This window comes from Harmonia axyridis, chromosome 4, assembly GCF_914767665.1.
Source record: "Harmonia axyridis chromosome 4, icHarAxyr1.1, whole genome shotgun sequence".
In the NCBI taxonomy this organism is placed as follows: domain Eukaryota; kingdom Metazoa; phylum Arthropoda; class Insecta; order Coleoptera; family Coccinellidae; genus Harmonia; species Harmonia axyridis.
In genome coordinates this window covers 30497053-30569141 of record NC_059504.1, presented here as the reverse complement: position 1 = coordinate 30569141, position 72089 = coordinate 30497053, and the positions used below count along the sequence as shown (strand labels likewise).

General features: G+C 35.1%; 4 protein-coding genes and 2 long non-coding RNA genes across 9 annotated transcripts; 4 read left to right on the top strand and 2 right to left on the bottom strand.

The window, feature by feature from the left end:
* Nucleotides 1-23093: 23093 nt before the first annotated feature.
* On the top strand, nt 23094-23966 carry LOC123678671. Its single transcript, XM_045615808.1, has one exon. The coding sequence runs from the start codon at nt 23094-23096 to the stop codon at nt 23964-23966; it is 873 nt and encodes a 290-aa protein (XP_045471764.1).
* Nucleotides 23967-23972: 6 nt separating this feature from the next.
* LOC123678670 lies at nt 23973-27567 on the top strand. The gene is made up of 2 exons (XM_045615807.1): nt 23973-25785; nt 27056-27567. The coding sequence occupies exons 1-2, from the start codon at nt 23973-23975 to the stop codon at nt 27565-27567; spliced, it is 2325 nt and encodes a 774-aa protein (XP_045471763.1).
* A 6414-nt stretch (nt 27568-33981) lies between these two features.
* LOC123678398 lies at nt 33982-35343 on the top strand. Its single transcript, XR_006747241.1, has 3 exons — nt 33982-34845; nt 34899-34941; nt 35024-35343. It is a non-coding gene; the product is annotated as an uncharacterized LOC123678398 (long non-coding RNA).
* A 29-nt stretch (nt 35344-35372) lies between these two features.
* LOC123678669 lies at nt 35373-36898 on the bottom strand. The gene is made up of 2 exons (XM_045615806.1): nt 35474-36898; nt 35373-35411 (listed from the first exon to the last, which is right to left on the bottom strand). The coding sequence occupies exons 1-2, from the start codon at nt 36896-36898 to the stop codon at nt 35373-35375; spliced, it is 1464 nt and encodes a 487-aa protein (XP_045471762.1).
* Nucleotides 36899-60696: 23798 nt separating this feature from the next.
* Nucleotides 60697-62555, top strand: LOC123678393. Of its 2 annotated transcripts, none has more exons than XM_045615401.1 (2): nt 60697-62340; nt 62473-62555. In XM_045615401.1, the coding sequence occupies exon 1, from the start codon at nt 60762-60764 to the stop codon at nt 62028-62030; it is 1269 nt and encodes a 422-aa protein (XP_045471357.1). In that variant the 5' UTR covers nt 60697-60761; the 3' UTR covers nt 62031-62340; nt 62473-62555. The 2 variants fall into 2 exon arrangements, with proteins under 2 accessions (XP_045471357.1, XP_045471356.1); XM_045615400.1 differs by having other exon boundaries at nt 60697-62380.
* Nucleotides 62556-68225: 5670 nt separating this feature from the next.
* LOC123678395 lies at nt 68226-70155 on the bottom strand. Of its 3 annotated transcripts, none has more exons than XR_006747237.1 (6): nt 70029-70155; nt 69800-69925; nt 69500-69740; nt 68928-69408; nt 68776-68871; nt 68226-68692 (listed from the first exon to the last, which is right to left on the bottom strand). It is a non-coding gene; the product is annotated as an uncharacterized LOC123678395 (long non-coding RNA). The 3 variants fall into 3 exon arrangements; XR_006747236.1 differs by having other exon boundaries at nt 68776-68863; XR_006747238.1 differs by lacking the exon at nt 68776-68871.
* Between the last annotated feature and the right edge of the window lie 1934 nt (nt 70156-72089).

Genomic DNA, 72089 nt, shown 5'->3' with positions numbered 1-72089 from the left:
TATCTTCTACGGTTTTTTCATTAAGACGTCGATAATCAATGACCATTCTGTATTTCTTTTGTCCAGATGCGTCTTTTTTCTTATCAACAATCCAAACTGGGGCACTGTAGGGTGAAATCGATGGACGTATAATTTTGTCATCTAATAATTTTTGAATTTGTTCCTGAATAATTTTTTTCATGTGATGGGGGTGTCTAAAAGATTTAACATAAACTGGTTCTTCATCTTTTGTTCGAATTTTGTGTTTTACGTTATTGCTGAATGAAAGATCGGAATTTTCATTATAGAAAATATTTTTGAATTTACTACAGAGTTTCAAAATTTCTCGTTTTTCTTCAGAATTCATGTGTGAGGTTCTAATATTTTTAGCAATTCTAAAATTTTGGCTTTCTGATGGAGGTGTAGATATTTCAGTCTCTAAAAGAGATGTCACAGGTATTCTTTCAGAAAAATTTATTTCTATGTTATTTTGATTTGGTTTTGAAGTTGGTATAAAACAAAATCCGTTTTTCGCATGAGCAATGCATTCTGGAGTTGAAAATTCTTGAAAATTTAATTCCGGTAATAAAACATCACCGTTTTCTATAGTGACAGGTACTTTAACAAAATTATTCGCTTCGAATTTTTTCGGTTTTAATTTTGTGGAAGGATATGCAAGGTTGAATGGAATTTTCATGTTATTAATTTCTAAAGTATGTGTTTTATAGTCGATGTTTGCACCTAATTTTTGTAGATCTGATGTACCTAATAAAGCGTCAAATTTCTGATGCCAATCAACTACATGTAGATGGATATTATCGAAGATTCCTAGTTCGTATAAAAGTGGAATGCTCAAATTATTGTCAGCTTTAATAGTATTTCCTAAGCCTGAAACACTGAATTCTTCTTTGTATAAATATTCAAAAAATTTTTCGAAAGCAGGTTTCGAATTAATGACGGAGTTTGTTGCTCCCGAATCAATTAAAATTTTAAGATCAATTTTGGGTAGATAAATATAGGGCAATTTTGACATAATTTTTACACAATTTAAGTCTAAGTTTCTTGGGATTCCGAGGCATTCATCTGAAAATTTTCGTCATCCTCGTAATAATTCTCACAATCAGGTTGTTGTTCAATTTCCGCATTATAATATTCCGTTTCATAACATTCTGGATCATCATTCTCGGTTTGAACATTAAATAATTCTTCCGAATAAAATTTTGGTTCTTGTGATTGATTTGGATTTCTTTGGAATGTTCTGGTTGATATTGACATGGGTGTTTGTTGTGGTTGTTTAGAAGTATTCCTAGTCGAAATTGACATAGGCGTGGGTTTTGGTTGATTTTTGTAAATATTTGAACCGGGTTAGGTTCCAAAAACTTCGCGATTCGTGGGGAATCTTTGATTGTTTGAAATCGGTTTATTTATGGAGTGAGGGAAACCTGGTGGGTTTCTAGAATTGTTATTAAATTGAGAATTTGTTGCTGGATTAGTAAAATTTGGTGGGTTATTAAAATAATTTGGAGTAAAATTATTGTAATGATTTGAACGATTTGGATAATTTGATGGTTGTGGGCGTATGTGAATTGGTTTTTTAGGCGTTTCTTGTGATTTTCGTAGGAATTCACAATATTCCCATTCTTGTTTTCTATTATCAAAAAATTTACATCTATTTATACATTCTTCGATGGTATTTGAATCGAAATTACTTAGATAGGATCGATAAGGTTCTAGAATTCCAATTTGAAATGTTTTGAGGGCTAACTTTTGAATGTCCTGCTTTTTGTACAAGAGATAATTTGGGTCTTGAATATTTAAGGTCAGATGTTGAAGGAGATCATTTAAATTTTTTGATAGCCTACTGTAAAAATCTAAATAATTTTCACTTCTATGTTGTACGCATTGACTTAATGATGAAATTAATAAATCTTCGTTACGTTGGTCTCCGTACCTTTGCAAGAGAACTCTTCTGATTGTAGGCCAATCAGAGGCATTTTGGAAAGCAATGAAATCTCTGGCTTCATTTTTCAATTTTGATCTTATAGAAAAATTAAACGCATAGTTCAAGTCAGGATTTAATCTTCCTTGCACATGTAGTAGTAAATTATCGACTTCATTGATGAATATCGATAGATTTTGACCAGGTGAATATTCTGGTATGGAATTCAATAGTAATTGTAAGTCCTGTCTGGACATTACTTCGGTAGGTATAACGTTAGTTACTTCGGTAGGTATAACGTTAGAAGAAGTTTGGTTATTCATTTCGGAATGTGTTAAAGTTCTTCTACGATAAGGTTGAAATCTATTATTTCTAATCGATTGATTTTGTAAAAAATTTGCTCCTAGCTCTAGAATTTCTGAGTCTTCAGCGATAATTTCTAATTCTTGAGATGAGTTATCTGTCATTTGAAATTAGGACTGATGTGGAAAAAATGAGGGAAAAAGGGGTTGATGGATTTACACCAAGATTTGCATCCTATAGTGGTTGGTCCTTCCTTCTGGATCGAAGTGGTTGGCTTCCTTCTGTGTTGAAGGGGTGGTGCTTCCTTCTGGATCGAAGTGGTTGATGATGGTTCTGGATATCACATCAAGAGTTGAAACTCAACGGGAGCTCCTTGGACACAATCCGTAGCGGACACTTATTTCAGTTTCGAACTAAAACCCCGTTGCGATATCCTGTTCGCAGCGCCAATTATGTTTTCCGTATCTTAAAGTCTGTTTTTAAAAAGGATTTATTCTATTTTGAATTAAGAATTACAACACTTGGATAAATAATTAATAATTCTACAGATTAAGATTTGGGAAAAACGTGAGTTACAAAACGAAGCTTGATGTTCTAAATCTGATTCATAACTAACTAAAGTCTGTCCTGAAATCTACAAAGAAAGCTTTATGAGTTCACAGAGAGAATTTGCACTTCAGCACTATCGCGTACATTTCCAAGAACGGCGTTGGCCGAGCTTCTTCTATTATGTTGACTTGTGCTGTTTCGGTCGATGTGGATCTCATAATAATATAATGAAGGGATTTCTATAATGCTGTTGTATAGACGTTCTTACAACTAATATTATACGACAAATAAATAGTGTAAGTATATAAATTTCATAACAGTTGCATAACGTACTATAAAAAAAATGAAACAGTGTTATACAAATTATAATACGGTTGCATAGCTATTGTATTACTTTTAATAGCGACGTTAAAAGATGGTTGTAAAGGAAGCTGTATAAATTGTTACATAAAGTTGCTTAAGAAAAGTAATAAAATTGTTGCTTTATGCAAAAGTAAAACATTACACAATAATTATAGAATTATTTTATAATCATCTTATAACTACATAAGTATTCTCTCTCATGAAGAGCTTATAGAATAAAAATGTAGTTCTCAGGAATAAATTTATCCCAAGTTCGGCGTTATAAAATCTATTCATTTCATCCATATATTAAAGAACATTATACACATAACAGAATAAAAATTTACACGGGTTTTGTAGCAGGTTTCGTTTACAAAATGAATTCGGTAATATCTGAATGGAAACGAATGAGAAAAAGTGGTCATTTTGAAAGATCAGTAAAAAAGAAATACCATTAAACGTTTCGGATACAATTTTGATCCTTTATCAAATCCTTTAACAAAATCGTTTAATAACTGCAGGGTTCGTCTGGGAGAGCAAGAAACAGGTACCCACCTCGAATTTTCTTCAATCTAACATATAAAATTTTGGAAAATCATTAATTTTAAAAAACTCAATAACATTACAGTGAAAAATTTTTCCTCTTCCTTTCTTTTAGAAATACGTGATATGTTATCGAACAAAAAAGTAAGGTTGGAGTATAGAATAATAATTTGTTACTTATTTCTTTTCTCAAGTTTTGTGATCCGGGTAGGCATCCGAAACCTGCCCGTCCAAGCGCCATCTGCATCAACAAATTAAAACATTGTAACATAGTAACACAGAAGTTGAAACAAGGTTTTTGAAAAACAATCTACAAGTCAGTATTACACACAAAAACAATTAGTGGGGCAAACAATACAAATAAATTAACAATATATAAATCTTTAACTACAACTTTAATAATTACAAAAATAGTTCTTCGAACATTCCAAAAATTTTAAATGAATATATTCACCCCAACTCGCCAACTTATCAACTTCAAAAATATTAGTTCTAAATAATTTTATTTTTGATGAAAAATATAGTCAGAATAATGTCATTACTTTAAGTTCTACCATTATTTTTCATTAAACTATCATAAATTTTGCTAAGGTGTTGAGTATCTTCCCTGAAGTTAACCGTATTATATGTTCTCATATGAATCATTTCACTTATTAACCTTTTGTTGTAATGGTGCTCTACGTCTATTATTGTAACACCGTTAAAGTTGAATTTGTGTCCTTCTGTGTGAGTGTGTGCCGTCAGTGCTGTTTTTTGTGCATTTTCAAATTTCTTAGAGTCATAAGTGTGTTGTCTGATTCGTTTTGAAGAAGTTGTTTCGTTTGACCCATGTAGAATTTTTGGCAATTAGAGCATTCAATCTTATAGACCAGTTCTGATTGTTTCAAAAGAGGTGTTTTGTCCTTTAATTTGGTGTAAAACAATCTTTTATTATCCATTTTGTTATAGAACGCAGCGGTACAATTGTGTTCTCTGAAAATTTTTTAAATTTTATATGACAAAATTGGATAGAATACCAACTTGGAGAATTTTTTCAATGTGGTCTGTGATGATGTTGTTTGTTGGTGTGGCCTGTCTGTATTGTCCTGATTGTTAGCATTTGATGCAGTATTTGATCGTTTTGTTCTACGATAGTTATTGATGCATGTTTTTACATAATGTATTAGATAGTTATTACCTGTCAGTATTTTTGTGACCTTTTGGAGATTTTCAAAATGATATTCTTCATTACACAACCCTACAGCTCTATTTATAATATAATAATAATACCTAGAAAAAATATCAAAAGTTACTGGCAAAGAAAAGAACTGAAAACTATGAAATCAGTATATCCCAATCTGATAATAAAATAATAATAAGCCTTTATATATAATAATAAGCCTCTATTCTCCAACAGGTTTACAACCCAATTACATGAAAAAAAAATTGCAATTACAATAAGAAACACAACAACACATAGTCATACTCAATATGGATATACATAGAAAAAACCAAAAATTACAGAATTAAATCTAGGAATTACCTATCCAATTCTACATGAACTTGGAGTAATTTATACAGAGGGTCAATGTTAACGTTGCATCTATGAGCTATCTTAATATAAGAACTTCACATGTAGTGAATTGGTGACCTCAAACTTGAATTTGTTTTTCTTGCTCTCAAATAAAAAAATAAATTGTTTCTGCTCTCTAAACGTGGAACAAGTATTGGTAAATTCTCCAACAATGCTGGACAGTCTATCCTATTATTTATAAGTTTATAAATGAAACTCAATGCTAGCATACCCCTTCTAGTTTCCAAACTTTTGCCCTCAAATCTATCAAGCAGTAACTTATGATCATATCCAATAGGAGGATATTCAGCATCCTGTTTCCAAACCAAGAACTTTAAAAACTTCCTCTGCACTGCCTCCAAACGATGTATATGGCATTGATAAATAGGTCTCCATATCATACTGGCGTACTCAAGTTTGCTTCTTATGAATGAATTAAATAACGATAGATAAGTATCAACGCATGTAAAGGATTTACCGCTGCGAATTATAAAACCATACAACTTGCACACCGCTGAAACTACATGATCCAAGTGAGGTAAGAATGTGCACTCCTTATCAAATATCACACCCAAGTCTTTGATTTGTGTGAGACGATTCAACAGATTACCTGTTATATTGTAATTATATTTGATTATTGCCTTCCTCCTAGTGTATGATACAATATAACATTTCTTGCCATTCAAAGCCAAATGGTTTCGATGACACCAGGCAGCTATACGTTCTATGGCCCACTGTAGAGTGACGCAATCCAGTTCACTAATGATCTTCAAATACAACTCTAAGTCATCCGCGAACATCAAGATGGGTATCCCGATCTCATCAATGAGGTCATTGAAAAACAGTAGGAACAAAAGGGCCCCCAAATTTGAGCCCTGTGGAACACCAGATGAAGCAACGTATTGGTTAGAACGATAATTTTCAATCTGTACATATTGACGCCTATCATGCAAGTATGAAGTAATGAGCCCAATGAGTCCCTCAGCAAAACCAAACATGCGCTCCGGCTTGACAATGAGCCGCCTATGATCCACACTATCGAAGGTTTTATGGAAATCCATATATACAACATCCAGCTGGCCAAATCCATCCAGAACCTCAACCAATGATTGAGAAAACACAGCCAAATTGCTCAAACATGAACGCCGTGGCAAAAAGCCATGCTGCTGCCCTCTGATCCGACTGCTTATCTTAGGAAAAATGGCATTGAACAATATTATCTCAAAGATTTTGGAGAAGTTTGATAGTATAGAAATAGATCTATAGTTTTGCATATCAGATTTATTACCCTTTTTAAGGACAGGAATTATTTTCGAAAGCTTCCAAATTGAGGGATAAGTTCTTTTTCGAAGAGCTGAATTGTAAATATGCATCAGAGGTAAGGTATGTACGTATGCAGTCCCGGACCAAGAAACTTGGTATCCCATCTGGACCAGCAGTGCTTTTGTCACCCAATTTACGCGCAGCATGTATCAGGCCATCCTCATTCACGCAGTCAACTCGAACAATGTTCGCATCGAATACATCACCGACATCAATAGATTCCCCATCATTAGGAGGCTGATACACGCTACTGAAGTAACCAGCAAATGAATTTACAATATCATTGGGTTCCACACATATACGCTCTTCATGGTCTTTCATTTCACCAGGAATACGAGAATGCCCCATCCGATTACGAACAAATGACCAAAATTGAGCGGGCTCACTGACAATGTTCTGCTCACACAATTGAGCATAGCTTTTATATGCGATAGAGATCTTGGATTTCAATTTTTTTCTCAAAGTCTTATATTCAACAAGATCACAAGTATTTTTATACTTTCTATGCTTTCTAAATATCCGCTCTTTTCTAAATATAAAATCGATGATTTCAGCATCATACCATGGGGGAAAGCGTCTTTTTCTTTTAATTTTATATGGTACAGTTTGCTTGAAAATTTCATTGAGTTTTGAATAGAAAATATCGCAGGCCTCATCCGGATCATCTCCAACAGACAAAACATCGCTCCAGTCAGCATTCAAAATCATATCATAGATTGTCACAAAATAGCCTTTTTTAAAGTTGAATTCTAAAGGGGAATTATTCTTTTTGGAATAGTCGAGATTTACAAGTAGCTAACGGGAATTATTATTACTGAGTCAGAAATTTCGATCACGCCTGATCTCAGTTTTGAAATTGAAATGCACAGGTGGGTGATAAGGATCCACGTTAGTGAGAGAAAAGGTATCATCAGTAACAATACAGTGTACACTAGAGAATACAAGATCTAGTAATCTATCATTACAATTCAAAATGTTGTTTACTTGTTTGACATCTAACATTTGCGAGAACATCTTTAAAGCCCTACTTTTACAATCATCAAGAGAATCTTCCACATATAATGGGGCATTATAATCACCAACAATGAGCAATTGCTTGTCCAATAGAACATTCTGAGAAGACAACATATCAAGAAACATTTCATACTCACTAGCATCAGTATTCGGCGGGATATAAACTACAATTACAAATAAACTAGTTTTCTTCAACTTAACCCTACAACATACAATGTCAATCGAAGGAATAACACCTCGTAGACTAGGAAGATCAACTCGAACTGCACTGAGTGTACTATGAACTGCCAGAAGCACACCTCCGCCCTTAGTAGTGCCAGTTGCCGTCAAATCCCGGTCGCAACGAAATACATCATAGCAATCAGGAAATAACTCCGCATTCAACACACCATCCTGCAGCCATGTTTCACTTATACACAATATGTCGAAATCACTGCTTTCAACCGCATTGAAGAACTCCCGTGTCTAAGAATTAAGACCGCGCACATTTTGATATTAGCAATGATATTCGGACACACTGTAATCGGGATCAACTTGTTTAAAGCATTGACCGTGGGAACGCCCCTTACAAACTTCAGTTCAACGTTCTCCCCATCTGATTTTCGTCTCTCTACTTCTGTTGTGATTTTCTTGAAATAGGCAGATTGTCTCGGCGTTTTATCAGCAGTTATACCTACATGAAAGTATCCCTCAACAGATCTGATCTGTTTGGATTTCTTAAGTACAGAAATGGCGTCCTCCCAACAATTCAAGGTAACCCTCAAAGGCCTTGGTTTATCAGATAATGGATCGAATCTTCCCAAGCGCATAACCTTAGTGCGATCATCCATCAGGGAAACCTCTGGCATCACACCACGAAGTACATCACCCACAGCTCGTTGGTCCTGTTTAATTCTTTCGACCTTGTTTACGTGGGCTTCAGGTTCTCTCAATCCATAAATTATCAAATTTTTCGCACGTCTTCGACGCTCCTCAATCTCCGATATCATCTCCTCAAAGTATACATCACTAAGTTTTTGGGAGGAATGCTCAGATGAAATGAACTGAACAGTTGATTTAAGTCCTTCTATTTAATCTTGTAATGAAACTATTACAGATTTTATAGAATTTATATCATTGCCGATGCTTTCACATCCCTTACAACTCCAGGATTTTGACCCCTTGGAACTGATAACACGCACCTCCGAGCTCGATAATCCAACGCAAGTATTTCCAAACATATTCTTGCACACACAACAGGTGAGAATTAGATGACCATCAAATAATTTATAACAACAATAACAGATCTTCTTATTAGTCATCTTCAGATTGCTTATCAAAATTTCAGAATTATGCTCGTTAGATAAGGGATCGCACACACAGATGTTAACTTTATTCACTGATTTGCTCAGCGAACTAATACGACGATGTATTAATAATTAATGTTAATAAACTCAAAAATATCACCTGAGCAGGTGAACAACCAAACTCCTCCTCGCTACTTCCTCCCAGAACACACAGAAGTAAAAAATAAACAGCTAAAATGCCGGAATTATCCACTCAAAACCGAAGAGCAACAGAAATACGTGTCCACAGCTGTCGTGATTTCTATAAAATGAAAACAATGTGGAATATTTTCAATGAAATTACGGGTAGAGATAAAGTAAATGACACTTTCATTAGTGGAAATCCTGAAAGAGTAGCTAACATGTTTAATGAAAATCTAACAACAAATGTACCGGGTTTTTCACCATAATTTGACCCCCCCTCTAACTCTGTTACTGAAAGAGGTACAAAAAAATGTTTTCTACAAAAGTTTCACGAAATCCACTAATGTTTTTTAAAATGATTTCACAAAATGAAATATATACAGAGTGGGCAACATATTGATTGCAACTTAATTTTTTCAAATGGAACACCCTGTATATTTTTTTATATTTGACAAGCCCTTTTTCCCATGACTTCGAATATATAACATATGTTTAGTCTATCTCTTTTATTCTGATTACCACAGAGTTTCAAATTTTAATAAACCCCTAGCATCCTCAGTAATGCGATAATGCAAAATGCCCTTTTTTGAGTTATCTCGTTGTCAATGATATGACATACGTTTTTCACTATTAATTGGAATTCGATGATTTGGATGCAACTCCATATATTCTCTCCTTGTAGCTTTCTTATTTTTATTGTTCTTCATATAGAGTGAAAATATTTCAATCTTTCCGCTTCTGTGTAGTGCATATTCAATGAATATTTTCATTCAATGACACACGTGTGTCATATCGTTGCCAACGAGATAACTCAAAAAAAGGCATTTTGAGTTATCGCAGCCTACCACTTGAAAACTGATTACTGAGCATGCTAGGTGGTTCTTGAAATTTGAAACTCTGTGGTACTCAGAATAAGAGAGATAGACCAAACATATGTTATATATTCGAAGTCAGGGGAAAAAGGGCTGGTCGAATAAAGAAAAATATACAGGGTGTTCCATTCAAAAAAATGAAGTTGCAATCAATATGTTGCCCACTCTGTATATATTTCATTCTGTGAAATCATTTCAAAACACTAGTCGATTTCGTGAAACTTTTGTAGAAAACATTTTTTCGTACCTCTTTCAGTAACAAAGTTAAAGGGGGGGACAAATTATGGTGAAAAACCCGGTACCTATTTTGCCCGTAAACGTATTATCATGTGATATCCCTAGAGCTTCATGATCGATATTTTTGACACCTGTTACACCAGGTGAAATAGAAGAACTGAATAAACAAATTAAAAACAAACATTCTAGTGGAAATGACGATATTATTAGTTTGATAAAATTTTGTATAAAAAAGTTTGCAGAAGTAATATGCTACATAATTAATAATTCCCTCTTATATGGTATTTTTCCTAGTCAGTTGAAGATATCTGTAATTACACCAATTTATAAAAAAGGTGATCGCGAGTCTTTTGGAAACTACCGACCCATCAGTGTACTACCAAGTTTCTCAAAATTTTTTGAAATGGCAATGTGTAACCGTCTAGTTAACTTTCTATTGGAGAACAATATACTGAATGATAACCAACATGGATATATAAAAGGAAGATCTATAATGACAGCTACTATTCATTTCACTGAAAATATAATAAAATCGTGTAACGTTACAATTGCCCATGAGACTCTAAGGACTAATTTCTAGGGGTGGTTTGGCTTATTTGGCAACAAAACTCCTACCCAGGTTTTTACAAATTTAATAAAATCAAAATATACAATGATCGATCCTTTTCACTCCAAACAAATAATAAAATAGAAACTTAACTTAAAACGATTTTAAATGAGCCAGTCTGCCACTAGGATGGAACCTCTTCTGTATATTATCTTCAGCCTTCAGAACACCAATTTTTATCAGGAAGCTATAGTACTCCAATCCCCATTCAACGAAGTTGATGTGATAATGCCAGGTATTTCGCAGGTATTCTCTCAGATTCAGGAACTAAAGTGGTCTAACATACGTACTATTCCAATTTCTGTATCTCAAGGAAGTAGTTCATAATTGAAAATCCTTCAGAAAATTCTCTCCAGAAACGCGCATCTGCGTTCCGACCGAAAGTACACGATATGAAACGATTAATTGACAAATTACCGCGTCTCCAAAAATTCCAGTAGCGTAACATGGAATGAAGCGTGCAAAATCGTTGCACACACCTCTCACCAGGAAAAAGAAAAAAAAAAAAATTTTTTTTTTTTCTTTATGTATTAATATCTCAAAAACAAAAATACTCGATGGCATCAGATCAAGCACAGCACGTCAAAAGAAAACATACTCCGACTTGTCAACTGGAGCAAATGATAAAAGTTATAATTAGTGTGATATATTACAAGGGAGAATTCCGCAAACGTACCATGTCTTACCCAAAACCTATCGAATGTAACTAATTTGAAATATGAAATGCCAAATATTATGACCAATTGCTGAAGGCAAGTTGAAAAAAAATATATATCGAACAAATAGTCAACCAAATTTAGAAACGACCTGAGCACTAAGGAAAAAGGAAATGAGGGAAAAAGTGAAACAGACTTCAGTTGCCTAAGGCTTCTCTCTAAAAAACGAAAGAGAGATGAGTGTAAAGGAGCTCAATGAGAACTTCTTTACACCCTAAATATTTAAATTACTCAGAGTTGAGTGAAAAGGTGAAACAGAAGTCGGTTGCTGAAAGCCTCTCTCTAAAAAACGAAAGAGGGATGAGGATACTTCACACTGATGTGAAATACCATCATCCTACCGATTCTGGAAAGTCATGCCCAAACGACCTATCGTCAAAAATCTCAATATTAATTTCAGCCACTGCTACTAAAAAGTAAACAGTGCTGCGGTTATAAAAATGAAAACTAAAAAAGAACCGTCTCAACTAAACAAAAGTGAATGAATTTAAAAGGTGCCGTCGCACAACAAGAAAAATCTTCCTGGCACCCGAGACGAAGGTGGACCAGAAAGGGCGGGCATGAAAGATTTTTAGTTTGAGTCCAAAATTTTCAAAAATGACTACATCATTCTATGTTTCTTGCATAGAACGATGTCAAATCCGATAATGAAACTAAATTGAGGTAAATCCAAAATTAGCAAATATAACGTCAAATCCGGTAATGAAACTAAATTGAGGTAAATCCAAAATCAGCAAATATAACGTCAAATCCGATAATGAAAAGGTAAGGTAAAATTGATATTTATCGACCACGAAAAAATGCGATAACATTCGACAAAGTAGGTAAAAGATAATTAACGCCGTCTGTGAAAAATCAGCCATAAATGGCTCAAAATAGTCAAATAATGTGTACAAAGATGTTCTGTACTGACGTGTATATGAATCAACTGAGCTCAAGGATTCACTTCCCTACCTCCCTCTCCATTGAAGTGATATAACTGAAAGTTCACAGCAACGTTAAGTTGGGCGCCAGCAAGTATATAACTTGCAACGATAACGATAAGATAAATGAAAATTGAAGGAAAAATAGGGAAACGGGATATTGCAACAGTACACAGAAAATAAGAAAAAAACTGAATCTGTTCAGACCCAAAATAATAAATTTTTCCAAAGTATACTCTCAGTTACGCCAAAATCAATTTGCTCTGCATATCTAAGAGACACTTTAGTCAGATTAACAACAACTTTAAAGGTAAATATAAGTAGTATCCATACTACAACGATAAGATAAATAGTAGCCACCATAAACTAATAGTAGTGCTACAACGATAAACGATAACAGTAGCCACGCTACAAAGATACGATAATAGTAGCCACGCTACAAAGATACGATAATAGTAGCTATGCTACAAAGATACGATAATAGTAGCCATGCTACAAAGATACGATAATAGTAGCCATGCTACAACGATAAACGATAATAATTTTCAAAAATAAAGAAAAACATATAATCTGTGTATCTGGAGCAAATTTAGGAAGTAAAGGTTAAAGGCAAAAGGGAATTATTCATCATCGTCATGAGTTTTGTCTAAGTCGGTAGAAACATAACTACGGGTCGGATCTAGTTTTATGTATTTGACATGGAAATTTCCAAAGTCAGTCCCGTTCAAGAAATCTGGATTATTCATTTTATCAGACAAAATAAACAAGAAAAACAATTATATATAAATATACAGCTACGAAAAAATATATCACGACACGTGTGGTCAATCTGATACCAACGAAAAATATCAAAGACGAGACAAAAGAAAGAGAAAAAGTTAAACAGAGATAAATTTTCACTTTAGAACTGAAAAGGTCGAAATGATAGGAGTAGTTGCCAAAATTTTCGGGCCTCACGTTGTTGCGCCAAAATGTGTAACGTTACAATTGCCCATGAGACTCTAAGGACTAATTTCTAGGGGTGGTTTGGCTTATTTGGCAACAAAACTCCTACCCAGGTTTTTACAAATTTAATAAAATCAAAATATACAATGATCGATCCTTTTCACTCCAAACAAATAATAAAATAAAAACTTAACTTAAAACGATTTTAAATGAGCCAGTCTGCCACTAGGATGGAACCTCTTCTGTATATTATCTTCAGCCTTCTGAACACCAATTCTTATCAGGAAGCTATAGTACTCCAATCCCCATTCGACGAAGTTGATGTGATAATGCCAGGTATTTCGCAGGTATTCTCTCAGATTCAGGAACTAAAGTGGTCTAACATACGTACTATTCCAATTTCTGTATCTCAAGGAAGTAGTTCTTGATATCTATCAATCCAAAGAAAGGCTTTCTTTGTTCTAATCCCACGGGAGGTTTCTTCGTTCTAATCCCACGGGAGGTTTTCTTCGTTCTAATCCCACGGGAGGTTTCTTCGTTCTAATCCCACGGGAGGTGCGAGAATCCCGACACAATTCTCGCCGATAAATAAGATTCCGAGCCTCAAATTAAATTAATAATGACTGAAATCTAAAGTACTTATTCTTGCTGGAGTCTCAATCATAATTGAAAATCCTTCAGAAAATTCTCTCCAGAAACGCGCATCTGCGTTCCGACCGAAAGTACACGATATGAAACGATTAATTGACAAATTACCGCGTCTTCAAAAATTCCAGTAGCGTAACATGGAATGAAGTGTGCAAAATCGTTGCAATCGTTCGAAAATAATGATGAAGCTTACGGAATAAGGGGAACTGCTTTGAGATGGTTCGAATCATATCTGAATAACAGAAAGCAGAGGGTTTAAGTTATGAAAAACGGAAAAAGTACGAAATCAGACATAAAAATTAATTATATCGGTGTACCTCAAGGAAGCATATTGAGCCCTATTTTGTTAATTTTGTTCACAAATAATATGGAACGAGCATTGATGTCCGATTCAAGTCTTCTCACCAATTATGCAGATGATACAAATTTGTTGGTTGCTGGATCCACCTACCCAAACTTAATAAATGAAGCCAGTACTTCGTATAATAAAATCGAAGACTGGATTGAAAGGAATGGTCTTCTTTTGAGTCAGAAGAAAACTACCACTATTCTCTTTAGAACCAAAAAACAAAGTATCACAACACCATCTCAAATACAATTGTCAAATCTGAGCATGAGACCTGAACATTGCACTAAATTTCTTGCTATGCAAATTGATGAACATCTCAACTGGAACAACCACATTAAGTCCAGGAAAAAAATTTAATTCAGTCAGCTATAGCATAAGAGTCATTAGTAAATATTTAAATGAAAATGGGTCAAAAATTTTTTATTTCACTAATTTTGAGAGTTTGATGAGGTTTGGTTTGATTTTCTATGGATCGGATTCAGAGGTGTTGGAGATTTTCCGTATACAAAAGAAAGTCATAAAAATTATATTTGGACTCAAACACAGAGAATCGTGTAGAGGTATATTCAAGGAAAATCAGATTATGACAGTATTTGCATTGTATATATATGAATGTTTAGTTTATTCAAGAATAGAAATAAGTTTGTATACAGTAGTTACGTCCATGATTATAGTACTAGACATCTAAATATTCTTCATCCTGAACATAGATTGGTCAAATATGAGAAACATATGCCGCAATAAAATTTTTCAATCAATTACCGGATAATATAAAAAGAAGTACAACACTCAATAAGTTTAAGGATGATGTGAGAATTATGCTCATTAACATGGAACCTTATTCCATTCATGAATACAAAATCAAAGAAGTGAGGATTTAACAATTCTGTTAGTTGACACTATTCCATCTAATGTACTGTATTGTATGTAATGTATTATATTGGACATTCTTTCGAAATAAAGATCATTATTTATTTATTTATTAAATTCATTGCAATGTTTTTCTTTTGTGAGGCACTGTGGTTGGAAAAGTAGTTAACACATCTATTTGAATTTATGGGTTTTATGTACCAGTTTGTCTTGAGTTCATTTTTATCTCTGATTATTACTATGTCCAAGAAGGAAATGCTAAAATTTGTTTCTTCTTCTAAGGTAAATACAATGTTTTTGTTGAATGAGTTAAATACATCGAGAGTTTCTTCAATTTTGTTTTTGGGAACTAAGAGTAAGGTATCGTCAACATATAATTTTATCAGCGGGATTGTGAAATTTAATCTTGAGACCGCAAAATCAAACAAAGCATGCATTATTAAATTTGCGAAAGTAGTAGTTTCTGGAGAGCCCATTGCTGTACCTTCAATTTGTTTGTAATGAACATTGTTCGAAGAAAAACAACCACTATCGAAGCATAAGTTAACCAAGGTTAAAAAATCATTCTTATCCAAATTAGTGAAGTTTTTTATGTAATGCCACTGTGATGCTATGGTTATGTTAACAAGTTGTTTTGGTATGTTTGTATATAATGATACTACATCTAACGAAATCAACTCATACTCTTCTGGTCTTTGTACCAATTTAAGTTCTTCTACTAATACACTGCTCAACAATTGATAGGGATCACTTTTTGTTCTGAATTTATTTCTGAAATATTCGCTCCAAGATTATAAATTTAGTCAGATATCAGAGTATTTTCAGTTGATAATATGGTTCACTTGGGAAAAGAATGAAAAAATGAAAAGTTGGAGAGAAAAAAAGACTTTATTAGGAATACTCAAAATTCTGTGTTTGAATAACATAAAAAATTTATGATGAAACCACAAGAAGGCTGAAGTTTCGGTTAAGCTAGTACCTAGTTGGTCCCCCACGAGCTCGTCTCAAGCATTCTACCCTACGAGGCATACTTTCGATCGAACGATTCATAAAATTTTGGGGCAAATTCGTCCAAATATCCCGTAAAGCGTTAGAAAGGTCCTCCAGGTTATTGATCGGTTGTTCTAAGGTTGACAATTGTCTAGACATCTCAGACCAGACATGTTCGATGCAATTCATGTCTGGAGAGCGAGCTGGCCAGTTCATCCTATCAATCGCATGAGTTTCTAGCGCTTCATTAACCAGACGACTAAGGTGTGGACGGGCATTATCGTCAATTAAAATGAAATTCTCGCCCACGGCAGCCGCAAACGGAACAATTATGGGTTCAATAATCATATCGTGATATCTCTGGCTGGTCATGGTGGTGTTCTGCAGAACAACCAACTCTGTGCGTTGGTTCAAACAAATGCCTCCCCATACACATATAGAACCTCCGCCAAAAGCTGTTGTGGGTACCATAAACTGTTCTACATACCTTCGACCTCTTTCCCTCCAAGCAAAAATACGTCCATCGGAGTTGACCAAACGAAATCTAGACTCATCCGTAAATAAACATCGGCTTCAATCTTCAAGTGTCCAATTGCGGTGCTCCTCAGCCCATTGCCGTTGATGAACCCGGTGTTCCATATTCAAACGGGGATGTTGGACCCTCCTACATGCTCTCAAACCACGAACATGTAGTCGTCGTCTTACAGTCTGGTTCGAAATAAGAACTCCTGTTGCAACTCTCAGTGATCTATTGAGCCGCGATGCCGGGTAAGTGGGCTTCTCCTAGCATTGAGGATCAAAAGACGATCTTGGGCAGCTGTTGTACTGCGCTGCCGACCCCCCCCATGAACATAAGCTACTGAGTCGTTTTGAGTGAACCTATTTACAATTTAAAAATTGTAAAATTGTATCCGAAACGCTGGCGAAGATTTGAAATAATTCAACAACCACATTAAAGGTCCAAATTCCTGAATAATTCGTTTTATTATTAATAATTATAGCTTCAGCCATCAGTGATAATACGGAGGAAAAATCCATAGGAAATGAATACGAACATGATATGTCAAAAGAAAGCGTCGACATTAATAGTGCTGATGAAGAAAACATCGACAACAAAAATTTGAGGCATTCTTCTATCTGATATCGAAAAGAAGATTAAAATAAAAGAACAACTCAAGACGTGGGCAATGTCTTTCAATATCAATCATTCTGCTTTAAGAGAGCTTTTCGATATATGGAATCTGGCTATTCCTAATCTTCTTCCTACAGATCCAAGGACATTCCTAACTACTCCTCAACAAGTTGAACTGGTAACACTTGAAAATGGAACGTATTGGCACAATGGTGTAGAATCCAACCTAATAATTTGCTTGGAAAAATATTCTCATATAGAATCTATTTCCTTGAATGTAAAGATCGATGGGCGAGTTTTGGCCCATTTTATGTAACATTCACGAAATCCCAGAAGTTAAACCTTTTGTTATCGGAATCTATAGTGGCACTGGAAAACCTTCTGATATAAACAGTTATCTGCGAGATTTTGTGAGCGAGGCAAAACAAGTGCTTAGGAATGGAATTTTTGTTGACTGCCACAAAAATAAAATTCAAATAAAAATTCGATGTTTTATTGCAGATTCTCCCGCGCGAGCTTTCATCAAAGGTGACTATTTTTTGACAATTTTTTTCAACATTAATTCTTATTTTCAGGAGTAGCGAATTTTTGTGCAAATCATATCCAAATCCAATAATTTGACTTTAGTTCACGCGTGGAAAGAATCTGTATGCAGAAGTTATTCGAAACGCAATATAACTAAATAATTGTTTACTGTTGTACGGTACGCATGTTGAGCGATACTTCTGTCTTATTATGTAGTTTGCAACCGCGCTATAGGATAACAAGCAAATCTAACGTGCAATGTTGCTAGTTTAGGCAGTAAGTAGCTATAACATACATAAAATTTGTAGCAATAATTGGAGGACTATTCATTTTATTATGATACCTACATCTTGTAGTTCAAGATGTTCTAAATGCACCTATAATGTATGTTTTGGCAATTCTATTATGGATAACGATTTTCATAAGGGGGTTCATTGTAACTTTCAACTGTAAACTTGTATTGCATAATAAAACACTATATTGCGACAGATCCCCATATTTTAACTAAGAAAACAACTTTATTTCTATAATAACTGAATAATTATAGCAAAAAATCTTGTTGACCTACATTTCATGCAGAACAGCGACGTGTATTTTTTGCACACAATGTGGTAGACTACTCACTAAACTCACCTTCATATCAATATAAACTTTTATATTAAATTCTACCTATTTTTCTGTAAAAAACAAAATGCTGAGGGAAAATATTTCATATGTATTATTGAATCTGGCAAAATTCAAAAGTGATCAAGAATCAAAGTGCAACTGACTCCTGTCAGTCAAAAACGATTCAATGGCGGTGCATTGAACAACATAATAAAACTGTAATATCGTATAGTGCTCAGTAGGAAACAGAAATATTGTAAAAGGTTTCCAATTTGTAGTCTACCATATACGCCATATTTATTAAAAGTTCGGATTATCAGAAACCACCGTCATTTCGAAAAAATCATATAGAAACGTAAAAAGATTAAATAAAAATAGATTTTTCGAAGAAATATAGAGATTTTCTTTCCGCTTTCACAACAGTCATAACATATGTTGTTTTAACTTCAAAATTCAACAAATGAAACATAATTTTTATTCCTATCATTTTAATAATACAATAAAATATATGCTAATATGAGGTGCATCAATATATATATATATATATATATATATATATATATATATATATATATATATATATATATATATATATATATATATATATTTTTTTTTTTTTTTTCACCATAATGGGTTAGCTCCTTAGAAAAGAGCCGGGTCGACTCACGACCAAGGCTCTCCTAGGTTGTTGTCAAAACCATCCTGACAATCCTTGTTGTCCACAGTATTACCTCCTTCTGAGCTGTGCTGATCAACTCAAGGTCTAGATCAAGGAGTTTTATATTGTCTGGAAGGTGACTTTCCACCAATCCGTTGGTGGTAATGATCAGTGGTAGAATAAGAACTGTGTTCAACCTATACATTTCCTTCATTTCAAAAGCCAAATCATGGTATTTTGTGAGCTTCTCAGTGTATGCCTTACTGATGTTATCATCGGCCGGAACAGTAACATCTATGATGGTAACTTTACCCTCTTCTTTATCAAAAAGCACTATGTCTGGTCTGTTATGTTGTATCGATCTATCTGTTACGATCATATTGTCCCAGTATTACTTGAACTGGTCATTTTCAAGTACAGCCTTCGGTAAGTATTCATATGCTTTTTTGAAGGTAAGTATGAGGCCAGCTTTAATGGCAATTGCCTGATGAAATACTTTTGCCATAGCATTATGTCGAGCGGTGTATTCCTTGGGAGCCAGAATGGAGCACGAGGAAGTTATATGCTGGATGGTTTCAAGATGTTGTGAACACTTCCTGCATCTGTCCGTAGGTAAGTTGTTTTTCGCGATATGTTTCAGGTATGCTCTGGTTGGTACAACCTGATCCTGAATGGCAGTTATTCTTCCCTCGGTTTCCGGGAACAGATATCCTGATTTCAGGTAAGTAAGAGACAATTGTTGGTTCACTCTTTTGTCTTTCAGCGCTTCTGGATACCTGCTATGAAGAGGTTTACTGTGCCACTCCTCCAATAGCCCATCGTCCGTTATTGTTTGGGGTTGGTTTATTTGGCATGCCAGGTTGAGAGCCGTGATGTTTTGGTCCTCTCGGCAGATTGCTTGGAAAAAAGGTGAGTTCTGAGAATGGAAGTACCTTCTCAAGTCTATGATCGCCTTGTTGTGGACCATCTCAATATTTTGTAATCCTCTACCCCCGCGGTGTCTAGACATGTACAACCTAATCACTGATGCGTGGGGGTGATGCATGCTGTGTTTAGAGAGAAGTACGCGAACCTGTGTGTCAATGGCCTTCAGGTCAGTGTTCGACCATCTTATCACTCCGAAAGAGTAGGCAATACTGGGAACTGCCCATGTATTTATAGCCGTGAACAAAGCTTTCGCGCTTAATTTACTTCGCAGGTCCTTCTTCACTCTGTCAAAGAACTTCTTTTTGAATGATATTTTTTCATCGGCTGTTCTGATTTCCAGTGCTTGTTGCAATCCTAGGTATCTATATGATTCTTCTGGTCCCAACCGTTGAATCGCTAATTCGTCCTGGACAAGCATTTCACCCCTTTGTGCCAACTTTCCCCTTTTAACATGCACCACAGCACATTTATCAAGACCCATCTCCATACCAATTGTTTGCGAGAAGGCGGTTACAGTTCTTAGTAGCCTTCTCAATTGTTCTTCATTTGTGGCATACAGTTTAAGATCATCTACATACAGTTGGTGAGTAATTTTTATGTTCGCTCCATTATCAATGATGTATCCGTAGCTGTTGTTGTTCAGTAATTTGCTTAAGAAGTTCAAAGCCAAACAAAACCACAGTGCGCTTAGCTTGTTGCCTTGGAAAATACCTGTCAAGATCTTTATTTCAGATGTTGTCTTTGTACCGAATACTAATTTCGTCCTTCAGGTTGTCATCATGTGTTCTAAGAGTCCAACAAACTGCTCAGATACACCATAGAGTCTCAGGACTTTCAAGAGCCACGAGTGCGGTACCGAATCAAATGCCTTTTTATAGTCTATCCAGGCGATTGATAAGTTCCTCAGTTTCTTCTTTGCCTGCTTCGTTATAAGGTAGTCAATAGTGAGCAGTTCCTTACATCCTTGTGCGTCTCTTCGGCATCCATTCTGTTCACTCGCTAGTATATTGAACTTGTTAACATGTTTCCACAGGTGTTTGGTAAGTATTCCTGTCAAGATTTTGTAGACAGTTGGCAGGCATGTTATGGGTCTGTACTGTTTTGGGTCCGGAGTGATGTTCCCCTTCGGTAGCATGTATGTGAGCCCCAGGGTGAAAAATTCTGGTATGGTGGAAGGGTCAGAGAGTCCTCCCTGGAACAAAACAACCAGCCGTTGGTGTGTTGATGTGAAGTTCTTCCACCAATAGTTTTGCAGTTTGTCAGCTCCTGGAGCAGCCCAGTTGTTAGCCTTCTTCAGGACTGATTTAATATCCTCCTTCGTAATCTCTATATTATCCATGCTGTAGGTATTCTTCTCCTTCTCAGCATCCTTTATCCAGAAGGCTCTGTCATCGTGCATCTTCTTACGTGCCCATATTTCGCTCCATGCTTTATGCATATCTTTTTCATCTGGATACACTCCCTTTGCAGTTTCTGTGGCCTCAAGATTGCGAAAGAATTTACTCTGGTTTTTGTAGTAAAGGTGGTTGTTTTTATACCTTTTGACTCACTCGTTGTAGCGCTTGATACGGTTACCCAAAGCTTTAACTTTTTGTTTCAGCCTGTCACATACTACCATCAGTTTTTCTTTGAGTTGTTCATTTGATCTGCTAGTTCTAATGCGAGATTCTGATGCGATTTGCCGTATGCCCTTAAGGATCTTCTTGGAATGCGACTCTGTATTGAGGTAAGTATGCAATATACCGATTTTTTTCTAATATTCTTAACTTTCTTTTCCAGCCTCAACTTCCATGGTGGTGTAGATTCCTGACGCAGCTCTGAGTATATTTCACCGATCTTCATTCCGAGTTCTTCTGCGACTGTAACCGCTCCAGCATAAACGCAGTCCACTATCCCCCTAAGTGTGATGTTTACATCTAAATATCTCTCCATCAACCTGTCCACCCTCCGAACACATTCCAGCATTCTTTTAGATCCGTACATCCTTGGAATCTTAGGTCTATATTGTGGAGAAATCCCGGTGTAGTTGTGGAGGTTTCTGTTGAAGATGCGCTCTATCCTTGATGGTTGGATGCTCATTCGGATGATAGTTCTGCTCTCTAGGGGAACCTCTTCATCTTCACCCCTATTCTCTGAATCAATTCGTGGTAAGTAGCTTAGTTTTAATGTGTCTTGAACCATGGTTGGGGAAAGTTGCGACGCGGTAGCTCCGCGCAATATTTGTAAATTTTGCAATAAAGATACGCCTAGTAAATTTTTAAATTGTGTCAAGTGCAACCTTTATGCACACAAAAGGTGCTGTGATAAAAATAATATTAAAATTGCAGAATGTGATACGAAAATCAATTGTTGTGCTAGTGATACTGACGAAGAAGTTTTCACCGACTGCTATACAAATAATGTAGATTCATACGAATCCCTTGCAATCAGGGTTCAGTATTTAAATATGCTCATAATTGAAAAAGACAAAATAATTAGTGACAAGATGCAAATCATCCGTGATAAAGAGCATATTATAAATCTGCTTACTTCTAATGTAACTCCGCCATTTAAAAAATTGTTTGATAATACTGAAACTGTAGAAAGTACAGTTACGAATAAAACAACGATAAGGAGCCCTTATCAGCGAAATGCTAAACATTCCCGTACAATATTAATTGTAATTGTTGATTAAACACACAAAGAGTTGACGTGTGTACATGGTGCTCGTAGTTTTTTCGGTTTTTGAAGTGGTTATTGCCGTCAGTGTATTTTGGAAATTATACAATCCGTAATTCTGATTGTGAGTTATCGAACTTTACCTTCATTTTTTCGAACATTCAGTTCAAAACTGAATTATGAACGATGTCTATTTGTAGTCATTGTAATGAAAATTTTGATCGCCGTAAATCGCCTAGTATAATATGCTCCGGCATATGTGCTAGAACATATCGCGCGGAATGTGTTGGAATCTCCTCGGCTAATCTACAATGTTTGAAATCACCGGGTTTTTGCTGGTATTGCCCGGATTGTTATAAGATTCGCAATAAATATGATGAACACATAAAGAATATCGTTGATACCAAACTAAACAGAATGCTGGGCGAATTTGAAGAGATGTTTAATGAAATGATGAACAAAATCTCTCTACAGGCTAATGATACTTTTTCGAAAATATCTTTTACACAACAACCTATTAATGAAGTTCCCACTTATTCCAACATTGTTAAGTCGAAATCGATGGTCGTCATCAAGCCTAAAGATGCTGAACAAACAAATTCAAAGACCAAGCTTGACATTATGAGAAATATTGATCCCATCGATCTGAAATTAGGAGTTTCCCAAGTAAAACAGATTAAAGATGGGGGCATTCTGATAGGCTGCGATAACCCCGAAGGTGCCAAAAATTTCAAAAAGATAGCCAATGAAAAACTGTCAACTGACTACAAAATTTCCGATGTTAGGAAATTTCTACCAAAAATTAGAATAGTTGGATTAGTAGAAAATTATTCCAGTGATGATATTTTAAAATTTTTAAGAGGTCAAAATAGTGTTCTTTCTGATGTTACTCATCTGAGAGTTTTGAAAACTTGGGCTACACGTAAGAATCCGAATGTTTTTCAAGCATTGATCGAATTGGATGCTGGAGCTTATGGTTTGGTGATGGATCTTGGAAAGCTGTTTGTGAACTTTGATGCTTGCTCAGTCTTCGATGCAACTGACGTTAGGATCTGCTTCAGGTGTAGTGGTTTTAATCATATTCAATCCAATTGCTCTCTCAAGATAACTTGTCCAAAGTGTACCGGTGAACATCCTTTGAACAAGTGTACAAGTTCCACCCTAAAATGTATAAATTGTAACAACGCTAATTTAGCAGATACTTCTCATGCTGTGTGGGACGCTGCAAAATGTCCAATCTATAAGAAAAAATTGAACAACCTTAAGTCTTCTATTTTTGTTACTAAATAACAATTAATGCAGAATGATACCGCGAATTTTGCAGCGGCTCATTCACTTGAGTGTTTTTATCAGAACGTTAGAGGCCTTAGGTCCAAGACACATGATATTTTTGATTCCATTGTTCAAAGTGAATATGACATAATATGTTTATCGGAGACCTGGCTATCGTCTGATATTCTGGACTCCGAGATATGTGATGATAGGTATGTTCTATATAGAAATGATCGCAACTTTGACCTCACAAGTAAGTCGAGAGGGGGTGGAGTATTGATCGCAGTGAGATCGAGTTTGATGGCTTGTTCCATCAATCTAGATTCTATAAAAGAGTCATTTCCCAATGTAAATATAATGGGTTTGAGAATTGGTCTCCGGGGCTCTCACTTTTACATTTTGACCCTTTATATTCCACCAAATACTGCATCTGATCAGTACGAGGATGTTCTTGAGGCAATTTCGGTGCTACCATGTTTACTTGATGAAAACGCTAACCTAATCATTGTAGGAGATTTCAATATACCGGATTATGTCACCCACAGAGAAACTACTTTGCACAATGTCAGAGTCGAGGTCATTGAGAATTTCTTGAACTTTTTCGGGTTAACACAGAGTAATGAGGATTTGAATGCCAACCAAAGGTTATTAGATCTTGTTTGCAGTAAATGTCCTATTGTAGTGAGGGAATCTCTGTTTCCTCTCGTCTCCATAGATGCGCATCATCCACCTTTGGAATTTTCTGTAGCTTCAAGCGGTAAACCGAACAAGTTTCAGAAGGTAAGTTTTGAGGGTTACAATTTCAGAAGAGCTAATTTATCGCGCCTTTATGACATGCTCCTAACCACAAACTGGGATTTTTTGGAAGAATTCGGGGACATTAATCTGGCTTGTGACGCTTTTTATAATGTGCTGCAGCGTGTATTCTCGGAATGTGTACCCAGGTTGTCTGAGAGAAAGACCTCTTACCCGCCTTGGTTCACAGGTGATATTATTGGTAGGCTCAAAGTAAAAAATAAATATCTGCGCAAATACAAGTCAACCGGTGATAGTCAATTCTTGGATATGTTCAGGGATCTCCGCAAGAATTTGAGGACTGAAATTGCTGGCGCACGAACCGATTTCATTCATAGGGCTGAAGCCGATTTATCTGGAAATCCGAGTAAGTTTTGGGGTTATTTGAACACCATGAGGGGCAATTCGTCTGTTCCTGGTTCTATGAATTACCAGAATCATCAATTATCGGCTCCTCAAGACATAGTCAATGCGTTTGCTTCATTTTTCAATTCGGCTTTCATTGTTTCTTCCAACTACCAGCATGAAGAATCCTCCGACATCTCATTCACACAGTCTCTGGCTATTCCCGAGATAACTGAGGACGATGTACTTAGATCCCTCAAAAAATGTAAAGCAAATATGACTTCGGGTCCAGATGGGATTCCATCTTTCCTGTTGAAAGACTGCGCGATTATTCTGGCTAGACCTTTAACCCTTATTTTTAGATTATCTCTTTCTGTGCAATGTTTTCCTATAATTTGGAGGGAAGGTAGAGTCAGCCCTGTTTTTATAAAAGATGACAAAAATAAGGTCGAAAACTATAGACCTATTGTTATTCTGAGCAACTTCAGTAAAGTATTCGAGAGATTACTTTATGATATTGTTTACGGTCACGTGAAATGTCGAATCTCGGATTTTCAACATGGATTCATTAAAGGTCGCTCAACCATCACGAACTTGACATGTATAACTCAGTACATCACTTCTGCTTTAGACGATTCTTCTCAAGTTGATGTAATTTATACAGACTTCTCTAAAGCGTTTGACCGACTAGACCATGGTATACTTCTTAAAAAACTATCCTCCTTTGGATTGACTGAGAGTTTCACGCGTTTTTTTGAATCTTACCTTACGAATAGGCGACTTTGGGTTCGTTGTTTGGGTTACAGATCGGCTGAATTCGTTGCGTCTTCTGGTGTTCCCCAGGGATCTATATTGGGTCCGCTACTGTTTATAGTCTTCATAAATGATATTTGTTCACATTTATTCTCCCAAACTTTGCTTTATGTTGATGATTGCAAGTTATTCCGTCGAATTCAGTGTGTTGAGGATTGTTGGAATCTCCAGGGTGACATAGATGCGCTTAATGATTGGTGTTGCAGGAACTTACTTCCTCTTAACATTAATAAGTGCAATGTGGTTTCCTTTAGCCGTAAGAAGTCAATAGTTGAGTTCCATTATAACGTAGAGGGTCACATTCTCAGCAGAGTCGTTCAGTATAGAGACCTTGGACTTCTATTCGACCAGAAACTTTACTTCACGGACCATGTGCGTTCTATTATTTCGAGTGGCTTCAAGACTCTGGGCTTCATCATGAGAAATTCTGGATGGTTCCAGGATACAGGGACATTTTTTGTTTTATTCAATGCGCTTGTGAGGTCAAAGTTTGAGTATGGATGCGTAGTCTGGAGCCCTGGGTATAGTGTACATATCAGAGGCTCAGAAAACATACAGAGGCGATTCCTGAAGTACGTTAGTTGTGTTTCGTCGATGGTGTTTATCCAAACCGTGGTATACCACAAGATCAGTTGTTGAGTAGATTCCAAGTTGATTCTCTAGAGCGGCGTCGTACCTACTTAGGTATATTATTTCTTAGAAATCTAATTCACTCATTAGTTGACTGTGCCTATTTGCTGTCACTAGTTGATCTTCATGTTCCTAGACTGCCTGTACGCAGCCCAACTACATTTTATCTACCTTTTCCACGCTCTAACGTCCTTCTTTTTTCGCCTCTGTATCGTATATGTCATGACTACCAGGATATTGTTGATATTTTTTATTGTAATCAGTCTGATATAAGAAGGGCTGTTCTGGTATCACAGCTTCACTGTGGGTAGTTAGGCATTAGCTTTTTTCTCAATGAGTTTTTTTTCGCTCAAGCCTGGCTCCATTTGATTAGTTTTGGATATTATTTTGTTCTATGTTTTCAGTGTATAACTTTTAAGTTTCATTTCTTGTATATTTATTTTCCCATTCTGTAAATTGGCCTTTGCTGTAGAATGGTGTAATTATTAAATAAAAAAAAATATCTAAACCTGTCTCAACATCAGATGGTACATCCGTGCAAGCCAGTTCCACGATGAAGATAACATCAATGTCGCCCGATATTTCTGCAGGTACCGTCCGTGGGTCTACTGCTGAGCCTACGACTGTGATCGCAGCGCCACGGATTGTCGACTCGTCGGCGATTTCCAAAAATCCGCAACCCGTGAATCGGAATGATGAAGGAACTTGGAAATCTGTCTCGAAGGCTAAAAATAAATGGACTGTGACTGGTTCAGCCACAGGGATGACCGTTAAAGCATCACAAAAAAAGATATCTCTGTTCGTTTCTAGAATACATCCCCAGACATCTTTGAAGGATTTTACGGAAATGGTTAGTATGAACTTTAAAGCTCAATGCGAATGTTTGAAGTCCAAGCATCCCGAAAATTATTTATCATTCAAGGTTATTATCAACGAATGTGATCTGGACAAGGCTAAGGTGGTGACGAACTGGCCGGAGGGTACTTTGGTTATGAAGTTTTTTCAGAGGAGTGGCAAGAGGATAGAACCAAGTTAAAACAGGGCCCGTCCACGTTAAATAGACCTGGGAAGAATTTCTCAATTCTACATTTGAATATACAGGGTTTCAATGATGAATGTAACATGCTGGAAATTTTCTTAGATGAAAATAACAGTCCTGACATAAGGTGCTTGACCGAACATCATGTGAATTTTTCTAACCGTGAAAACCTGGCCATCTCCGGTTATAACTTAGCCACTGTGTATGCTCGAAGTCAGCTGAAGAATGGTGGTGTGGCAGTTTTCTGTCGGAAAGAGGACTTCACAGTTCTGCATTCTATCAATAATTTTTCCATTGAGTTTCATTGTGAGGTAGCTGCAGTGTATATATCTTCCCTTGAAACTATTGTTATTGTTTTTTATAGGTCACCATCTGGTGACATGAATATTTTCTTGCAGGTATTAAATGAAATTTTGAGTAAAATTAAGTTTTCGCAGAAAGTCTGTCTGTGTGGTGATTTTAATGTACATTTTAATTTTTTTAGGGAAAAGGCCATGGGTTCATTGTGTGATCTGCTCAGTTCATATGGCTTTAAGAAATTAATTTATGCTCCTACAAGAGGAGAAAACTGCCTTGACAACATATTTTTGAATTTTGAGCCAGAAAGTCTTTCAACACGGGTTATTGGATGTGAATTTTCGGATCATGGGGCTCAGGTGGCGGACATGTGTATTTCGGGTGAGCCATTTAACTTGGTTAGGAGGTCCTTCAGACCGTTGACTGAGGGTGGTTTTTTCCATTTTCATGGAATTTTGCAAAACATAAATTGGGACTTTTTGAAGGATAATGATAAAGATGTTAACTTTTTATTTAGTATGTTACATCAAACTTTTGTTGATGCGTTTGAGATCGCTTTTCCTCTGAAACATTTTACGGAAACTGAGTTATTAAGGGTGCACTGGTTTACTGATGAACTTAGACATATGAGAGAGGAGTTACAACTGGTTGCGGAAATGTTTTTTAAATTTAAAACGGATAATCTAAGGTTGTTGAGAAATCGTTTAAGACAGAATTATAAAGCAGAGGTCAATAGGGCAAAGGTCGCGGCAAATGATGCACTCATAGCTAATTCTTCCAATAAATGCAAAACTATGTGGAAGATGATAAATTCAAAGCGGAATATGTCAGGAAAAAATAATATTGATAAGAACATTACCCCTGATATTTTTAATGATTATTTTTGTTCGACCCCACATATACTGGTCAATTCTATCAATCATGTCAATGACGTAAAAGAACATTTTCTTAAAAAAATCCCTAATAATATTGGTTTTAGGTTTGAGGAGGTCTCATACATCCAAGTAAGGGATGTAATACTTTCTTTAAAAAATTGCAGATCGAGAGATTTCTATGGCCTATCTGTGTCACTTATCAAAAGAAATGTAGATACTATTGTTTCCCCAATGACTCGAATGATAAATAGATGTCTGCGTGAAGGAATATTCCCTGACTGTTTGAAGATTTCGAAGACTATTCCTTTGTTCAAGAAGGGCGACTCCAATGACGTATCAAACTATCGACCCATATCACTTGTGCCCGTTTTCTCAAAAATTATCGAGAAGATTGTTTGCAATCAAATTGTTCAGTACTTTGAAATTAATGAGCTGTTTTCAGAATCACAATACGGATTCCGCAAAAAAAGAAGTACCATTAATGCCATTCTCCATTTTGTTGATTATACGATTGAGTGTTTCGAGTTAGGTCTTTACTCCTTTTCTTTATTTCTTGATTTGACAAAGGCTTTCGACTGCGTGCTTCATTCTGCTCTCCTTAAAAAACTAGAATTTTATAAATTTGACAGCATCAGCATCAAACTCATTAAGTCTTTCTTGAGCAATAGGCTTCAGGCGGTGTGTGTTGATGGTCAGTGGTCCAGAGAAAAAAATATAACTATTGGAGTGCCGCAGGGCTCAATCATGGGCCCTATTCTTTTTTTGATTTTTATGAATGACTTTCCGGATTTTTTTAATAACTGTTTGACAATTCTTTATGCTGATGATACAACTATTAATATATCTGAAAAAGATTTTAGTACGGGGATTGAGTTGCGTGAGAATGCGCGTTTTGAGGCCTTAAAGTGGTTTTCTGGGAATGGTTTAAGTTTGAATGATGATAAAACCGAATTGATGACTTTTTCATTGAGACCTGTTGATGGGGACCGAGTTGTGAGGTTTCTCGGCTTATTTATGGACACTAAGCTCACTTGGAGTGCGCATGTTGGCTTCCTGTCTGCTCGGATATCAAGGAATATATTCCTATTAAGAAGTCTTGCACTGTCTCTGTCCCAGGATGCACTAAAGACAGCTTACCATGCGCTTTGTGAGTCCCATTTTAGGTATGGCATTCTAGTGTGGGGATGCTGTGCGGAGTTTGAGAGGTTGTTTGGATTACAACGTAGGGCTGTCAGAATTTTAGATAAACTTAAATATCGTGAGGATTGTAGGAAATCTTTCACTAAACTGAGGATTCTCACTCTGCCTAGCGTCTTCATTCTGGAGTGTCTCCTATATGCTTATTCGAACCTTGGGGAGAGACGATTGGGTGCGGATGTTCACGATCATAACACTAGAGCCAAGCATGATGTACGTGTGCAATATTACAGACTGAGGAGATCGCAGAATGGACCCAACTTTTTGACCTTCAAGTTTTTTAATACGCTACCTGTAGGTTGGAGATCGCTGCCACCTACCCATTTTAAAAATAAAATTAAAACATTGTTACTGGATAAGGCTCCTTATAATTTTAATGAGTTTTTTGATTTAAAGTTTGATTGATTGCTTTGGAGACTTACATGTTTTTTTTTTTTTTTGTGTAGTTTGTAGTTGAATTTCAGATGTCTGACGTGTGTAAATACTTTTGTATATTAACACCAATAAAGATGATTATGATTATGATTATGATTATGATTATGATTATGATTATGAGTTGAGTTCAGTTGTCGAAAATTTCTCTTTTTCCAGGAGCCATCTCACTCTGTTGGCAAGAAGGTTAGCATAAAATTGTCTTCGTGGATTGATGTCATTCCACACTTCAGTAAACAGTTCCCTATATCTCCTTCCAGTTCTCTGCTGCATATCTGTTGCTATGTAGTGAACGCGTAATATGAGGACATTATCTTCCTCCGTCCATCGCATTCTCGCGTCTCGCGTATTTGAAACTCCTGTGGGACGAGACACTATCTCCTCCAAACTGGGGTTTCTATCCTCATTCCGTGGTACGAGATCCTGGCTTACGGTGCCATCTCGGGGGGATGCGCCGCTTGCACCACAGCTTCCCCCATCAGGCTCTTCCTCCGGACGGCTCCGAAGAGGACCAGCCCGCTGTCCCCTACCGCCCTGATTTTGACTTCTAGTAATAGGAGCACTAATTTCTTCAGATCTTCGGGTTGCTGGCCTGAAGATCCGGGTGACTCGGGTATGCGGGGTCGTCATTCCCCGAAGGCATTATGCCTTATGCTCCGTAGAAAACAGCCGAGTCGACTCACGACCAAGGTTCTCCTAGGTTGTGTGGTTTTGACAAGTTCATTTATGAAAGGTATTTGATTTCAAAGTGTCTCAAATTGAGTTTTCAGGGCGGGGGTATGTTTTAGCCCTTTTTGAATTATTATAATGTTAAGTTTTGGCAACGTCGCCGCGGATTCTGGGAAATCGAGACGTATGTTTTGTCAGATTAAGTAATGAGATGTATCGGTTGTCGGAAAGAAAAGTTAAAATTTGTTAGTATAAACTTTTCGATGTTTAATGAAACGGTTTTGATTACATTCAGGGACATTTTGAATATATTAGGATTACAGTTCAGTAGAGGGTCAGTTTGCATTGTATAAGTCCCATTTTGTTCCATTTCAATCCTAATACCCTGTTCCTTTACATCCTTATACAGTGCGGTGTTGTGGGGAAGCAGAGAGCAGTTTATATTGGTAAGATTATTATAACATCATTTAATTGGTTCAAATATAGGGAAAATGCAACAAAAAAAGATATATATATATATATATATATATATATATATATATATATATATAAACAATGGTTTAAGGGGTGTTGGAAAACTTCAATTGTTACTAACTTCTTTATTTCATCAGTCGACGTTTCGATCCTTGGTTGGGATCTTCTTCAGGACTTCTATAAAACAAACAACATACAAATATAACAAACATTGCAGAAAAGACAACATGTTAAAACGCACCGAAATGCGAAGAGTTACCAGATCTTAAGTTGCACTGAATCTTATACAGATTTGGAGGAAAAATTATTAATTAACTTGAACACAAAATAGTCTCTAATACAATAACGTCTCTTTTTTATATCACACACTTCCTTATTCTCTTGAAAACTTATTTTTGAAATTCTTTCTTCATCCATCTGACAACTGCGTAAAAAACGAAAGGGGTTAGGTCGGGTTCATAGAACATCATAGATCTTCAACTGACATTGGAGAACATAGAACTTGAGATCAACAACTCACTCTCACTAAGTTGGTTTGAATGTATCAGATATGAATAAATGTTGCTAATGTTCTCTATATCCTTTCTGTAGTTCATGGAATTTTCATGTCGCTTAATGTGAATCATCTCCAGGAAACATCTTTTTCTCATATACTCCTCGCACTCCAAGACTGTCACCGAATCATAGTCCATTCGATGGTCAACTGATCTTACATGTTCTGCCAGTGCACATATCTTTCTAGGATTCTTAATGTCGCTAATATGTTGAGTTATTCTTCTTTTAAGTTGTTGGGATGTTTGTCCGATATACACCTCATCACAATTTTGACAGGGTATTCTGTATACAACACAGCTTTTCTTATCAGTTTCTATCCTATCTTTCAAATTACTATAAAGTCTCTTTAATTTAAATTCAGTTCTAGGTATCACTTTGATGTTATCAGTTTTTAATAAGTTTATTAAGGATTTTGTCATTACATTAATCAGTGGAATGGAAGTAAATATAATTCTCTGATCTAAATTGGTGGATGCGATTTCATCGTTATTCTGTGGCTGTCCAGAATTCGATGAATTGTGTATCAATTTCTTTAAAAGGTTCTTGGGGTAACCATTCTCAAGCATCAACTGATATAATAGTTTCATATTCTTCTCCTTCAGAGTGGGGTGTGATATTCTTTGTATACGATTCTTCAATCCTGTAACCATATTGATTTTTTGTCTCTGAGGGTGGTTGGAAAAATAATGCAAGTATCTACCTGAGCTAGAGGGCTTTCTATACCAATCAAGAATCAGTGTATTGTCAGGTCTTCTAATGACTAGGGTATCTAGGAAAGGCACACTATTGTTATTTTCTAATTCTATGGTAAATTTTATAGACTCACTCTGTCTGTTGAACCTTTCAAGAGTGTAAGATGTCTTATCACTGGGAACTGCACAAATGATGTCATCTACATATTTTTTAATAAAAGGCATCTCAAAGGGGATATCTGTTAGGATGCCATCTAGGAGGAAATCCATCACTACCTCTGCAATGGAAGGGCTGAATTTAGACCCCATTGGGGAACCTAGTATTTGGTTGTAAAAATTACATTGGAAGATGAAATAGTTGGAGTTGAAAAGAAATCTGATGATGTTGATGAAGTCTTCCTTAGGTATTGTGGTGTGGCTACTGATTGATTCCCATCTGTGTTGAATTGCAGACAGAGCTAATTCTAATGAAATATTGGTAAAGAGGGATACTACATACTACAACTACAGAAAGGATATAGAGAACATTAGCAACATTTATTCATATCTGATACATTCAAACCAACTTAGTGAGAGTGAGTTGTTGATCTCAAGTTCTATGTTCTCCAATGTCAGTTGAAGATCTATGATGTTCTATGAACCCGACCTAACCCCTTTCGTTTTTTACGCAGTTGTCAGATGGATGAAGAAAGAATTTCAAAAATAAGTTTTCAAGAGAATAAGGAAGTGTGTGATATAAAAAAGAGACGTTATTGTATTAAAGACTATTTTGTGTTCAAGTTAATTAATAATTTTTCCTCCAAATCTGTATAAGATTCAGTGCAACTTAAGATCTGGTAACTCTTCGCATTTCGGTGCGTTTTAACATGTTGTCTTTTCTGCAATGTTTGTTATATTTGTATGTTGTTTGTTTTATAGAAGTCCTGAAGAAGATCCCAACCAAGGATCGAAACGTCGACTGATGAAATAAAGAAGTTAGTAACAATTGAAGTTTTCCAACACCCCTTAAACCATTGTTTATTAATTACTTTAGGAAATTATCACATTTTGTATATATATATATATATATATATATATATATATAATAATAATTTGCTTACGAATTATATATATATATATATATATATATATTTTTTTTTTTTTTTTTGATTTCACACTTTAGTGGTACTTCTTACAGGGCTTCCCGGGTATTTCTACCAAGAGAAGGTCTGCTCCTCAGTGTGGATAGATGACCTGTCTGATAATATTCACAGTGCCAAGCAAAACGGCTTTTTGCATCCATGTAATGGTATTATTTTGCATTTCTAGATCTTTGATATGCTGGACAGTTTTCTTTAGTACTAGTCCATTGACACTGATTATAAGTGGGATTATTTCCACCCTTCTCAACTTCCACATGTCTCTCATCTGCCTTGACAGTGGTTCGTACTTCCTTATCTTCTCTGCATAGGTTTTCATCATATTTTGATCTTGCGGAACGGCAAAGTCGATAATTACTGCCGTTCTATTCTTTTTGTCCCATACCACCATGTCCGGTCTATTGTGCTCCGTTCCTATGTCGGTAAGCATCGTGAGGTCCCAGTATATCTTCGTTTCATTATTTTCCATCACTGCTGCTGGGACGTACAAGTGGTGGGGTGTGAAATGCTGTATGAGGTTCTTATTCAGGCACAGAAGTTGATGTACCACCTTCCCCATGTTATCGTGTCGCGACAGATATTTTGTGCTGGCTATAACTGAGCATCCCGATACTAGATGTTGTGTGGTTTCCTCAGCATTATTGCACAGCCGACATTTCGTGCTTTCTATCTGTTTTTTCATGATATGCTTGCTGTAATTTCGGGTTGGCACTACTTGGTCTTGAATGGCAAAGATTGTTCCTTCTGTCTGTGGGAAGAGGTAACCCTGGGTCAGGTAGATATTGGAAGCAGCCACATCCACCTCTCCCATATGCAGACTTGCATAGAACCTACCGTGCAATTGCTTAGTTTGCCAACTCTGTCTAAGCATTTCTGCTGAGTTTTCTCTGTCCTCTCCGTCTTCGTGTGCCATACTTTCCTGTGCTGTGACCCATTGATGGATTGGTAAGTAAGTATTTTTGAAATATTTTTTGATGTTAACTATTTCTTTTTTACAGGTATCTTCTAAGGAACTGAGGCCTCGGCCACCCTCCTTCCTAGGTAAGTAAATTCTCTCAATGGCCGAGTTAGGATGCAGCAGGCCGAACTGTGTCATTGTAGTTCTAATTTTTCTATCAATTAGTTGTAGATCCGTTCTCGACCATGTGAGTGCTCCCACAGTGTATGTGAATGACGGAATCGCCCAGATGTTGATGGCCATTATTTTATTTTTTGACGACAGTTGTGATTTCAGTATAAGCTTAACCCTTCTAAGTAGTTCTGTTTTAGCATGTTCTTTATTTTCCTGTTGTCGTATTTCAAATGTTTGTTGTATGCCCAAATACTTATATTTTTCTTCCGTACTTAGAGTATTTATTTCTTTTCCATCTCTCAGCCTCACGTTTTCCTCTTCCACAATTTTTCCTCTCTTAACTATAATCGCCGCGCACTTTTCTAATCCCAGTGTCATGCCTATGTCCACGCTGAAGTTTCTAACCAGCTCCAATAATCCCTCCAGTTGTGCTCGTCCCCTTGCATAGAGTTCCAAGTCATCCATATAGAAAAGGTGAGTAATTTTCTTTTCCGTATCGACATTGTATCCGTATGCCGATCTATTCAGCATTTTGCTCAGTATATTGAGCGCCAAGCAAAACCATGGTGGGCTCAGGCCATCTCCCTGAAAGATGCCTCTTCTGATTTTTATTTCTGGGGTCTCGTAACTATCTGTCCCTTGGCTGACTGTTAAGGATGTCCTCCATGTGGTCATGAGGAACTTGAGCATGTTTATTACTTTACGGTCTACTTTGTATATTTTCAGTACTTCGATCAGCCATGAGTGTGGGACAGAGTCAAAGGCTTTCTGGTAATCAATCCAGGCCAGGGCTATGTTCTTGTTCTTCTTTTTTGCCTGTCTAGTGATTTCTCTGTCTATCACCAGGAGTTCCTTGCTTCTGCGACTTTTATTTTTGCACCCGTTTTGCTCCCAGGCTATCACATTGTTGCTCTTGAGGTGTGTGTTGATTTTGTGGGCAAGCGTGGATGTAATAATTTTATAGGCAGATGAAAGACAGGTGATTGGCCTATAATTTTCGGGTTGTGCCAGATCTCCCTTTTTTGGTACCATAAACGTTTTCCCTTTGGTAAAATATCGGGGTATGAATTCTGGATTTTCTAAGGCATCTTCCATTAGTCGCGCTAACACACTATGAGTCGATGTCAGAGCCTTCCACCAGTAACCATGAATCCCATCCACTCCTGGGGAAGCCCAGTTCTTTATTCTTTTAGTTGTTTCTCTGATATCTTCCTCATTCACCTCCACTCTTGGCATCTCTCGCAATTTCTCTTGTGCTTCCTTTTCTACTTTAATCCAGGAAGAGTTCTTGTTGTGTGTATCTTCAACCGACCATATGGACGTCCAGTGCTCCAGCATTTTGTTTGGGTTTGAGGGTTTCTCTTTCTGTATATCGTTTTGGTGGTCTAAATTCCTAAAGAATATTCTCTGGTTGTTAGCGAATTGGTTATTTTGTTGATATCTCTGGGTCCTCTTATGATACCGTCCTAGGCGATTTCCTAAAGCAGCTATTTTATGTTTCAGTTTCTCATGGTGTATACGCAGCTTTGTTTTGAATTGTGCTTCTCTTTCCTTCAGCTTTATTCTGTTTGTGTACTCTCTTAGCTTTTTCCGAACTTTATTACTCACTTTGTCGTTGTTTATGTATTGGTGTATTATACCTATTTCCTTTCGTAACGTTGATATTCGTCTTTCTAGTCGCTCCTCCCAAGGCGGTTTTTGAGGTTGCTTTTTCTGGTCTTGTTCTATTGGGTTTGTTGAAAGGATTAGGTTCGTCGTGATCGCCGCACAATAGACTTTATGACACAAGTCCTCAAATTCTGTTGTGTCTTTGATGGTTTCTTTTATGGTCGTGTCAATCGCTTTGATAGTATTTTTAGCTTCCGTATCAAGTTGCGTTCTTTGGATTCTCGGTCTTATCTCCAGTGGCACGCCTTTCCATTTCATGCTTATCTTTTCTTACACTTCCAGGATCTGATGGATGGATTGATTCTGTAGTCGTTGTGGTTGTTGTTGTGCTGGTATTTCCTGTACTTCCGTATTCAGTTCTGAGCGCGATGTATTTATTGTTTCTCGTATACTCCTTCTTATGTGTTTCATCCTGTAAGTTGGAGACTGTGTTACTGATTCAGCACGGATGGTGTTAAGCTCGTCGGGGGATAGGAGTTTTCTAGTCTTTATATTCCTCACTTGTGTCACCAGATGCTTCCCATCAAATGGCTTATCTGGGTGTTGTTCAGACCATTTTTCTGCCAATTTTGCTGCATACCTTTGGGTTTTAGTTTCACCTTCCGTCACCTGGAAATAGGCGTTGATAAGACACAGATTCATCTCTCTGGTCCAACGCTGCCTTCCCCTTCTCTCTCTCTATATATATATATATATATATATATATATATATATATATATATATATACATTTATTTTTTTTCACCGCGTCATCCGTGGGTACGAAACCATGGACGCCGGACCGTGGTCAAGGCGTGCACAGACGCTATGGGCCTTGGAGAAATTTCCTGACAATTCTCGTTGTGCTCAAGATGATTTGTTTCTGTGAGCTAGATATCACATGCTGATCTAGGCAGCGTCTCCGAGTGTTCTCAGGTAAGTGCCTCTCTATCAGCCCATTCACCGAGATTATCAGCGGTAGTACACTTACACTTTTCAGTTTGTGTATTTCACGGAGTTGGAAGGCCAGTTCAGAGTATTTGCTGATTTTCTCCGAGTACGCTTTTGCCAAGTTGTCATCCGCTGGTACAGTAAAATCCAGCAGCAAACATGTTTCCTTTTCCCTGTCGAAGATGGCAACATCCGGTCTGTTATGTGCCACTCCTCTGTCGGTCACAAGCGTGGCGTCCCAATACATTTTATAGCGCTGATTCTCCAGGAGGGTTTTTGGTAATTAGACATATTGTTCGACCTCATCCTGAAGTAATCCTAGTTTCAGGGCTATCTGCTGGTGGTATATCTTCCCCATGGCATTATGCCTGTCAAGATATTCCCTGGGGGCGAGAATAGGGCAAGAGGAGGTTACGGGTTGAATAGACTCCGCACCCTGGGCACACTTCCGACACCTATCCGATGGAATAGCTTGCTTGGCGATGTGCTCATGTACATTCTGGTAGGCATCACCGTCCCTCTGTTTCCGGAAAAAGATATCCCGCACGCAGGTAAGTAAGCGATTCGGATCTTTCTACATATTTACTTTGCAGGTGGGTTGGATATCTGCCGTGTAAGGCCTTGCCGTTCCACTTCTGGATGCGTTTCTCTGCAGAGGGTTGGGGAAGCTGGTATCCCGGTTCAGCAAGCCTCAGAGCAGACACTCCATCATCAGCTTCACATATTGCTTTAAAGAGAGGTGAGTTGTTCTTAAGAAAGTGTTGTCTCAGGTCACTGACATTTTTTGCGTGAGCTTCCTCCAAGCTCATCAGTCCTCTCCCTCTTTGGTGCCGTGGGAGGTACGGCCTAATAGTTGAGGAGTGGGGGTGGTGAACTCCATATTTAGTTAGCATTGATCTGACATCCCGATCCAGTGCTCGGAGCTCAGTTGTTGACCAATTGAGTACACCAAATGAATAGGTCATGCTTGGGATGGCCCAGATGTTGATGGCCGTGAATAGGGACTTTGAGTTGAGTTTTGCCTTGAGGAGCATTGCAATTCTGGAGAGGAGCTTCTCTCTGAAGGATTGTTTCATTTCGCGAGTTTTTATTTCCAAGGCCTGGTTGATTCCCAGGTATTTGTAAGGGACTTCTTTGCTCAGAGTCGGTATTGTGACACTGTTGTTAAGTATATATATATATATATATATAAGTATATATATATATATATATATATATATATATAATTATGTTTTTCGTTGAGAAAACCACGTTTTTAAAAACGAATTTATTTACAAGGAAATATGGAAATGAACAATAGGATGAATCTAAGATGATTCAAAAGCTGACTATCTATCTGACTGACTATCTGACTGACTGACTGACAATAACATATTGTCTCCTATTTATAACATTATATTTTCTTATCTTAATTGACGCCACGTGTCGAACCACCTGCATTATGCTGGTGTAAGCAGAATGCAGCACATTGATATGTGAATCTAAATGAACAATACAATATTACGTCAATTGATCAGAACGGGATGGAATCCTGTAATTCCTCCCCACCTAAGTTAAAGTTATCACCTTTAATAGGTGTGACTTTGGCAAGTCTATTATTTTTCAAATATTTAAAAATAAGAAAAAATATCAAAATCAATATTATTATAAACATAATTATAAAAATTAATGAATATCCTGGTTGGATGTGCCATTCTTCTAGGTCTTCCAACTGGATGTCAGGGATGTCTTCTTTCTTGAAGTTCGAACTGGGCTGGTTCTTCATTGGATGAGCCATCTTGGGCAGGACAATGTATTTTTCTTCCATAATCGTAGAAATGGGAAAAATTTCCTTTTGTGTGTTTCCTACAACACATCTTGAACGAAGAATTGCCATTGGGGGTATGAAATAATGTTTTGTTTGCTGTGGGCATTTCTCTTGGACTTTTTCATTTTTGATTGAGAGGATATTTCCATCTTCTAGAAGTTTCAAGTTAGCTTGTGGGACTAATACAATTCTTGAACAATTTTCTTTGTGATTTTTCAACAAATTTCTGATGCATTCTGGAGGCTTGGATAGTAGATCTTGATTGCATAGGAAGTCTTCTTCAACTGGGTGACATTGACTCGTACTCCATAGTAATTCTTCTCCTTGTGAGAGCATGTAGGAGTCGGTTAAGGAAAGGGATTCATTATTTTGGGAAAGAAAGTAAAACTTGTATAATTCGTATCCCTTTTCATAAATGGTTGGAATAGATATAAGAAATAGTAAAATTTTATTTTTGAAAATTACCTTAGTATGGCATAATTGATAATAGTCTTTTATATGATGTAAGGGAATGATACTTGAATTTTTGATTACTTCTGAAAACTTTGAATAGGGTAAAATGGATTCATGCAACAAATGTAACCTAGCAAAACTCATTGCAGTTTGAATTTCATCCAAAGTATTTTTAATGTCTTCAAAAGTCTTAAGATGCATTTGCTGAACTTCTTCGAGTGCTGGTACAATTTTTAATAATTCAAGATTATCATGCATTTTCTGAAATTTATCAATATATTTGTTTTTCAAGTCATTAACTACAGTAGCGATCTTTTTTTGATTCCTTATGAGGGTTTCCTCATTTTTCTTTATACTATTGAAATAATTTCTGTATAGTTCTTCATCGTCAGAATCTAAGGTTCCAAAGAGTATTTTTGAGATTTTGCCTCCTAAATTAATCAATCCTCTCTTAGTCCGTATTTTGTCATTAACTATTTCTTCGAACGATTCAATATTTATTTTATTAGACTCTTGCAAATATCTATAGTTTGCAGTCTGCGAAAAACCTAATGGTTCCTTCTTAAATTTATCTATTTCTTTCTGATATGCCAAAATTACATTTTCTATTTTATTTAAATCAATATGATAAATTAGTTGTAAATTCTTTTTTGTTATGTAAGCTTTTCCTAATTGAATCGGCAAAACATTATTTTCAATTGGAATAATTTCTAGTGAATTAATTATCTTCGTTACTTTTATCATTAAAATCATAATTATCAATGTAAATGAATGGTGATCCATGTTAAATCTGAAAATAAAATTTGAAAGTTACTTCTTTCGTTGCTTTATAATTTTCTTATGATAAATATGTTTATTCTTATTATCTTGTATACGATGTGAATCAATTTCTTTCGCATCTATCTTTTTGAATGCAGGATCAAGTTTTCTTGTAATTGGAGCTTTAATATAAGTTGGGTTTTTATTAAGAGAGTGATCTTCTTTCGCACGTCTCTTATAATTCGTTTTTTCTAAACGGATTAAGTGTTTATCTCGCTGTTTTTCTATTTGATTTGTGATGTCATTCAAATTTTCAATATAATTTTCTACATAATTTTGAACTTGTTCATTATGCGTACGTTCAATGGGTAATGAGTAATTTAAGTCTGCCTTAATAATTTGCATGGGAGTCATTTCTAAACTTGAGTGATTCGAATTATTATAACTTAATAAAGCTTGAGCTAATTTACTTTGAAAAGTCAAATTTTTATTTCCAATTGTTCTCAATTGTTCAATGAGAGTAGAATGAAATCTTTCAACTAATGCGTTTGAATTTGGGTTATAATTCGTGATATAATGTATTTCGATTTTATGGACTTTGCAAAAATCTTGTATTACATTATTTTTAAATTCGATCCCATTATCACAAGTAATTTTGTTAGGGATTCCATAATGACTAAAATAAATTAATAATTTGTCCATAATTTCTGATCCTGTCTTTTGTAACAAAGGATAGCATTGTCCAAATCTGGAAAAAGAATCTATCACGCTCAAACAATTTGTTTGATTAAATTTAATCGTGTCACAGTAGACATGAGTAAAAGGTTTGGTACCGACGGGATTTGGTTTAAATTGAAGTTGAACTGGAGTTCTTTCATATTTAGATTTTTGACAAATTTCACATGTATTTATATAATTCTGAATATCTTTATTCATATTCGGCCAATAATACTTTCTTTTCAAACTTAGTAAATTTTCGCGTAATCCACGATGTGAAGTTTTGGTTTCATGGAATTGTTTCATTCTAAGGAGTTGTTCCTCCTTGTCTTCGACATCTTCTACTAATGTTCTCGATATTTTCAAATCAAGGCTCTTATAATCGAATTTCTCTTGCAAAATTCGTATAGGAGGTTTTTCTAATTCTAATGACTTGAAGTATATTGTATAAGGACTTTTTGGACGTAGATATTCTCGAATGAATCTACATAAATCTGTTTTGATAGAATTTACTGATACAAGAAATCTTAATTTTTCTCCGAACAATTTAATTTTCGTAACATCATAATTCGATGCTTTTTTAAATATGACCTGTAAATTCGCGGAGTTTATACTTCTCTCCGTATAAGGTATTTCAAAGATAGGGTTTTCTATACTACTGTGAATAGTTACATCATCGTGTATAATCACGTTTGAAGTTTCGAAATCAATTATATTTTCATCTTCATTTTCATTGGAATCGTCATTTTCACATTTACCTGCATTTAGTAATTCTAAGCATTCATCAAGTTCTTCGTCAGTAACTTGATTAATTATTGACACTTCTTCAATACCATTCTTCTTCGATTTCGTTCAAATCGTTCATTTGCATATTTGATGCTTTGATTTGATTCATTTCATTACCATTCTTATTTGGTAAATAGAATATAGTAATTTTTATATTCAAATTCAGAAAAATATATTTTATCATATTAAAAATTGTGGACCATTTCAATCGGTCTAATCCGCTACTTATACGTGGTATTCCTAAATATTTTTCATTATTCATTTCACAAATTTCTCTGAGTTCCATTAGAGATTTAAATACGTTTTTGTACGTGGGTTTATCATAATAATTTTCTTTCGTTATTAAATAATAAATATTCCTATTATCTTTTCGAATCTTGGCAACTTGACCTACCATTTTATTTTGCGATTTCAGTTTTTCAATATTTCCGTATTTATTTTTAAAACAGACGGCTATACCTCGTCTCATGTGGAAGTCTTTAGAAACACAATGCGCTAATGCATAATTTTGAGGGGCTTTAAATAAATTACCTTCTTTCTCTTTTACATTTGGAGAATCCGTTATTTCATTCATTTCATTCAGCTTTATAAAATTTTCAATGCGGAACTTTCTCTTGAGAAAAAAAGAATTAATTTGGCCAGATTCGAAAATATTTCTGGCAAATCACAAGTTGCATGCCAAACATATACTATTCAGATAACCTCAAAGCAAAATAATTATCGAATTGGGATCATTGTGGAAAATAAAGACGAAAAATGAACTAAGTTAGAAAATCTTTTAAGAATCAAAAGAACTCAAATTACACGGAAACTGTGGATTTATTATCAATAAATATGACTCAAACGACCGCAAATGAGTCATACCAACTTTTTCTTCACGGTTCAAGACTGATTTGGAATCACCCTGTATAGAACTTGTGTAGTGTGTATTGTGTAGTGCAGCATGTTTTTGCTGCTTGTTACAGGAGAGCTGCATGCGATCATTTTTCTCAGAAGACTTTGATCTTCGGATTTTGGAAAAAAAAAATGTTTATCAAGCAATTGAATTCGAATAATTGATGAGTAATTTTCGTCCAAAATCGATTCTGTCGGGCGCAGCCATGATGAGTATAGAATCAAGTTAATGATTTATGACTACCTCTGATATAACTTTATTTTATATTGTTTTGTCAGTGACATATATAAACAATGGAAAAAATATATAAATGAACCGAATAAGAACCATGCTCCACAATCAAAACGATGTTGAAAATGATGGACAATCATTAAAATAACGGTTTGAATTCAATCAATTAGGAGTGTTAAGGAAGGAAACAATAGATTGGTATAGTCTTATGAGGAAATATTGAACATTTTTGTGAAATTCATAGGAATATCGAAACTAAGAAGAATAAATCAATATAAAATCATTGATATAAATGTTATATCGATAACTGGAATAATCTTATTCTTAGTTACAACTAGTTGAATAAAATAAATATTCATAGAATTTGTCTCAGAACTGAAATCATCTGAAAAAATAAGAATGTGTGAGTGAAATAGATATTGTGAGCGGGTACTTGATTGAAAAACTCTTTGAGAATATAATTATTAAATTAATAAAAACTGAAAATATTACATAAGTTCAAGTCTGCAAATAAAGTTTAAATATAACAAAACAAAAATAAAATGAATACTTTTCAGTCTCAAACAAATATTTTCAATCACACTCTATTTTTGCTATTATTCTTTATATACCAGGATTTCAATTCAAACTCGGGCATCATTCTGGAAACTTGGTGAATGCATGGAAATTAATTCCATAGATTCATGTTTTCTGGGAGGATTTTTATTCCTTACATGATTCTTGAAGTGTATTAGTATTAATTGCTTCTCCTCTCCTGACCATATATGGCGTTTTACTTCTTTGAGTCATCACGTCAGTTGATGAGCCTTGAAATATAAGTATCAAATACTTATAAGATTTCTGGGCTTTTCACGGCCATTATCTGAAACAGAACCTAAATAAAACATTTAATATTCCTGCATATTTAGAAGGTGTACAATCTCTTTGTGAGGTGCGAATCAAATTTTGCCTCAAATATAAACATTAATTATTGAACTGTTCATAATAATCATCATTCGTTTTTCATTGCTATAAATATTTGAAGTAATAACACAAAAATGTATTTTGTTAGATGTAAATCAGAAAAATTTCTATAAAGAATAACGATTTTTTTTCTTTCTGAAACATATATAACACTACTATAAATTATTCATCAAACTTAAAGAATCATCGAAAGTTTTACTTTCATATGGCAAATATCTCATTAAAATCTGTGGACTTCAGATAAGGGAAATTGTCCGTGGCCACCAAGATTTAATATCGTTAGATTGGTTCCTTTGGCCACATTCAAAGAGTATCATTCATCAGTTGAAAAATTTGAAATAAAATATCCGGCACTGTTAAATTCAGAGAACTTGGTGGCCACCGAATATATCTGAAGTTTACATTGATAGATTATAATGGATAGGCAATAGGGTGATTTGCTATGTGGAACTGAATTTTTTGATTATTTATATAGTTTGATGAGCAATTTATATACCATGTTATCATTATGAAAAGGAAATAAAAAGCGATTTCATTTCTCATAGGAATTTTTTCGATTTACATTCAAAAACCACAAGATTGTATCACATCTATAGTAACTAACAGCAATAAAAAATGATTACACCAATAGATTCTACTGAAAAAAGCACCTGTAGAATGTTTTTGTTTCATTACTATAGTACCAATGATAAAAATGTTATGGGAACTTTTCAATATACTCCATTTTCAACTTTCTTTTTGTAGCTTGGAAGCAGATATACAGAAGGACAGACCAAGGAACAGATGAATGGACGGAAATACAGACGTACGAAAAGAGAATCAGACATACGGATGGAATGTCATACCATACATACAGACAAACAGGCATACGGATGGAAGGACAGACAAAGAATTTGACCTATGATTCTTCATCCGGGAGTCGAAACTCTATTGTTTCAGATAAATTTCGGCTTATTATGCGAAAACGAAAACTTTCCTCGAAAAATGTGCGAGCAAGAACTATTTTTCTCATCTTCAACATTCTGTGTGATTCGAATTTGAACTGCATGTATGGGGTCCTAGGAAAAAATTAATATATTCTTGGCTAGGAATAACTTTAAATATATTTACACTATCTTCGAATCTGTGATGATGGCTCATCGGTGCACATTGCTTATTTTAATGAACCCCTCTTTCAATGTCGATACCTGCAGAATAGATTTCAGTTGATTCATTATTTGTATCACTAAAATTAGTGAGAAAATGATAAGTTATTGCTTCAAAAAATATCATCAACTAATGAAATTTTCTCATGGAGTAATCAGAATCTATTCCATAAAAAAATGTAATAATAATACCCATTCCTGTCGCAATTTTTACTATGCAGTTGCTGCGCGCGGACATTGTTTCTTCACTTCTCAACACAACTTATACCAATTAAACGATGCTACAATAACACGAAAATTTAGCGCTCTTTTTATATCGAATAAACAAGATCGAACCCGACATGTGCGAACGCCCCACTCTGTATATAATTGTTATGGTCAATCAACGTCTCCAGTCCCTCAATGTGGTAGGCCGAAAATAAAAGGCAACTATTTCTATATTAGATATTTCATCTTTTCTGTATATGAACCTGAAAGTAACACTTGGCTACTTATACAAGCCCAGTAAATACGGCCGTCGTCATGAGAAATACTAATTTATAATTTTCTATGCGCAGCTCGTTAATTATATATTTCAGCTATTTACATTACATGAAGGTGATGTTATGAAGAAAAACGACTTCATGATTTGATTTTTGTCACAATTTTTACTATGCAGTTGCTGCATTGTTTCTTTACATCTCAACACAACTCATACCAATTAAACGATACCACAATAACACGAAAATTTCGAGCCCTTTTGTATATCGAATAAACAAGATCGGACCCAACATTCGAGAACGCCCCACTCTGTATATAATTGTTATGGTCAATCAACGTCTCCATTCCCTCAATGTGGTTGACCGCAGACGAAAGGCAACGATTTCAATATTAGATATTTTATCTTATCTGTATATAAACCTAAAACTAACACTTGGCTACTTATACAAGCCCGGTAAAAACGGCCATCGTCATGAGATATGCTCATTTCGAATTGTCTGTACCCAGCTCGAAAATCATATATTTAAACTATTTGCATTATATGCAGGTGATGTATGTAAGTAAGAAAAACGACTTCATGATTTGATTCTTGTATGAAAATTAGAAGGAGTAGTTCAATTATTTTTCGAAATCAGCCTCATTTCCAAGATACATTCCGGACAGCCCTAATAGTGTGTTGGCGAGTTTATGGTTATTGATATTTGTAACTGCTCTGAATAAACATCGAATACAATTACTCTACATAATGTTCGAAATTATTTTTGTGAAAATGATATTTCAGATATGTAATCAGACTTTGGAAAAGAATATCGAAAGAGTAGAGTAGAGTAGATACTTTTTTTGAAATAAATCGATGCTTACAAGTATATCTGACCACTTTCAATACAGACACACGAAATCGTTTTCATTCTATGGTGCACTAACTCATTGATATGAAATGAGAACTGGTGAGATCTAGTGACAATAGAAAAGTATTGACAATATAGACATTCTGCAAGACATATTTTGCCATCAAATCTAAATGGAAAACCATAACAAAGTTGAATTCTTCAAATATATTATTCAGAAAAACAATTATTGAAGAAAGAGGTTAGGACACCATTTCCAATCTGTATAAACTGTATTTGGTGATCATCTATCTATTTCACAACAACGAAAAACATGTACGCTTTGTTCGAACAAAATCGTACGACAATGAAAAATTGTATCGTCATTCGAAAGAAGTCTTTCACGCAGGCGGCAACGGAGGTTAAACTGGTACTTCCAAATTTTATTGCAATGTTAAAAAATGGAATGGGAGATTGTCCTTTTCCACGTCGAGTCAAAAATACGATTATAATTCTTAGCTGGATGTTTGTCGCTAATTTCTGAATCCCCTTAACAATTGTTGTTGTTGTTCCAGCGTTAATACTGCAGTCTTAATGTTTGAAGGAGGTCTAATCTCCGATGCCGCCTGCGTGAAAGAATTTTTTCGAATGACCAACAATTTTTCATTCTCATACGATTTTGATGGAACAAAGCGCAGATGTTGTTTGTTGTCGTGAAATAGATAAATTAATCACTTTATTTCCATATACAGTTGATACTCCTAATTTTCATACAAGAATCAAATCATGAAGTGGTTTTTCTTCGTTACATCACCCTCATATAATGTAAATAGCTGAAATATATGATTTACGAGCTGCGTACAGAAAATTACAAATGAGTATTTCTCATGACGACGGCCGTATTTACTGGGCTTGTACAGGGTGCGGCACGGAGGATGGATGGTTTTAAAAAAATAATAAAAGCGTTGATTTTTACTCAAAAACACATTTATTGACGGAATCAGATTCTCAAGGAAATAGCATTTGAGACAGTCAAGTGTGGAAAATCACATCAGGCATGTGGTGGCCGAAATCGGTGATGCAGTGCTGGAGGCGCTCTTGGAAGTTCGCGCAGACTCTCTCCAACATCGCTCTCTCAACTTGGGCAACTTCCACGCGAATAGCCCTTTTCAATTCGTCCAGAGTTCGGGGCTTGGTCTCGTATACTCTAGCCTTGAGGTGTCCCCATGAGAAAAAATCGCATATGGATAAATCTGGGGACCGGGGAGGCCAACTTTTGGGCTGTGCAGCGGTCTTTCGTGTAAGTGTTGCGGATTTTCATTAGCCCAATAACGGCAATTCTGCCGGTTAACCATGTCGTTGAGGTGAAAGTGGGCTTCGTCACTCATGAACAAAATGAGGTTCTCATTTTGATCGATCAGTGCTTCCATCTCACGTGCGAAGTTCATTCGTTGTGCATAATCTCCGGGGTGTAACTGTTGCACAATGGCCAATTTGTAGGGGTGAAAGCAAAGATCCATATGCAAAATTCACAACTGGTAAATGAATGCTAGGAACACACGAGTCTAACGGCACCTTCCCCACTTCTCTCGTCCTCAGTGGGGGCAAGTTATGCCCATCTGAAAAACGTCCGCCCTCCGTGCCGCACCTTGTATAAGTAGCCAAGTGTTACTTTCAGGTTCATATACAGAAAAGATGAAATATCTTATATAGAAATAGTTGCCTTTTATTTTCGGGCTACCACATTGAGGGACTGGAGACGTTGATTGACCATAACAATTATATACAGAGTGGGGCGTTCTCACATGTCGGGTTCGATCTTGTTTATTCGATATAAAAAGGGCGCGAAATTTTCGTGTTATTGAAGCATCGTTTAATTGGTATGAGTTGTGTTGAGAAGTGAGGGAACAATGTCCGCGCGCAGCAAGTGCATAGTAAAAATTGCGACAGAAATGGGTATTATAATTATTACATTTTTTCATAGAATAGATTATGATTGCTCCATGAGAAAATTTCATGAGTTCATGATATTGTTTGAAGCAATAACTTTTCATTTTCTCACTAATTTCACTGATACAAATTATGAATCAACTGAAATCTATTCTGCAGGTATCGATATTAAAGAGAGGTTCATTAAAATAAGCAATGTGCCCCGATGAGCCATCATCACAGATTGGAAGATAGTGTAAATATATTTAAAGTTATTCTAGCCAAGAATATTTTAATTTTTCACTAGGACCCCATACATGCATTTCTTATTCGAATCACACAGAATGTTAAAGATGAGAAAAATAGTTCTTGCTCGCTCGTTTTTCGAGGAAAGTTTTCGTTTTTGAATATTGAGCCGAAAATTATCTCAAACGATAGAGTTTCGACTCCCGGATGAAAAACATAGGTGAAATTCTTTGTCTGTCCGTCCGTCTGTATATGCCTATTTGTCTGTATGTATGTCATTCTATCCGTATGTCTGATTGTCTTTTCGTACTTCTGTATGTCCGTCCATTCCTATGTTTCTTGGTCTGCCTTTCTGTATATCTGTTTTCAAACTACTGGAAGAAAGTTGAAAATGGAATATGAAGAATATTTCCCAAAACATTTTTATCATAGGTGCTATTGTAATGAAACAAAACCATTCTACAGGCGCTTTTTTCAGTAGAATCTATTGGTGAAATCATTTTTTCATTGCAATTGGTTATTATAGTTATGATACAATCTTGTGATTTTCAAATGTATATCATCAAAACTTCTATGAGAAATAAAATTGCTTTTTATTTCCTTTTCCTAAGGTAAACATTTTATATATATTGTTCATCAAACTATATAGAAAGTCTCACAATTTATTATTGCCGGGTATTTTCTTTTCAAAATTTTTCAACTGATGAATGGTGCTCTTCAAATGTGATCAAAGGGACAAATCTAACGATGTCAAATTCATATGTGAATTGTCGGTGCTCACCGACAATTCACATTTTCTGAAGTCCACAGATTATAATATGATATTTGACATGTGAAAGTGAAACTTTCGATAATTTTTGAAGTTTGATGAATAATTAATATTTATAGCGTATTCGACTGACTGCACCAGTTCGAATTAATTCGAGCTAATTATGTCATTTAGCTCTGAAAGAATTCGAATTAATTCGCACTGGTGCAGCCAGTCGAATACGCTATTAGTGTTTTATATGTTTCAGACGGAAAAAAATCATTTAGCATAGAAAATTTTCAGATTTACATCTGAAAAAACACATGATTGATTTCAAAACTTAATTGCAGTGAAAACTAAATGATGACCATTTTGAGCAGTTCAATAGTTATTTCATGTTTTATATCTGAGGCCAAATTTGATTTGTTCCTCATAAACAGAGTATACAGGGTGGGCAAATTTCGATGTTTTAGCACTACAACTTTTAAACCTGAGGTGATAGACAAAATCTGATACCATATACAATCAAATGGTGTGGAATTTATAGCGAGAAAACATCGAGGAAAAATAGATGGCAAAATAGATAAATTCATAACTAAGTTGGCACATTCTTCTATACTCATGTGTAGTTTGGACATCTATCACATTCTGATTCAAAGTTTACATATCAATTTATTTTGTTTTCCTAAGTCCTGAAATTATTGCAGAATTCAATGAAGGAAAACCAAATTTGTGACCTGAAAAGTCATGGAGTTTGATCTCAAAATTAGAAGCAAAACACAACAAACATTTTTCATCGAATCTACGAACAATGTTTTTAATTTTCGATTTCTAAAGCCTTGTTCAACATTTTATGTTTATCACGTCATCAGATTGCGAAAAATATCATCAAATATACCTATGTGAATTCACAATTCAAAGAGTTGAGTTTTTGTGTGTAGATATGAAATAACAATTTCATAATTTCCAATTCATCATATTATGAGAACCATTTGTCAAGAAGAATATTGGAAAATAAATACCAAATAATATATCAGAACTAGTTGGATTCGACAAAGTTTACTCTTCAAACTATAGAAAATTCTTTTTGACCAATCAATTTTTATCAGTCAAGTGGAAAAAACAATAGTTTTGAGGTTTTTGACATGACTGACAGTGGCATTGAAATCAAAACAACCAGTATGTTTAATTTTCAGTTAATGGAGGAAAAGCAAAGGAAAGTCATCTAACACCTAATAAAATTAGAAATTCTCATGCAAAATTTTCAAAGTTATTAATTTTGAAATGAAGCCCTATTTGAAAAGGTTTGAAAATGTTTTTCAGATTTCGGAACCATTTTCTTGGTAAAATATGCAATTGATACATTAAAGCAATGTGGAATTCAATTAATAAACTGATTATGAATAAAAACTTTGAGTTTTTCATCCCAAACTTCGTATTATTTCCAGTGAAATTGGAAATCGAATGAAGTTTTTTCCAAGAAAACTCAACAGAATTTTGAGTATTCATCTCGACTCTTTCTTCGAAATATTCTAACCAATGGTTATCGTGAATCACCCTATGCCTGTGAATGATAAATCAAACTGTTTCTTTGAATCTATGAAATCTCTAAGATATTTATTTCTCGACGTTGAATTCAATTTGATAGAAACGGCTCCATTTCTTCGAATCATTTAATAGTAACAATAGTTCTTCATTGAATCCAACGTTAATATGTAACAGTGTCAAATTAATGAGACTGTACTGCACTCATATGTATCACATTTCTACCAAACAAACATAAGAATAGAATAAATTATGCAGTTCAAGATAAAATTTCATCTTCGTCTAAATGGAATGTACTCTCGTATTTATATTCATGATACTCGATATGATAACAGCGCATTTTTTCCCAGTTGTAGGCTAATACGGAGACAAAACAGCCTCCGTAGGACGATCCGAATGTGGTGTCTGGCATTGAAACCGTTGCTGGAGCAGGGTTAACGGCACCCAAGACAGAATTGCAGAAGTCAGCAAAAAGCGAAAAGTCGATGTTCGGCACGAGAGGTCGGCTCGTTATGCGGCGTTGCTCCACCGCTAAACGCACCCCCTTCTTTTAATTTTATCATAACCGGCCCTCGCATTGCCGAAATTGGGTAAGACCCCGATAGAAATTTGATTTTGGTAAAGAAGAGACTCATTTTAAGGATTGATAGATAGATAAATATCTTATTTCAAAATATATGTAACATAGAGTGTCAGAAAACTATACATTCACAAATTATGTCGCATTAAACCTGAAATGAAAGTACTCTGACAATGAGAACGGTTCTGAACTAATTAACATCTCCTTAACTTTCCTTTCGAAATATCTGAAATGATCAATTACCCTAAAACTATTCGGTAGATGATTATAAATCTTTATACAATTTAATTAATTAAGCTTAATCTATCCGAGACTGCATGAAAGAAGCGTCGGACGACCCCCCAGAAGATGGATGGACGACATTAGAGAGACTGCGGGTCGTAACTGGTATAGAACAGCTAGGGATAGAGAAGAGTGGAAGAACAGAGGGGAGGCCTATGTCCAGGAGTGGATTCTGAAAGGCTGTTAAAGAAGAAGAAGAAGAAGAATCTATGCTTAGGATAATGTAAGTTCAGAGTTCTTGTCTGGTAATTATAAGCTGTTGTGTATTGTTTCTTCGCATCTTTATTTTTGAAAAAACAAAAATTAAGCATTCGAATAGATAAATACCAGAAAAAAACACATTTCAGTTCTTGAAGAATTCTTCCAATGAATATACTGTCTTAACTAAAAAGATCTGCTTTACACCATTCTTAAACTTCTTTTCTGATAATTGCTTAATTGATTCAGGCAGCTTATTGTAGATTTTTGGACCCCAGAAGTCAACACCCTGTTAGGAAAATTTCCGTCTGTGGTATGGAATGCTGAGCTTATCTCTTCCTCTAGTATTGAAAAGATGATATAGGCCATTGGATGGAAAATGGTCCAGATTTTTATGAACATATGTAACGCATTCAAGAATATATACTGCTGGTATGGTCAGAATCCCCAACTTTTGGAAAGGAACCCTGCAGCTGCCTGTCTGTTTGAGATTTATGATTATCCTTATAGCTTTTCATTTGGAGAATCAGGAGGTCATGGACTAGTGGTGAGGTACCCCATAGGAGTATTCCATATTTGCCAGAGATAGAAGTTGGCAAAATATGTAATCAGAGCTGCGTGCCTCGAAGATATCTTATTCACTGTTGATATTGAATATATAGATATGAAAAATTCCTTATTCAGTTCCTCAATATGTGGCTTCCATGACAAAACTCCTTCCACGGTTATTCCGAGGAGTTTGATAGTGTTCTCCTTCTCACTTTCTATCTGTAATTGTTGATTCTTGGATTCGTTGATGGATAGACTGTTGGAGTGGAACCATTCGCCTGAAGTCGAGTGCACATATCTCTCGAACAGCTGTAGCTGCTCAACACTAGAATTCCTCATAAAAAAGGAGGTGTCGTCTGCAAAGAGAAGAGTTCTTAATGTTCTTTTGGATGCCTCCATACTTGAGTTGAGATCATTCATGTAAATAATAAAAAGCAGAGGTCCAAGAATTGATCCCTGAGAAACCCCCGGTGATTTGCTCTTTACCTGCGAGAGGAGATCATTTCATTGTACTTGCTGTTTTCTGTTTGATAGGAAGGAGCCAATCAACTTCAAAGCTGTACCATCAATACCATAGTACCGCATTTTACTGATCAGAATGCCATGATTTACTGTATCAAAAGCTCTTGTTAGGTCTTTGGAAAGTATTTGTGAGATCGATTTTTCATCCATAGCTTCGATAATTAGGTGCATCAGCTCAAGTAGCATTGTCGAAGTCGATTTGGCGTTTCTGAATCTATACTGTTGGTTGCTCGAAATTTTATTGCTTCCAAAGTGTTTGAGAAGTCTCGTTTGATTTGTTTATTTTCCAATGTTCCAATTTGAGGTTATGCTTATAATTCTTATCATTCATTACCTTCTGTGATGGTAGTTCAATTGTCGCTGAATTTTCTGTCGGAGCATTCTTCGTTATATTTACATCTTTTTGCCTGGCTGTACGATTTCAGATTCATGATCTTGAAAACTAACCTTTTCTAACTAATTAGTTATTTTTACGTAGAACTCGGTTTTTTTCTTGATATTCTTCTAGTAGTCGCTTTAGATATTCATTTTCTGAACTTAGAATTCTATTTTGCATCATCAATTCCTCGTATGGTGGTGTTTTCTCTTCTGCTATCTTCACTAGTAGAGAGTGTTTACATATTGAATCTTCACGATTTCCGGATAATGTAATGCATGATGGATGGAAGTTTTCCAAGCATTTTCCACACTGAATGAATTACACTACTTTTTTTGTACAATGAGCACATTTTTGTTCACTTTTCTTTTTGTTTTTCTCGAGACCTAGATCCGATTCATGTTCACTCGTCGCCATTTTCAATTATTATCAGGTAGGTCCCTAGCCTGTAACAGTAATAAATTCTGAAATTGAAGAGTACAAATCATTTATGAAAATCAAGAAGAAGAGGTCCAAGAATGGTGCCTTGGGGGACACTAAACTTTGAATCAAATATATCACAGTTTATTTCTCTTTCATTCTTTATTACACTAACTCTTAGTTGTCGTTCTGTTAAATATAAACGAAACCATTTTCCTGCTGTATTCTTTATACCTAAATGATCTAATTTTGTTGAAAAAAGTTCCCTAACTAAACAGTCATAAGCACTTGACTGATCCAAAAACAACCCTAGAGCTAGTTCATGTCCCTCAATTAACCGTACAATTTCTTCATTGAATTGGTATATAGCAGACTGTGTAGATTTTCTCTTGAGAAAGCTATTTTGAGAGCTACTTATGATCTTATAATCCTCGAGAAATTTCAATAGTTTTTTAGACATGGCTTGGTCGAAATTTTCAGAAATGGACGATAACAAACTAATTGGTCTATAATTTTCCATAGATGTTGCTTCTCCTTTTTTATGAATAGGCTTAATGAGTGACATTTTCAACTGTTTTGGAAAGATTCCATACTTAAAGGAACTGTTCACTATATAAGAGTGAATATGTTTGATCTCATTCACACAATTCTTAGCCACACTGGGGGGTACACCATCCTCACCACTTGTGAATTTATTTCTAAGTTCATTTATAATTTCTTCTCTTTCTTCTGGCGTTTTGTTCTAATTGAAATGTGTTACTGTTTAACGGAATATTGTGAGAGGATGGTGCATCCACCAGGTCACCTAGCAATCTTGGTAGTTTCTCTATAAGAAGAGTATTGTACTCATTTGCCTTTTTCAATGCATTACCTCAGAAGATCTGTTCATTTGAATTTCTCCTTATCTTGACCACATCGTTTTGTTTTCATTTTTTGATTTTTTAATTTTTTCATTAAAATGATTTACCCTAGCCTTTCTCAGCAATTCTTGATATTTTATTCTTTCATCGTTATATTCGTTTCTGAGAGGATTATTTTTGATTTTAATGTTGAAAGTATATCTAGTCTTTTTTTACAGTTTATAACTTCTTGTGTATTATAATGAGTTTTTGGTCTGTTGACCTTTTTAAAACATTTCAAAGGAAAACATTGTGTAAAAATGGGCATTAATGTTCGCATGAACATACTCCACTGCATATCAACATCACTCTCATCTGAATCATTAACTTGTTTCCAATCCTGATTGGAATGCAGATTTCCACGTCAACTAGGAAAATCTTTCGTTAAGCCTAAGCGACGTATAGCGCGAAATATAATAAATAGTATATATACAGAGCTGTGACGAGCACTGAAGAAAAGTGCGAGCACTAAGCACTCGAAAAAAAAAGGCTTCGAGCACCAAGCACTAAGCACCGATTTCCATAGAAGACTCGCGATTACTAAGTACTTTGTAAAAGAAATTCGAAATTTGGAGCACTAAGCACTTTAGTAGAAACTGTTGAAAGTGAAGTTTTTTAATCGGAATAAATATTGTTCCTATAAACATATATAAGATTATGGACGGGTAAGATAAGACCAAAACTTTATAGAAGCGATCTGATTCACAATAGTAAATTTTCCCGAATGAAAAACGAACAGAAAAATGCAGTCATTGTTTTTCCAGAGTTGACAATATAATCAGATTTATCAAAAAAAAATGAACAAAATGAAAATGAAAGCGAACAAGTTCAAATTATTGAAAGATGGATTTTGAACTTTTAACACTGTAATTTTTATTTGTAGAAAAATGTTTGACTATATTCAAATGAAAGTAAAGATTGAATTGTCACAAAAATGAATGATACTAGTTAATCAACATATAGATTGAATATCAAATAGCAGGAACCTGCATGGAAGGGACAAATGTGATGACTTATTATTTCATACTTGAAAACTTATAATTATGTATATATTTTTGAGCTGTCGTTCAGCTTTATTATTTCGTCATAATGTCTGTAATTAATGAATTTTGTGCCAGAGATGGTCAAAAACAATAAGGTTCGACCGAGGGTTCGACTCACTGATGATGAATCTGTCATGAAATTCGATTCTGTTCGTCCGGCCGAAAAAATGATAATTCTCGAAAATATATTTAAACTTGAAATTCTCAGGATATCTTCGAATATCAAATGTTGCTGTTTAGTTAATCGAATTTTTGTTTTTGGAAGATTTCGAAACTTTCAATTCAATCTAAATAAAATGTTGCCTTTAGGTGTAAAATGACAATTTCAAGAGTGATAATTAATATTATGCGGAAAGCTCAACCAGAATCATAAGAATATCAACCAAAATATCCTGAAAAAATTATTCAATATTTCTTTCATCACAAAATCGACGAGTTTGGTAGAACCATAACTAGGCTTCGGCTGAATATGCATTTGCATTACTGTATTTTTGTATTTTTCAATGTATATTCGAAATGATGTTCATATTTTAATCATTTTCTGTTTTAAATGCATATTTCCAAGATAAAATTTGTTGTTAAACAAGAACAAATCTAATTGAAACGTTTTTTTGGCAAATCCCGAACGTCTTTTATGACTTTTTATGACCTACCCAAACCGCATCGAATGAATGTTGAAAATAGTTATCAACAACATCTGGTAAAAAAGATAGTTCACCTAAATAGAAATTAATTTTAAACCATCCAACCAACTCAAATTATGAACGTCTTGATGATTATAGGATTCCGTAACATCTGAACTATAGAGATTTCTTCGATATACAAGGTGAATGCAGTATTCGGAGGAAATATTTATCCCAAATAATGACGTTAACAACATCTGGTACCGTATTCTCGTGAAAATGGTCTACGAACTGTACGGAGTTGCTTCGTTTCAGAGATATGACGAGCGTAGAAGTTTTTAAAAACGGTACCTAGGTAGTTATTTCGAAATTATCCTGAATATTTTTTTGTAGTTTTTTATTTTATAGATTGAATAACTAAAAATGAAACTTTTCGGTCTCCTGTGTTATCTTCATACCAAGCTTCATTATCGGGAAAAAAAATTTGCTTAACTCATTCGGAAAACTATTCACGGTATTTATGATATGGAATAGATTGGCTTCAATTTTTTTTTCGAGAATGAAACTAGATATGAAGGAAAAACAGGAGACGAAAAAGTTGTATATTAGTAGTTGTTCAATCTTTGAAAATTTCTTAAAAATTAAAAAAAAGTCAGTTGCGTACTCTTTGTCCTCAATATTGTCGACTGTTGTGGCCACTGGCTAAATAAGCGCCTTACTACTTTCAATAACTTTACTAAATTTTAAATATTTACGATAATTTATAATTGCCTACCTTTTTTTTTTAATTCAACATCATGTATATGTATCTTGAGAACAAATTAGCCCCATAAAACCCTTTTCTCTTAAACCGACCTGAAAAATCATTCTGTATAAGTTCAAACCCCAGGTACACAATATTTAATATTTCGTAGATCCCTCAGAATACCTATTTGTCAGAAACTACTAATCGGAAAGGTGAATGAGTAAACAGTTAAAATCTTCTTGACAGAGCTTCGCGGTATCAACTGGCATTTGAATTTGCTTTGAATATTATAAGAAATAGCATGTATACTAGGATCATCAATAGATGATAAATCAACAGAATATAAGTTGATCTGTCATGATTGCCAAAAAGTATAGGTATATTCGACAGAAAGGCTTTCCAGATCAGAATTGATGAACATTTAAAGAGTTTTCGTAACTGCAAAAACAATTGTTCATATTTCAGTCCCTTATTAGAATGGGGACATACGTTTCACCATAATATTGAATTTCTACACACCGAAATTAAAAGTTGAGGCTTGAAATCCCAAGAACAACTAGATATACCCAGATAGACTTAATGAAATTATTGAGCGTTGAACTTTCGAAATGAATGAATTTATTTGAATGAAAAAAGGAAGACTCGTCGCTCCAAATGATTTTATTAAAAAAATCTGGATCTGATTGATGTTTTCCAAAATTTGCCGGCAAAATTGAATTTTGTTGAGGTGAATAATTATTCGAGTAATATTTTCGCACGTGAACAATTGCCATTGTTCACTAAGTAATGCAACATCGAAGATTTCTCAATAGAATTGACGAACTTGATTTTGTCAGAAACGTACCCATTCGGTTGAAAACAGCCATATCTTTTTTTTTCAATAACAAATGACTTGTGTGTTACCTCTTTGAATTTTGAAATCACTATCAAATAGGCAATTTATAGGTGTAATGTGCAGCAGTAGCTCGGTGCATTTTTTTTCCATTACGATGGGCTTCATGAACAAAATAATCCACTACCAAAATTTCCAATAAATATATTTCTCACAGCCCACCTTCAAAATTTTCGGATGATGTTTTTAATGTAAACGTTAAAATCATTCTTCAGCAATATTTTACTAAGAAAATTAACCAGGAAGATGTAAAATTGGACCAACTGTAAGGGCAAAAATTCTTTATTTTCAACAAAAAAAAATATCTCGAAAACGGTAAGACTCTTATTATAGAAATTTTGTCATAGCAGGTGGATTATCCTTTGATCTACATTCTCCCTCGGTTTAACGTGGTCTTAACAAGACACCCTGTATATCACAATTTTATTATGAATAAGCAAACTTCTTTGGGAAACTTCTTCAAAAGAAGGAACATTTGAAAAAATGTTTTCCTAATCCCCCCAAGGCTTATGTCTGGGTAGGCCACTGAAGATACAAGCCATCGTTTTATTCCTATGATTCTCCAACAAAGCTCAATAATTTTTGTGTTAGCAAAAAAAAAACTTATATTTTGCAGAAGTGTCTTATCAGCATCGGAAACAGGCCTGATTTTATTTAAACAATTTCACAATTGTCTATTTGTATTGCCTTTCGTCCCCAGAGTATGCGCAATAAACATTGGATTCAGTAACTGAATACATCGTTAGTCGAATAAATCAGATGCGGATAAGGAAAATTTCAGATATTTTCTATTTTTGTGAATATTGGATCACCCGGTATGTTAATATCATGATTATTATTAATAGAAGGCATTCATAAGGAGTGACAAAACTGCAATTTTTGAAATAATACTACCGATAAATAAAAGATTGCGGGACCTATGAAATTACTTTCCTTAAGGAATGTTAATTGACCACCCTGTATCACCATGCGAAGCAGAGATTTAGAATTTTTATCATCAATTAAATCTTTGTGGTTACGGAAACGAAAAAAAAAAATTATATTAACGTACCTACAGCGTGATACTATATTCATAAAAAAGAGGAAAAGTCTGAAATTTTCCTTGTACAGATGTGATTTATATGACTTCAGAAATATTGAAGGAAAGCAGTAATAAAGGGTGACAAAACTTCAAAAATTGAAATTATTTGGTGGATTAGTTGAAGACTTATTGAACTAAAAAATTTCACTCATAAGGGAATGTTAATTGATCACCCTGTATGACCGAGCCTAACACAGGTTTAGAATTTTTATTATGAATTATTTCTTTGTGGTTACTAAAACAAAAAAAAAACATCAAGTTCAAGTAGATTGTGATCCAATATTCACAAGAACAGGAAATGTCTGAAATTTTCCCATTTCGGATCTGATTTACTCGATTTCAATATTGAAGGAAGGCGTTAGTGAAGAGTGAAAAAACTTCAAAATTCGAAATTATTCGGTCGATTAGTTAAAGAGTAATTGAATTGTTAAATTTCACACATAAGATTGTAGCGTGCTACATTTCAAATTTTATATATATTCAACTGAGTCAGACAGTTGATGGAAATCTGGGCGTACGCCAATGCGTATCTTCGTGCATATGTACTCGATACTACGAAATTATGATATCATTTTTCTTTTCTAGTTTCTTCGAACGTACATATATCGATAATTATCGCTGCAAAATAGTTATAATTGTTTTTCTCTAGTTCATTCATAAAACCCTGAAAAAAGGGTTTTTTTTTTGGTATATTTTCTTTGCTGAATTCCTGATTGGTTCTTGATAAACGTTGAAAGTTGGATAATTACATTGAGAGTTCTTCGTCTAAAGACAGCCCATCATTGTCAATTGTCAACTTACAAGTCAAATTATTTACTCTCCTTACAATTGAAGAACTGCCAGACCTAAGTTCTTATCAACTTCGGTGGAGGAAGATTGGCTCAGTATAGAGCTAGGACTTTTACCTCTTCAGGAAAGTAATTTAGGATCTTAGAAAAGTTCATTCTTTTTTTTTATACAATTATAAATTTCGGATTCACTTGTATATATTTTCATTTTATAAATATTGTATGTAAATTTTTCTGGTACCAGATATTTTAAAGATTCGGATTGTGAAATACTTATGTAATTATAAGAGGTGTTTGATCGACCTGGGTTTTTGTCCCTTCCATTTGGTAGATTCAGGGATCTGAACCACGACTCAAACAAACGACTGTTCTCGGGCATTTTGAGTTGTAACGAAGAGGTTACACATAATTTTGGCGCCCAACGTGGGGCCGTTAAGGTCTTTTTGGCCATTCGATCACTAGATCTCTCAGTTTGCCTGGTGGGGGTGACTGTTTATTTGGGGTTGATCATTATCCTCGTTCCGGATAGTTCAGGTTATTATTTTTGGGATCATCTCTCGGCAATTATATCTGATTTTTCAGTCGGGATTTATTTTTTTTTGATAAGTTTTCAATTTTTCTCTTCTACCTTATCTTATTCCTTTGAATTTTCTATCGTGGAAAATGTCTCTCAACCCAAATTATCTAAAACAAAATGAACTCGCTTATGAGATTGCGATTCGAGGTATTGAGATCCCGTCATCAGTGGATGACAAACGTAAAATTTTGAGAGGTTTACTTTCACAAGAATCCTCAGATCGTAGTTTCACTGTCTTGTCTGATCCTTTTTCCTTCAAAGAAAATGTTGAAGGCATTAAAGAGAGTTTAACAGATTTGAAGGAGATTTGCGCTAAGTTCAATTCAAATTCTCCTCAAATTGATCACAAACGTATACTCACTCGTTTAACTCATGTAACTGGTAGAATTCAACGGCTATCGGTTGATAAAGATGATGAATCTGCTATCAGACAGAATCTTTATAAAGAAGTCCTTATGTTGGAGTCTGATATAGCAGAAAAGGTGTCCCCTTCTGAAGCTCATTTTCCTTCTACCTCAACACCTGTGAAGTCTGCAGGTTTGCATCATCCTCTGTCTCCTGTCAACGCTCCAACTAATTCTAAATGTATACCTGTTTATAAGTGGGATTTAAAAAAGTTTTCGGGAAAGGAACCATTAATTCCATTCTTGGAGTTGGTTGAGTCCCTTAAGGTTTCTAGAGGTTGTACAGATTCGGACCTATTCGACTCTGCTGGGGATTTGTTTGAAAATGATGCGTGGACTTGGTGGCATAACAACCACATCAAGAATCGTTTCCTGAACTGGAACGAACTCGTTGATGCCCTGAAATCCACATTCTTGCATAGTAATTATGACTCAATGTTATTGCAGGATATCAAATCTCGTAAGCAGAATTCTCGAGAGTCAGTTGCGCTGTATATCACTTTTATGGAGGCACAATTTTATAGATTAAATAAATGTCCTTCAGAGATTGAAATGGTTAATATTATAAGGAATAATTTACTTCCTGACTATGTAAAAGCCCTTGTTTTACAGGATATTGCATCAGTATCTCAGCTGACATCTCTTTGTAGGAGAGTTGAGGATGCTCTCTGTTTAAGCGTTTCAAATCAGTTGAGAGAGCTCCAGGTGTCTGAAACTCGATCTAATGTCAGATGTTGGAACTGTGGTGAGGAAAACCATCGTTACAACGAATGTAGGAAGTTGAGAACGCGCTTCTGCTTTGGTTGCGGTCAGAGGAACGTTATCAAGTCCAACTGTCCTCGGTGTTCAAAAAACGAACAGAGGGTCCACAATCCCGCAGGTATTGGAGGCCCCTCAAGTCAAAAACCTGCTCCAAAACCGAAACAGAAATCGAATCAGAAGAAGAATTAATTTCTTCGTCACCCATAGTTATGGAGAACTCCGATTTATCTGTTCCTGAAGCGGTAAGAAAGGTTAAAAAGAACCATAGTGTCTTGAGAGAGACCAATCCCTTATTAGAACTTCGTCAGAAGGACAATCGTCCTTATCTAACAGTTCAGGTAGGAGGTGAGCTTATATCTTCCTTGGTGGATAGTGGTAGCAACGTCACAATTTTAGGTTCTTCTTCTGTTCACCTTTTACGGAAGATGAATCTAGGCCTCCACTACGACGTATCGGTTAACCTTACAACGGCCGATGGAAAGCCTCAGAATACTTTGGGGTATGTCAACCTTCCCATAAGTTTGAACGAGGTGACCAAGGTACTCAGGGTACTTGTCGTACCATCAATAACTCACGACCTTATTTTGGGTATGGATTTCATACATGATTTTAATCTGACTCTTGATTTCAGAGATTTTTCCTATGGTTCCTCTTGTTTATCTTCGGATAACTCTGTAGCTGTGGTTCGAGCTATACTCGGATCTGATTCATTGACAGAGCCTCAAAAGTACGAATTGGACTTCGTTATAGATTTATTTAAACAAATTGCGCCCTCTGATAGATTAGGTAGGACTCATTTGTATCGGCATCATATCGATACAGGAGATGCCAAGCCAGTTAGACAAAGACAGTATCCACTTTCTCCAGCAATGCAGAAAGTTTTGAATGTGGAAATTGATAAGATGTTGGAGCTCAACATTATCAAACCTATCTCCGGGTGTAGCCCATGGTTGTCTCCACTTTGGTTGGTCCCCAAGAAGGATGGTACACACAGGGTTGTATTTGATGCCAGGAAGTTGAATTCCATTACCCTACCTGACAGTTATCCTATGCCTCCAATTGATTCTGTTCTGAGTAAGGTACGTGATGCATGTTATCTTAGCTCAATAGATTTAAAACAAGCATTTTTCCAAATTCCGTTGGATGAAGAATCCAAAATAAAAACAACTTTCGCTATTTCAGGCAGAGGCTTGTTCTGTTTCAATGTATTACCGTTTGGTTTAAATTGTGCTTGTCAAGCAATGGTGAGACTTATGGATATGGTCATTGGACCTTCTTTGGAGCCCTATGTATTCTATTATGTCGATGACATAATCGTTTGTACCCCTACTTTTGAAATGCATCTCGCTGTTCTCAGAAAACTATTTCACTGTCTAAAAGAGGCAAATTTGACAATAAACTTTGATAAATGTAAGTTTTGTAGACCCTCATTAAATTTTTTGGGATTTGTTGTAGATGAGAATGGTCTAAGAACGGATCCATCTAAAGTTCAAGATATTTTGGATTATCCCATTCCCAAAAATACCACACAAATTCGTCGGTTGATTGGTTTAATCGGTTATTATCGCAGATTTTTAAGAGATTTTGCTTCAGTGTGTAGTCCAATAACTGATTTATTAAAGGGTAGGAAGAAAGGTCAACCAGTTGTGTGGACAGATGATGCAAATAATGCTTTCCTCAAGATAAAATCATTGTTAACTTCAGCCCCTATTTTGGCGAGTCCAGATTTTTCAAGACCATTTAGTCTTGCTTGTGATGCAAGTGATAGTGGTGTTGGAGCAGTTTTGTTTCAGGAGGAAGATGGACTAGAACATCCAGTCGCCTACTTCAGTAAGGTTTTGAATAAGAGTCAACGTAACTACTCAACCACAGAGAAAGAACTACTGGCTATCGTACTGTCTATTGAGAAATTCAGACCATATATTGAAGGCACCGAGTTTACTGTCATAACGGATCACTCTTCGTTGGTGTGGCTTAATTCGATGAAGAATCCAAATCAACGAATCTCTAGATGGATTATGAGATTATCTTCTTATCGTTTCAAAATAGTGCATCGGAGTGGATCCCTCAACACTGTTGCTGATTCACTCTCTCGTATGTCGACTGACAGTATACAGGTTTCAATTTTGAATCTTTCTCAGTTGAAGGTTGATAAATGGTATAGCAATTTGCTGACAAAAGTTAGTAATAGTCCAGATCTGTATCCCGAATTTAAAATAGAAAATCGTGTCTTATATAAACATATTTTGCCTAGGTATCGCTTAGTAAATGACTCTCCCGAATGGAAAATTGTTGTGCCCACTCCTCATCGGTTGGAAATTATGAAGGAATTTCATGACGAGCCAACAGCTGGACATTTTGGTGTTTACAAGACATTACACCGTGTCTCGTCTCTATATTACTGGCCCAGGATGAAAAACTCTATTGTAAAGTATGTTAAGAGTTGCAAGGTATGTGCTTCTTGTAAACCTGGAAACCTACCTCAGGCTGGATTAATGGGCAAGTATCGGAATATTAACTTCCCATTTCAGTTCTTAAGTGCCGATTTGTTGGGACCTTATACAAGATCTAGAGCAGGTAATCAGTATGTTTTAGTTGTAACTGACTGGTTCACCAAATTTGTTTTTGTTCAGCCACTAGCAGATCCATTGTGAAATTTATCGAGAATCAAATTTTCCTGATTTTCGGTGTTCCTCAAATTTTTGCTGTGGATAATGGTTCACAGTTTGTTTCTGCTGAATTTAAAAACCTAATGAAAAAGTATAAGGTCCAGAAAATCTTCTATAATGCTCGTTTCCATCCCCAAATCAATCCTACAGAGCGTGTGAACAAGACGATCGTCACCGCCATCAGATCATATATTGATGGTGATCATAAACTTTGGGACCAGAATATTCTGGAAATCGCTCAAGCAATTAGACTTGCTAGGAGTGAAACTTTGAAATATAGTCCCTCATTTTTAGTTTTTCTAAGGAATGTAGCTACAGATGGATCATTTTATGGTCTTATTTCTGATAATGCCAATAACGCCGTCACTGTAGGAAATAAAGTTTTGGATTCCGATATTGTTCAACAACTGCCTGAACTTTATGAAGACATTCGAAAACGTTTGAAGCATTCTTACGAGATCAACGCTCGTAGATACAACCTCAGAAGACGAGATTTACGGCTGAAGGTTGGAGATAGAGTGTGGAAGCGGAATTTTGTGCTTTCTGATGCTTCTAAGAATTTCACCGCCAAGCTTGCTCCAAGGTTTGTCCCATGTATTGTGAATAAGGCGATTTCTTCGCTTGTCTACAATCTCGTTGATTTGTCTGGTAGAGACCTCGGAAATTTCCATATCAAGGACATTAAGCCCGATTTAAGTAGAGAAGATGATCCTACTGATTTCTCAGATGTTCAATCCGAATGACCTGAATGTTTTGTGTTTTGTTAGTATTAGGTATTGGTTTGTATCGCCTGGAATAACAAATGCCGTTTTTCATTCCTCCTTTCCTCTTATCCTTTCCTTTTCAGTATTCGATTGAATTGATTGAATTGAGACAAAAATTATAAATTGAAGCATTTAAGGCACTTATCTTTATTTCTATCTCTCATTTATCTTTATCTCTTATTTATCTCTCTTTGTACTACGAGCAATTATCTTCTTGTAATGGAAAGTAGTCTTGGCCATTGCAATTATCTTTATCTTTTCTGCTCTAGTATAATTACTTTTCAGCCTTTATTATATGCTTCTACCTCTGTTCGAATCAACGTGCAGTTATACAGTATCTAATGTGCATTGCATAAATCTTTGGTGTAACTGTTTTGTTGTTTTGAAGTAACTAAGTCTTTTGTGTCTTTTCAGATGCAGTTCTATGTCTCTATGAAGTCAATTTCCTTGATATACCTTGTGATCCCTGGATCACTGGCGCCCATCATTTTCTCGTTCAGTTAACTTTGTGGATAAAAAAAAGCTCATTGTGAGCAAAGACCTTTTTTTTTGGGGGGGAATGAGGAGTGTGTAGCGTGCTACATTTCAAATTTTATATATATTCAACTGAGTCAGACAGTTGATGGAAATCTGGGCGTACGCCAATGCGTATCTTCGTGCATATGTACTCGATACTACGAAATTATGATATCATTTTTCTTTTCTAGTTTCTTCGAACGTACATATATCGATAATTATCGCTGCAAAATAGTTATAATTGTTTTTCTCTAGTTCATTCATAAAACCCTGAAAAAAGGGTTTTTTTTTTGGTATATTTTCTTTGCTGAATTCCTGATTGGTTCTTGATAAACGTTGAAAGTTGGATAATTACATTGAGAGTTCTTCGTCTAAAGACAGCCCATCATTGTCAATTGTCAACTTACAAGTCAAATTATTTACTCTCCTTACAATTGAAGAACTGACAGACCTAAGTTCTTATCAACTTCGGTGGAGGAAGATTGGCTCAGTATAGAGCTAGGACTTTTACCTCTTCAGGAAAGTAATTTAGGATCTTAGAAAAGTTCATTCTTTTTTTTTATACAATTATAAATTTCGGATTCACTTGTATATATTTTCATTTTATAAATATTGTATGTAAATTTTTCTGGTACCAGATATTTTAAAGATTCGGATTGTGAAATACTTATGTAATTATAAGAGGTGTTTGATCGACCTGGGTTTTTGTCCCTTCCATTTGGTAGATTCAGGGATCTGAACCACGACTCAAACAAACGACTGTTCTCGGGCATTTTGAGTTGTAACGAAGAGGTTACAAGATGAACATCACCCTATTCATCCCAAACGAAGGCACTCAGGATATTAAACCCTCTTGAGACGAGTCCTCCATGATGTCCTTAATTCATGGTATCCATTTGTCGCATTCTTCCCGGAACACCCTGTAAAGTCAAATATTTCATGTGTTGAACCGCAAAATGTTCGAAAATATCTCATTTCAAGAGATAAAAATAATTTAATTAAAATATGAAAATAATATTCATAAAAAAACTGAATAGGTAGAATATAAGTATAATATTTTTTTGTATAATACAGCGCAAGCATAAAAAGTAAGGATATGATTTATGTAGGTAAATGAATTGTGACCAAGTATTATAATACTTCCCGAAATATTTATAGTTTACATTCTGGCTAACTACGCTGTATTGATCAAACTCTAATATTAAAATACTTATTGATATTTTTCGATTAGAAACATATCATCCTTGTTGAAAAAAAAATGGTACATTCTCCGATACCTTCAAGATTTGTAATGAAATTGAAATTTCAAAATCATGATAATAATGATTCAAAATTCAATTTCATATTGTCCTTTTTCTTGACAAATGAATTGATTTTTTATTGAATCAAACAAATATAAATATAATGTGTATTTATTTATTTATTTGTATGTTTCAAGGTAAATAATAAAACTAATCTGATCTATACAACTGTGCATTAAATTCATACAGAAGTGCCAGCGTCAGATGTTTGTTAGGTTCCATTCACACGGTGAGCTGTACGGCTCTCGCTCATGAGCGAGAGGCAGACCCGACAGATCGAAATGCAAAGACTACAATGGTGCTTCACACGATGTGCTATAAGCATAGACCTTATATCACATGGACAGGCCCTAACAAGACTTTCACGAAGAGTTCGCGTCAGGCTGAATATGAAAGAGAGAGATGCAGCTAGATGAGTCAATGTCAAAATCATATGACCAAAACATTGGACTTACGTTTGGAAAATCTTGAATTTTTCTTTTATTCTGAATGAAACTCATTGTTATTTTGATATATTGGAATTCTAGCAATGTAAACGAGGGTTAGAATTGCTTGAAATCTTTCTTATATTAATCTATTTTCGACTATCAAAAGTTTAATTTTTGTTTGAGAATTTATGGAAAAAGCTATAAAAAATAATATTTTTATTATTTATATACCAAGGAAGGAAAGCATTTGTTCCTTAGGTATGTATATAGTCTTTTCTACTACTTTTAAGGTCGTCATTTTTATCAGTCAGGGAGGAAAATGGTACTTCTACTTCTGCCGGGAGGAAAACATTTTTCCTTCCTTCTTTAGGGTCGAGAATGAAGTTTTCTATTAAGATAGTAGAAAAAATATATTTTTTATTATATCGCAACTTAAAATGAGAATAATTTTCATATATTTTTATCAAGTGAAAATCGTTATATTATGTTATTATTGAGTGAAGATGATCATTCTTTCAAATGTTTGGTTGGAATAATCAATTCAATATAGACTAATTCTTAAATATAACCATTTAAAGATTCAAAATGAAAGTATACTGCTTAGTAATCACCTATTTGTGTTGTTCTAATTTATTACTTTGGCTTTCGACAACCAAAATTCTAAGTACAAATATTATTGATGGTAGAATGAAAAATCATTTTTACAAACAATTTTATCGTTTAAATACAATCAGTTATGTCTATTACATTTCATTCTTCAATTTTGTATTACTTCCAACTAGTTTAGTTCAAGTCACTTATCAATTTGATAATAGTAAAATCTTTCAAAAAATTGTTTCCAGATATCACAGGCAATTAAAAAAAAGAGAGTTTATGAAGAATTGTATTCATTGAGTTTTTATTGCTGTTCAAAATACATTATTACAATAAATAATTTAAAAAATGGTCCGACTCTAGCCTATCAGCGCATGAGGAAGAACATATTCGCAGTCGGATTTCTTACTCTCCACTAAGGAGGATATTCACTCTTCCAATCATTTAATATCCAGGATATTGAAAAATATCAGGATTGAGCTCTTCCTCTTCTTAGTTCTAAACTCCTCCAAATCTTGAAGTTTATGGATCTTCTTCTCCTTATCTCTCCAAGGATCAGTTATGATACATTCATTTTTCCTGAAAAATACATATTATAACGTTATATATTGTTGTTCACATATGTTAAAAGTAATTTTCAACTAAATAACAATTTAAGATACCCATTTTCAGTCTTTCAGTGAATGAGCTTCTCTAAAGATGAATTTTTAAGCCACGGCACAGAATATGTTCCTCATTTAGTATGGCAATCTGAAAAACTGAAAATTTCAAACTATTTGATCTTCATATTTGGTTTTTCTTGAATTGAACTTACATTATTATTGTTTAAATCACACCTAGTATCATAAGTATTTATGGACTTGTCTGTACCAAACCAACTGTTGTGTTCTTAAGATCAATAATATCATGTCTAATTTCCATTCTATGTCTTATTGTATCATTTGGTATCATGTCCCTTTCAGATTTTCCAGCTGCTGTCCACTTCAGAGCTGTATGTTATTATGCTCCTAACTATTGAGTAAATTTTTTCTTATTATTCACATTTATGTTTTTAATCGATAATATCCTATTTAACATTGAGATTATTGGTTTTCTTTGGATGTTTCTCTCAGATATTACTTCTTCTAGTGTTCCATTCTTGGAAATCCTCATTCCCAGGTTTTTAATTTTAGTATTCAATCTGGGGGGAAAATCCTCCATGACAGCAGTAGAGGATTTTGATATTATAAACAGTTGTACCGTCTCTGGTTGCCCCATCTCTTGCTGTTTTGTCTCTGGATGGTCCTGTTCAATTTCTTTTGCAATAATTATTTATATGAATGAATAAAATAAGGGACAGAAAATAAATAGATATTTCACATCCATAAAAATAAAATATTAATGTACCTTCAATATTATCTTCAAGACATTTATCTCCATAATTTAATCTCTCAGGCATATAATTGGAGAAACTGAAAACTGAAGGAATAACATTTTTTTTCAGAGTTTTTGTACCATGAATATTAATAAATCATGTTGATGAAAACGGTTGCTGCATATTTTCAACAAGGAAAAAGGGTTGAAATCAATTCTTCTTCAGCTTTCATCCACTGTTCCCTTAATTTGTCATCCTTTGGAAAACTGTGAACTGATATTTCCTTTATGTATGAATTCAGAGGGTATTAAAAGAAATAAGTAAATACTTACGAATGAAATTTCAACTTCTGGCTTTTTTCTAAGCTCGCTGTACAATTGAAGGCTGCACGAGTGTGAGGCATTTTATTTGAAAATTAGTTCTTTTGGTGCTTTGAATTTCGCAATAGCAGATGGATTCTAGAAAAACATGAGCTTTCGATTAATTTTCAAGATGAAATCGACCTTTCAATAAGTTTCATGAACTTATTGAAATCCGATAAAGATTTCACGGAATACTTACCGCTAATTCCTTTTATTAGAATGTTCAACACTTTTACAAATCGAATCAATCAGATTAACTATGTGTTCAATTCAGAATGAGAGAAAAATTAGCGATTTTCTGAATGTGTGTTCAATGTTTTGATCATATGATTTTGACGTTGACTCATCTAGATCCATCTCTCTCTTTCATATGCGGCATGCCAGAATTTCTCTCTAAGGGCCTGTCCATTTGATATTAGGTCTATGGCTATAAGCCATCATGTCTCATGGGCGAGAGCTCCTTTCACACGGAGAGACGTACGGCTCTCGCTTATGAGCGAGAATCACATCGAAGGATCGAAATGCAAAGAGTACAACGGCGCTTTCACACGATGAGCCATGAGCTGTCACAGCTCATGGGCGAGAGCCGTCACGTCTCATGCATCACGACCAGAGCGCTTGTATAGGAAACAGGGCCGTCGCTAGTAGAGATGAGCGATATTTCACGAACTGTGATTTAATCACTGATATCAGACTGTCACTGGTAGTCACGGTTCCGAAAAACGAATACAGAGCGTGACGGGATCACTGTTTGAACATTTCACAGATATTTTCAGGGCATATCAACGTCCGTGCAATCGTAAATTATGAAGCCAGCCTGATGTTTTTGTTGCTTCGGAACCTTTTTCGGCACTTACTGATGCACTCTAGCAACATAAGTTCCGTGCGAACGATTGTTTCCGAAAGCCGGACAAGTATTAACAGAAAGTCGAAGCAGGCTAACTAATAAAAAAACTCAAATGAATCTTTCCTCAAAAAAAAAAAAAAATTATCAAATATAGTTAGGAAATTCGATTATTTAGGGACTGCTTCAAATACCCATTTCTGAGTTTTTTGTTGTAAAATTTTTAATTTTTCTCTTATTTTTTTGTTACAGTATTAGCCCCTTAACTATTTCGATATATACAATTATAGAATGAGTGTATTTTGTTTGGAGGTTGATTACTCATCATTATTATTAAATAAATAAATAAACGTCTGAATATATACATATGGCTTATTATTTATTATTCGATTTCCTAAAAATCATACCTTTTCATTTAGAGATTTCACAATTCTCCGATTAGCTCAGAAATTAATAGAAAATATCTAATATATTTAGGAAATTTAATTACTCAATAACTGGTTTGGCTATATTTTTGTACATTTCTGATTGTTACTTCTTCTGTTTTTCTCTTATTTTATTTGATGCAGTATCAGCCACTCAATATTATCAATATACAGGGTGAGTCTTTGACTTGTACATATATTTTAACCGTAGATTCTTGAGGTCAAAAGAAACACTTTTTTCATTTACCATTTTTTCCGATTCGGCTCGGTTGAAAAGATATGGCCATTTTAAGTTTTCATAATGAGCTATGCCGAACCTGGAAATCAGCCCACTGAAGTTTTTCCAAGCATAAATTTATACCATTTGAACTTTGGAAATGGGTTACTATATTAGCAAAACAAGCATAAACTCACTTTTTCCATTCCCTTTGGTGACCGAAGTATTATTTTCAGTATAATAAATGAGTAATAGCAATTTTGTGGGAGATAAATATGTTGATTATTTTTCTCTTGATTTCTATTTTATATTCGATAATAATAAAAAATTCAGCTTGCAACCACCCATATTAGATCTGATATTCATATCCAATCATTTATTTTCGCTTTTCCACCTCTTTTCGTAGGTACAAGAGTTAACAATTCATATAACCTTTAATTTTCATAAAGGTAAATAAACATAAATGATAATCATCTGTGGACTTTCCACGTTGCCAAGTTTACAGTCACAAAACTGTATAATGACAAAAAACCTACAGAATAATAATCTAAATCTATGTACCTATGAATACTAATCATCTCGCATCTGTGATGTTATGTTTAAAGGTTATGTTATGTTTTGTCAATAAAATTCAAGAAACCCAACAAACGGTTGAAGTTTTGTACATTACTAGAAATTTGAGCTAATTGTGTATATTTTGTTATCTAGAGGTCAGCAAAAAAGTGGTATTCAAACCAGTGTTCAATTTGAATTCTTATTATCATGGAATCAGTG

Coding starts and splice junctions, on each gene's coding strand:
- LOC123678671 (XM_045615808.1), top strand. CDS start 23,094: ATGCTGGGCGAATTTGAAGAGATGTTTAATGAAATGATGAACAAAATC.
- LOC123678393 (XM_045615401.1), top strand. CDS start 60,762: ATGTCTCTCAACCCAAATTATCTAAAACAAAATGAACTCGCTTATGAG.
- LOC123678669 (XM_045615806.1), bottom strand. CDS start 36,898: ATGAAATGGAAAGGCGTGCCACTGGAGATAAGACCGAGAATCCAAAGA. Junction 35,412..35,473: donor GATCGGCATACGGATACAAT/GTCGATACGGAA, acceptor ACTCTATGCAAG/GGGACGAGCACAACTGGAGG.
- LOC123678670 (XM_045615807.1), top strand. CDS start 23,973: ATGCAGAATGATACCGCGAATTTTGCAGCGGCTCATTCACTTGAGTGT. Junction 25,786..27,055: donor GTTTGACCGACTAGACCATG/GTATACTTCTTA, acceptor TCTCAACATCAG/ATGGTACATCCGTGCAAGCC.